Raw genomic sequence first — 72089 nt, 5'->3', positions numbered from 1 at the left:
ATGGGCCATAGCACCAAGAGGAAAATCCCTTCTGACTGAACAGGTCACTTGTAGATCTGGAGCACTGTAGATAAATGATTTGTGATAGATACCACTTGAGTTGAAACAAGCTGTTCGCTCCAGAGATAACTTCCAGCTGAAAAACATGGATCTAGATTTCATATAGCTGTGGAGGAAAACGAAGGCCTCACTCTGAATTTGAAGCAACAAGCCAGAGGCAGCTTTATTATGAGCAATTGCAATATGCACGGGAGAGTACACACGGGCAGGGGTTCCCCTCCCTAGGCAGGTCTCCATTAGATAAACAATTAGGGCAAGCATTTATACCTTTTGTTACAGACCATAACGATCAACAACCGCATCTTGTTTATACATATTCCTTCTGATATCTTACTTTTCTCAGCAGTTCCTGCTACTGTCTGTATTCCATTCTTATCTAATACAAGATCAAAAAACAGTATCTCTTACAGTTTTGTTTTTTTCCACTTGCTTTCCACTTGCCCAGGCCCTGCCTTGAAATCTCGCGTTATTAGAGCTAGTGTTAGCCTGACTCTTGCTCTATTCCTAGAAACTAAGATATCTGCGTTCAAATTCCCTTTATCCTTTTCTCTACTTCCACACAGCTGAAGGTCTGGAGATAGTTGCATCTGGGATTTGGTTCAGCCCATTATTAAGAAAGGGGCCATTTTCAAAATTGGGATCTGCATCCAGATTTGGATTTCAAACATTCCTGGAGTTTCAGGGTCTGTGATCCGGCTTGTGTCCCATCTCTAATTTTGTTTTTCAGAAGAAAAAATACGTAAACAAGATTGTCTGCACTGTGTAGTTCATAAATGTTTGGGAGAGCAGTGACTAGTAAATTTCAATCTCTCCGTGGAGCGGATATTCTTAGAGCTGCAGGAATAGTCATCATGAAGGTGAAAGCTGTGAACTCCAATAAATTATTGAAGGAAGCAGGAGAAATATTTCCTTCTGTTGACACGTTGGCATTCACCTTTTGAAATGTAATCAAAGGAGGTGTAGACAATCTTTCGTCATCAGGAACTTTAGCTCGGAGAAGACTTCAGCCTTTTAAAAATCTTTGTGGGGAATCTGTAGAGTCTCCACATGGATTCAAGCTACAGAACATCTTCAAGCAGACGTGTTGCTAAAAAATGACAGTGGAATTGAAGCAGCTCTGTGATCATCACAGTGAAACATGGTCAGTAACATACCAGAGATGTAGTTGAGTAGGAAGTGAGCCTGTCCATTCCTCTGACCGACAGAGACAGAATCCACTAGGGATGAAATTGAAGGGGCTGGACTGCTAGGCAGGGCTGGATTTCCAATTAGGCACAGTAGGGATGTGCCTAGGTGCGCCGGTGTTCTAGGGGCGCCTTATGTTGCCAAGTAAGTGATTTTCTAGCTCAATTTAGCTGTCTGTTGCCGGGGGGAGGAGGATTAGCAGTTGCGAGTTGCAGTATTTTAGGCTATTTTGCTGCCCTGCTGCCACTGGCAACACTGAGGGAGGAGGGAGCCTCCTGATCTTCCACACCCCCTGCCGAGACACCCCCCACACACACACACACAGCTTGTCTCATGTCGTGCCCCCTTCCCTTAGGTGATGCTTGCAGCATGCGCAGAATTCTTGTCCGAGAGAGGCAGAATTTTTTTTCTGCAGAAAATGTGCTGCAGTTCTGCCTTTCACCCAACAGAGGTCGCTGTGGCAGCAGAACAGCCTGAGCTGGCTGAGGCTGACTGGTCTGGCGGGTAGCAGCCAACAGCTAACAGGCCTTTTTGGAGCCAGGTTAGGCGGCAGAGCGGCTCACACAGAGCTGCTGGGGGATCCAGGCAGGGCCACTTGGCTCCAGGCAGGGCCACATGGGGAGGCAGGGGTGGCGCTGAAGATGTGCCTAGGGGTGCGTAACGTGTAAATGGCCCTGCTGCCAGGTAGTCGGAATATGTGGGAGCAGCACCAAATGAAGGTGTTGTGGTAAACCCAGGTGTTAAATTCCACAGGAGAACAGAAATTGGGGATCAATGTGTGATGGGCTGTTTTAGGGTATAGGAAAGATCAAGAGTGTGGGTACAGGGAAGAATAATGACCTGAAGGATAAATCCATTAAAAGAATAACTAGGTGACATATTACAACCTCTGCGACGCAGAAGGCTAGACTGAATCAGAGTGGTCCCTTCTAGTCTTAACATCTCTAGGCCAAATCCTCCACTGGTTTATATTGTCATACCTCTATTGACTGAAATGAAGTGACGATGATTTACACCAGCAGAGGATCTATCTCTGTGAACCTTGAATTCTGCTTGGAAAAATCAAATCATCATGGATGTTTTATTCCATCATCAGAAACTGAAGCTGGGAAATAAGCAGAGTGCCCTGGATTTAAATCCACAAAATCAGCTCTGGTTTTGTTTAGAGGAGATGAGTGAATAATCCCTCTCCTCAACATCACATTTGGCTCAAATCACCAATTTACCGGTTTGCAAAAATCTAAAACGGCACCTCTGGCAAATTAAGGGATTACGTCAATCACTCAGGTCCAGTCTACCTGACAGCATAACATAGCAACAGGGCAAAGGGTTTGATGCTCTGTTGGGATGTGATAAGGAGAAAATGCCAAATGACACCCAGGCAAAGTTATTACCAGAGAGATGTAGACAAACTGGAGGGAGTTCAGGGAGGTGCAACAAAAATGATTAGGGAGCTGGAGGGGTTGATTTACAAGGAAAGTTATAAAGAACTACCGAAAATATGCACAGCAGGGCTAAACAATGGCTAAGAGGGACAGAGCCAGATGCAAGCATCCAAACAGTGCGAACGCCAAGGGAGGAGGGAAATTATCCCAGGGGGAAATAACTAGGGATAATGGGATGAAATTAAAAAAGATGAATATCAAGGCACTTTTCTAGTGGAGAGATCGTGGAATAGATTCCGCAATAGAAGGGATGGGAGGCCAAGAAACATTTCACTGTAAAATTCTTTTTCGCTGTATCTAGAATTCATTTTAAAGCTATTACTTCTAGCAACAGGCAAGTGTCAGAGCTCCCCAGAGAAAGTCCCATGGGAGAAGGACCATAATTTTGTCCTGATGGACAGCCTTCCCCTTTGAACCAAAAGGAAGCAGATTCTGAATAGATGGTTGTACAGTGCGGTGTGGCAGCACCTGCTGGAGGAGGCACAGCAGAATTTCAAAGGATGCGAGTGGCAGCCACCTGAATTACGTTTTTTTCGGTTAAGAGAAAAAAACAACAACAATACAACCAATTTAAAGGGGGGCTTTTCCAAAGAGCTCAGCATGAGCCTAAGTCTGCCCCCATTGAAGCCAATGAGGGGTTCTACCCTTCACTTCAATGAGAGTAGTTTGGCCAGCTCGGAGCACATTTGAAGACCCCACCCTCAAGGAGCATCTCTAGAAGTCTTAGGATTTACACAGTAAAACACAAAACAAAAAAAGACCTGTGGCAGCGAATCTCAGAGCCCGGGACAACTGATTGGGGCTTGCGCGGCGGGGCTAAAAATAGCCGTGTAGACATTCTTGCTAGGGCCAGAGCCTGGGCTTCAAGACCCTCCCTCCTCACCAGGTTTCAGAGCCCCGGCTCCAGCATGAGAATCTACACAGCTAGTTTAGCCCTGTAGCATGAGCCCTGCGAGTCTGAGTCAGTTGACGCAAGGGTTTTCTTGCTGTGTCAATAGACCTTAGAGTATTCCCAGGTGACTAGTTTTCCCTTCTAGATCACTGGCTTAAACCTCCCCAGGTCAGTAGTGACTGGAAGTCAACACCTTGAGCTAATGGACCCGGCCTAATTCCTCATGGATATTGGGCATGTGTCCACATTACAATAACCTACAGGAGCACAACAGGCACTAACCAACACCCTTGTTGATAGTCTTGCCAGAGAAGCCAGGAACGGAGTGGGCATGGAGAATGAATGGCACATTACCCTGGGCGTAGGCTCCTTGGTGGGGAGGGCTGTACATAAGAACAGAGGACTGGAAGGGACCTCCTGGGTGACTGAAGTCCTATATTTATTAAAGGGATGTTATGACGGAACTGGACTCAGTTTCTAAAGATATACGTCTGGCAACTTTCACTAGCACAATTATGGGGGGGGAGGGAAAGTTTTTGTGAACTATTTTTTGTGAAGTGTGCCTTGTATGTATGTGTGGGGAGGTGCATGGGTGGGGGCTTATTGTATCTGATTCATCATCATCATGTGTTGCATGAGCCCTGGTTTCCTGTAAGCAACGAGACTTGTCATCAGTAAGAAAGCAGCCTGGGAACCTCCTAGAGAGTGCTGCTTGGACGTCTGGCTAACAAAACCACCTTCGCCACTTCTAGTTTATTGTTGTTACACTTTGGGGTGGTTTTTCAATAATTTATGAGGGTGTTTGTTGAGTTCCTGAGCTCTTGAGACCTGCATCCAATAAAATAGTGATGTACTTTCTCCTGACTGAAGGGAGAGGTGTATATCATTGTGGGCAGTAGATCTGATATCATTTTATGTGGGACAGGGGAAAAGGTTGCGGTGCTCTGTAGGTTAGTCAACAAAGAGGAGGAAAAGGAAAGAAACAGGTTGAAAAGGACACTTCGTTGTGAAGGGCACTGTTTCGTTTTAGTTTTACTGTCCTGACAAGTTAATAAGAGAGGAGTTTGCTAGTTTAACTATCTATTGTCTCTATCTCTCTGTGCATTTGCTCCAAAGCCACTGAAGTTAACAGGTACCCAATAAACAGATTATTATTTAGACACACTTTTGCAGTCCTGTGAATCTTCATTTGCATTTTATCATCTCCAAAGCTGTATGAGACAAATTCTTAACACAATTGCATTAGTTGCTATTCCAGTGTATTAACAATAACCACCTTCCATTTAATTAACCCTTCATAATATTGCCCCTTCTTTTGACACCCGTGTCGCATTTGGCACTTCTGTTGAATGGTAGCAGATGCGTGGGTCCTTGCAGGTAGGCTTCCCAACAGAGAAGAAATCAGCGATGCAGAGTCTGGGTATGTTCTAATAGTAACTTAATTTAATTTACTCCTGTATATCAGTCCTAAACTGGCACGGTCAAACAGTATGCAGGGCAACCCCTTCTTCAAGGCATCTCAGCCCAGCGCCAATGCCTTCTTCCCAAGGAGCAGCTTTGCCTCCAGAGTTGACTGTAATCACAGCCCAATGCAGAGATCAAATTCTCCAGAAGATCACACAGCTCCCTCTGCACCAAAGCTGCCTCTGCACAAGACCTTGTACAACTCATAACTAACACCACCATAGTATGTCTTTCCAAGAGCAAAACTTTCCTGCACACTAAGAAAAAAGAACCTAGAAGCCTATGTGTAACAGCACCACCTGGTGGTGTCAGCCATCATGCTAATTTAGAGGGATAACAAAGTGGTCTTCAAACAGAATCCCTTTACCCCTCTCAGTGGGGTACCACATAACAGCTCACACATAGGTGCTGACTCTGTGGGTGCTCCAGGGCTGGAGCACACTTGGGAAAAAATACTGGGTGTCCAGCCTCCACCGGCAGCCCCATTGATCAGCTTCTCCCCCTCCCATCAGTGCCTCCTGCCCGCTGGGGGCCCCGCTGATCAGCGCCGCCCCCTCCCTCCCAGCGCCTCCCGCCTGCCGCGATCAGCTATTCTGCGGCATGCAGGAAGTGCTGGGGGGGGGGGGAGCGAGGTGGGGGTGCACTCAGGGGAGGGGGCAGAATGGGGGTGGGAAGAGGCAGGGCAGGGGTAGGGGCCTTGGGGGAAAGGATGGAGTGGGGGCAGGGCCTGGGCTGGAGCAGGGTCAAGCACCCCCCAGGGATGTGTGACCTCACAACAAAACTGCACAATAGTTTGTGACAGGAAATGAAGCAGAATAGCACACCCATCAGAAGTCATAGTGGTCTTTAATGGAGCTATGCCAGTTTACCCCAGTTGAGGATTTGGCCTAGTATCTCCAATAGCACCGTGCCCTCAAACATTAATATGGGGGCACTGGGTCAATATTGATTCGGGGGGAAATTGCCACTTTGTGAGCAGCGATGGTCTCTGCAGTGCCCTGTGTTTGACTTGAAGGTGTGTCAGGTTACAGCTTGTCTTTTGACATCTGATAAAATCTCAGATGAAGAGATATAGCTACTGGCCACATTAAGCGGGGTGGAGGGTGGCGGGGGGGGTGGAGTTTTGTGTTTGTTAAACTGAACTTGGGATTTCCCTGTGACTGCTCCCAGTGCAAGAGTTAGCATATGTATTATTTAACATAAACCCAGGGACTACTGCATGGAGAAATGTGTTCGGGGTTGAACCTCACAACATCACTGTCATGGCCAGGTCGTGGGCAGCCATACCTAATAGTCAGAGCCAGAGTCCACAGTCATAAGACAGGAGTCAAGAGTTGACTGGGTCAGGATACTGGGGGTCAGAACCATAAGGCAGGAACCAGAGTCAGGCCAGGTCAGGATACCAAGAGGTCAGAGTCAAGAGACACACTGGAAGCTGGGAACCAAAAGTCAGATGTCAGGAAATCAAGCCAGGGGCAGGGTGGAGCCCAGTTGTTCAGACATCTTCCTGTTCCTGCTTCTGGCTTACGTAGGGCCAATGGGCCAGTCAGCCATTCTTGGACTCTGTCAATTGGACCTCAGAGGTGGAGCCTCACACTGGGGCTGGGCTTCATGGGTCCCAGGTGAGCTATTGTCAGCAGGCTGCCAGGTGGAGATTTGGAGGTCCACGGCTGAGCCCATGAAACTTGCAGGTCTGGGTTTGAGACCTGTGGGTCATGACAGTCACTTAATAATTGCATTGATTTTTAAGAAAGAAAGAGAACATAGTTCAAGTCACTATTCTCTTTGGTCTTTCCCTATCTTTCTGTTTTCTCACTACACCCTTCTTTCAGGGAAGAAAAAACACTGTTGCTCAGGACAATTAAATATGGATAGGACAATGTACCAATAACAACATTCCAGTAGCATCTAAAAGCCCCAGCTGAGATCAGGGCTCCATTGTGATGGGTGATGCCCATACACGTAGATAGGAACAATCTCTGCTCTGAAGAACTTACAATATAAATGGACAAGAGGTGGGAGAAAGGAAACAGTATTATCCCCATTTCAGAGATGGGGAATTGAGGCACAACGAGATCAAGTGTCTTCTGGTGGTCACACAGGTAGTCTAAGGTAGAGCTGGAAATGGAACGAAGCTCTTCTGAGTAGGATTGCCAATTTTGGTTGGACGTATTCCTGGAGGTCTCATCACATGACATAATCTTTAATTAAAGATTAATCTTTAATTCCTGGAGACTCCAGGACAATCCTGGAGGGTTGGCAACCCTACCTCTGAGAATATTGACCATAAGACAATTATTTCTTTCCGAGTGAACAATCTACATTAGTTGTGGCATGATACTCTATATGACCTAGTAGCTCTTTTCCAGCTCTAATATCTATGATTAGAGTGTAGTTGTAGCTAGGTCGATCCCAGGATATTAGAGGACAAGGTGTATGCGGTAATATCAGTCAATATGTGGCTCAAAAGCCTGTCTCTCTCACCAACGGAAGTAGGTCCAATACCAGATAGTACTTCACCCACCTTGTCTTCTGCTTAAGGGAGATACAATCAGCTGGTGCCAGTGATTAAGTGCTGCGTAACCAGGTGTTAAATAGGTATGAAATTCCAGGATCTCTTCTTTGAATACAGAAGTTGCCAATTTAAAATGAAAGGAAGATCAAACAAATAGCAACTAAAGAAGATGAAATGCATCCAAGTCTCAACTCCATTCTGTTGGTTTCACTCTGCTCTGTGTTTTATTTCATTTGTGGTCTTTCCAGATTTTTTTAAATAGTATGTTTACTTAAACAGGACAATAAACCATTCACAGACCTACTTCAGTGGATTCTACCCTATTTTGCATTTTTTTTCTTATACCTGATATGCTGCTTTTTATTGTCTGTCACTTTCTCTAGCAATCTAACCTTCAAATCCCTATTGAAACTTACAATGGGCAGAGGAGTCTCATTACTTTCCATCTGATGTGCCTGTTTAATGTCTTGTAATGTTACTAGCAGTTTTATGCAGGCATCAGCCAAAGAATAGACCTCACCCATTTCCCTTAGACTATTTTTTCTAGTGATTTGTTTAGCCCTCTTGAAAGTCTGTTTAGAAAATACATCCTGTATATTTACACAGCACGGTGTCAGTGTACACTGTGTGTTTAAGATGGCTATTTAATGTGCTCCTTTTCTTTCTACAGGGGAATCTCACTTAAGTCCATTTCTCACATTTCCTCACTTCGGTGCTTTAAAGTTTGACCCATCTGAAATCCATAAATTATTTCACAGCCATCAGTGTTTCTTTCCAGGTTAAATTATTTAATGGCATTGTTTTATTGAAGGGTTCAGATCAGCTGCTGACACTTATTGGCAGGAAGAAACACATCCCTCCACTGGGATAAAACATATTTTCATTCAAATAAAGAGCGATACAAAATTGGGTTCCTGTCTTCTCTCTAATTCTTGCAGGGGAAATGTAGACATCTGGCCCTTTAAATGACAGTTTGCCAAGGTAACATACAGTACAGGGTCTCTCTCTCCCCCCATACCTCCTCGGAGATTCTTTTATTTTGACATATTCATCTCTCCTCTTATTGCATCCTCTGGGTTCTAGGCTTAATCCCAGAGAGCAGTTGCCCCATGGAATGAACAAGATTAAGGGATTTTAACTAAAGAATAAAATTCTAAGCTTTGATTTCAGCTGCTTTCATCATTCCACCAGAGCTCCAGCCCCAGAATTCTTGAGACTGACTGGTAGCTCTAAGAGCCTGATCCAAAACTCACTGAGCACTAGCAGTATTTTCACTTGAGTTTAACAGCCTTTGAATCAGGCCTCCAAAACACTAGGTGTAACAGGTAGTCTGATTTGTATCCTGTCCCTGAACTCCTCTCTAACACATAGCACTTTGATCTCAGACTGCCTGGGGGGAGGAGCAGGGAGTGGAAAGGAGGAGGAAGAGGAGGAGGGAAGTATATCTAAACCCAAGAGAAGGAGGGGGAAAAAAAGACTGTATGAAACTGAATATTTTCCTTCAGTGATTTAACCAGACTTGTTTTAGTGTCGCTGTACAAAATTCTGCAATGCTACACAGGAAAAAGCACAAGGTCGTATACTTAATGGTGCTACAAATTCACTTTTCTTGTTGGTTCTTTCAGAAATTGCTTTGCCATGAATGACCTAGATGTTTATGAAGTGGACTCAATCATTCACCCCAAAAGGCATCAAGTGGGTAGGAACAGTGGGGCAGATCCTCAGCCGGTGTAAACTGGCGTAGATCCGGTGAAATCAATGGAGTTTCTCTGATTGGCATCAGCTGAGCGTCTGGCCCACACTTTTGAAATCACTTGTCTGGGTGCAGGCTGCAGTATATGTGCATCCTGTATAAAGGGGCAGGGATTCGACTGGAGGAGGAGGGGTCCTCTTTAGATTATACAGTACTGTGCAAGAAGCAGAGGAGTGGAATAGTCTGAACAGCCTTTGCAGGGGATGAGGATGATTGAATAGGAGGAGAAGGAGAAAGTGTTCTGGGAACAGTTTGTGCAAACTCGTTCACAGTGTGGACTACGTTTTAATACAGAGACTGTCTTAAGGACACCTGCCCTCCCATCCATACCTATACGACCCACCTACCTGCCTATTCATGATCTCTGACATCTCCACAGCAACTACAGCAATTGCTGACACTGGTCCAGGAACCATAGCTTTGGAGCACTTTCAACTGTCCAGAAGCTGGGAATGGGCGACAGGGGATGGATCACTTGATGATTATCCGTTCTGTTCATTCCCAAGGGGGCACCTGGCCTTGGCCACTGTTGGAAGACAGGATACTGAGCTAGATGGACCTTTGGTCTGACCCAGTATGGCCGTTCTTATCTGAACCTTCTGTGCCCTGTCAGTATACTGACCGAAAAGAAAGCATAATCCAGGGGTGAAATCCTGGGTTCATTGAAGTCAATGAAAGTTTTGCCATTGACTTCAATGGGGACAGCATTTCACTGCAGGGCATCTACTTCCCCAGGGACAGCTGGCAGTGAGCCAGGTGCCTGCCCCAGTGGGCAGGGATGGGGGTGGTACAGCCACACTGGAGGAGCTGCCTGGGGTGGGCGCTGGTTCCTGTGAGCGGCGACCCGACATGCTGCTGCTTTTGCCGCTGCAGTTCCTGGCCTGGTTGGTGGCCTGGTGCTCTTGTTTGTTATCACTAGAACCCTGCAAATCCGTGGATGTCCGCTTTATAGCCACGAATATCCGCATCCACGGATATAAATTGTGTATCCATGCAGGGCTCTACTGGTGAGGTCTCAGCTGCAATACTGTGGCCAGTTGTGGGTGCCACACTTTAGGGAAGATGTGGATAAATTGGAGAGAGTCCAAAGGAGAGCAATAAACATGATAAAAGGTTTAGAAAACCTGGCCTATGAGAAAAGGCTAAAAAAACTGGGCATGTTTAGTACTGAGAAAAAAAGACTGAGGGGAGATCTGATAACAGTCTTCAAATATGTTTAGGGCTGTGATAAAGTGGACAGGGATCAATTGTACTCCATGTCCACTGAAGGCAGGACAAGAAATAAGGGGCTTAATCTGCAGCAAGGGAGTTTTAGGTTAGATATAGTTAGAAAGTTTTTGCTAATTAGGGTAGTTAAGATCTGGAACGAGCTTCCAAGGGAGGTTGTGGAATCCTCATATTGGAGTTTTTTAAGAACAGGTTGGACACCAGTCAGTGCTGGTCTCGGTTTATTTGGTCCTACCTCGGTGCAGGGGTCTGGACTCGATCACCTCTTGAGGTCCCATCCAGCCCTACATTTCTATGATTCATCGACTTCTCTTTGTTTGGTCCGTAGTTCCAATTAATGCTGTGAATGGGTACGGGCCACACACAGAAAACAGCAGCAGAGTATACATAGACTTAGGCTAGGTCTACACTGGGGGGGGATCGATTTAAGATACGCAAATTCAGCTACGCGAATAGCGTAGCTGAATTCGACGTATCCGATCCGACTTACCCCGCTGTGAGGATGGCGGCAAATCGACCGCTGCGGCTCCCCCGTCGACGGCGCTTACTCCTACCTGGGCTGGTGGAGTACGCGCGTCGATTCGGGGATCGATTGTCGCGTCCCGACGAGACGCGATAATTCGATCCCCGAGAGATCGATTTCTACCTGCCGATCCAGGCAGGTAGTGAAGACAAGCCCTTAGCAACCACTTCCCGAATTCTGCAAGAAGAAATCAGTTCAAAACCTCCACGCAGGCCTTTTTATAGCTAAACAAGTGCCCTGTCATCAAGGCACAAAGATACAAATACAGAAAAAAATATATGCACTGAGGACTAACTCCAGTTGGGACCCCTTTTTTTGTTGCTCTCCCTTGCCTTACGCAACCCCTTTAAAGTATCCCCAAGTTTTCAGCACAATTTGATTCCACCTTTTTTGTCAAAGATCCACCTCAACTAGGCAAGTGGACTTTTGAGCAGACATATAAGAGAAGTTTCCATAAAACGGAAGTTTTTTGCTGCAAGAAACAGTGTGAGAAACAGGGAGAGAATTACAATGGGAAGGCAAAGCCAGGGGTCGACTGCATGAAGACCCAATCCTGCAGGATGCTGGCTCCCTCATCTCCTATTGATTTCAGCAGGAGTTGAGGGGGCTGAGCATTTTGTAGGTGATGGTCAGAACGCTGCAGGACCAGGCTCTTAACAGAAAACAGCTGACTTGCTAGAGCTGTAGCCTCAGTCTCCACTGATGATGTCCCTTCTCTCTCTGATCTGAAAGGAAAGCACCTATATTTCGACAGGACAGTTTAATACATCCGTGATAGGATACTGTGCTGTTCTCAGTACAAATGCTTTAACACTCTATACACAGGACACACATATCTGTGGGACTTGCAGAGGGGATGAGACGCTGTATCCTTTAGTTTCATCTTCGATCTATTCAAACCTTCTTGCTCCATGCCTGTGACCTGCCTTGTAGAAAGCAAGAATGGGAGAGGAGCAGACTTGGTGTCACGCTGACTTTTAGGTCACAAAAAAATACATTAATTTGATGAAGCTCCTTTTAGGACTTCATCATTTCCACTAGCAGTAACGCGTTAAGGGCCCCGCTTACATATGTGCTCAGACATGCAGAAGCAAATGCCAAAATGAATTAACTGGAATAGCTCTATTAATTTATGCCTTGGCAGTAATGACCTTAAGACACAGAAGAATTATATATTAATTTGTTTCCAGTGTATAACATTGCTAAGTTAACACATTTAGGAGAATACACTCTCCTCGCCTCCTGCTGTGAAGGTAAATGAGGCAGAGTGTCTGCTGGTGACAAATCATACCAGTTCTCCGCTAGATGGCAGCTGGTGCTCATAGAACCTGCAGGCACATTTTGGTGCAGCAAATCCTTTTTCAGAGCTAATCATATCACTAGCTGGAAAATGGGCCATTTCTTCCTTCCCCCCTTTTTGCTTGTTTATGGGGGGTGAGGTGGGGAGAAGAAGCTATTTGACCAGTTCCATATCCCAGCAGTCCTTCATCTGCCTTTCTAAAGTGACATTTGCTCTGCATGCCCAATGGGAGATACGTGTTTTGTGCTGTGGGTATTCCATGTGGGGAAGGGAGCTTTTGGGAAGTTTGAGGGGAAAGGCTTTAAAAAGAACAGGTCGCCCTGAGTCACAGGCCCAGAGTCTTAGGGCAAAGCGAAGAAAACCCACGAGGGGCAGAGGCTGGGCATGAGGTAGCATCTCCTAATTGGCAGCAGGGAGTACAGTGCCAGTCATTGCCACCCTGACACAGTTGATGTTTTTCCCAGGGCACAGCCACATAAGCAATTAGAGTAGTGGCTGTGAGCAGTGGGGGGTGTATGGGATGTGCCGGACAGGTTGAAATTACCTCACAGTGGGGAACATAATCAAAAAACACAATCCGATGCTTCTCCTCTGGGTCTAATCCTGGCCTTGGGGTCTGTGCAGACTCTCAGCACCCCCAGTAGACAAATCAGAAGCATTTAAAACGCAGTGTCCCCTCTATTTTTGCAGATAGTTATTAAACCCCCCCCATTTTCCTGCCCCATCAAATAATAATAATTTCTGGAGAAGTTTCCATCCTAGGCGCGCCGTGTGCTTTATCAGCATCTAAACACCCCCTGTGAAGTGGCCTCACCATACAGAGGGGGAAACGGAGGCATGTGCAGATTAAGTGACTCGCACAAAGGTTACGTTAAAAAAAAAAAAAGCCTGTGGTAGAAATGGGACCTAGTCTTCAGCTCCCAGATTTGTGTTTTCGTCACCGGCCCATGGAAGATAACAACAGCATTAACATTTAGGTAAACCAGCTCCCCGAGCCCTCATGTCCCACCCGTAGGCAGTGACAGCACCAGTGTGTCTGTGAGATCATGCTAAAGTGTGTCTGAGGGAAAGGGCCCGTTTTCAGAAATGGTGCAAAAATTGTCCAGTGTGTGGTGCATTTTCTGTCAGTAGGCGAGATCAGGAAGGTTCTTTTTTCCTTCCCAGAAAGACAGGATGAGCTCAGAGGCTCTTGCTTTGAGCTGCACTCATCTCTAACTTCCTCTCCCTTCTCCACCCCTCCCTTCCCCACTCTGAAGTTTCTCTCTTTCTCTCAGGATTTGGTGCTGCCGCATTGCCGGCGACTGGCCCTCTATCTCCTGCGTCACCCTCTGCAGCATTTTTCGGTTAACAAATTGTTACAGTTGCACTGGCCTTACTCTGCCTCCCAAAACTCTGCAGCTTTTGGGCTGATCCAGCTCTCTGGCTGCTTCCTGAAGTTCGGTGCACCAGGCAGGCAACACTGCGACACACTGAATCTTGTTTGACTAATTTCTCATTGACTTTCCTGATTCTTCCCTCGTCTCTTGTCGTCTGTAGTCGAGTGCCTTCCGCTCTGTCCCCAGACAGCTGATTTCTCCCCTCAGGGCATTGCCAGCTGCCATATATGAGTTTCTCCTATAGAGATTGAATGAAAACATATACTGAGCTAGGCTGTTAACTTGTAATGCAGCTATCAGCAGAAGTACATATCAACCTGGGTGGCATTAGTCAATTATGACAGAAAACCCACTGGCGACATGAGTCAATTGATAAAAAAAAAAAAAAAAAAAGCATAATCTCCCCCCCCCCCCCCCATCACATCTTTACCAGCCACAATCGACTGTAGCATGTTTCCTATTCACAGATGAATGCTCCAGCCATTCACTCGGGTATTTTTCAGAGCAGAAGGTAATCTAGAGGGTTAATGGCTACAGTGCAGTGGTCTGAGGACAAAGCCACAGCAGGTACGCAGCTAAATGGGGAGTTAATTGGGTAGCAGGTGAACATAAACAGAGAGCACAGAGGGTATGGAAGGGCGTTAGTGTGGAGGAAGGACCAGTGGGAATGCTGAACTCCGCAGCCCAAAATAAAGACATACTGAACTTTCCTCCTCTGTGCTGCGGTCTTTGTTGCACAGTCTATTGTCTTGTATACTGTTTTACTCTCCAAAATGCTGCTGCTACTCCTGGAGGGGCCCCCAGCCTGGGATATAGGTACGAAGCATCTTAGCAGCTGCTGTCAGATATAGGGCTTGCAGCACTTAACTGTGAACAATTCATCTCTCGCCACAGGGGCTGAGAGATGCAGAGGGAAGGAAGGTTCCCTAGCATGCTGGAGATGCCCTGCCCTGCAAAGGCACCAGTAGAAACTGTTCCACACTGTAGAAGGCACCAGTTTAGGGGGTTAGGGTCTAGAGAGAGAGGATGATTGGATCTCCCTCTTCTGCATCCTTAACAGCTGAGTCTTAGCTGGAGACTGAAGAAGAGGAGGGGACAGGGAGGAGTGTAACCAGCCAGCCATTGAAAACTGGATGCCAGGCCATAAGGGAACCAGGAGACACCCTGCATTAGCCAGGGGAGTATTTTTAGCATGCTCAGTGGTGGAACTAGAGCAAGGGCCAGAGTTTGGGAATGCAGCTGTGAACATAAAGCCAGAGAGACCCAAACAGCTGGTGTAGTGGCCCCGCGAATGGAAATAGGACTTACCATTTCTCAGGAGCCATGGGTACAGTCCAAGGAGTGATCCCAGATGGGCTCAGACCTGAAGATTGGCTGCCAGCAGGGACAGGCCTATCACAAACTGGCTTTCTGGAACTGTGTCCAGAAAGATGACAAGACCAGCCTATGCACATAATTCTTCTGGGTTGCCTGGTCCTCCTCCCCATGGTTCCCTGTTAGTCATTCCTCTCCCTTTGGTGGCTGGCACTCTAGTCTCATTTCCCTCTCTCTTATCCATATGGAGCAGTAGCTTCTAGCAGAGGTAGGCAGGCTGCCTGCTCCTCCTTGTTTCCAGCTGGTTAGAGCCAACCCCATGCCAGCAGTCACGTGTACACAGATTACAAGCTAGAGCTCTGCAAGGCCACGACTGGTCCACATGCCACAGACTGGAACCTCTATACTAGACCTTTGTGCCTCTCTTTCACTGGTGCATTTATTCATCAATGATGCATTTCTGCTTGTGGTCACTAGTGTAATAGCCAGTGGCGGATCTATGTTTTTTGCCGCCCCAAGCATGGCAGGCAGGTGGCTGTCAGAGGCGCGCCTGCGGGTGGTCTGCTGGTCATGCAGATTCGGTGGCATGCCTGTGGGAGGTCCGCCAGTGCTGTGCCATCAGTGTCCCCGCTGCCGAATTGCCGCCGAAGCCGCGGGACCAGCGGACCTCCCGCAGGCATGCCGCCGAAAGCCGCCTGCCTGCCGCCCTCTCAGCGACCGGCAGACCGCCCCCTGCGGCTTGCCAACCCAGGCACGTGCTTGCTGCGCTGGTGTCTGGAGCCGCTCCTGGTAATAGCCCTGTCCCAGGATGGCTGGCCCCTTGAAATGAGGCAGCTCCAGCACTCCTACATTAGAGCAGGTGCTCCCAGTTTGGCCAATTAAAAGGGTGGGGCAGTAGGAGACTAAAAACCAACACCTCTCTCCTTGGAAAAGGGGCCTCCAGGGAGCAAGCTCTGGGAGGAAATGCTCTGCTGAAAGAGTGAGGCAGAATTCTGCAGTAGGCTCTAAAGCAGGAAGCACTGAGAGAGGCACAGGGGATAATCTCTTGGGAGCCGTAGCCTCAGGAAAGCTGAGGAACTGTTTGCGTTTTGTCTCCATTTGAGAAATAAAACTCTGCTTGGAAAGAGCTTCTGGATGACGCAGTAGGATCTTCATGGGCTGGAGACAAGCCATCACCTTAGTCCATATGTTGGCCCCTTAATGCCCACTGGGTTTCCTATTCCTGTTTACCCACATGTTTGCATTTTCATTGCCACTGGGTGTGTCCTGAATTCCGAAAGGTGTGAAAATGAATAGGAAAGGGAGGTCTTCAGGGTTCTCTGCCTTGGGCCTAGCAGGCACTGATGATTCTGGTGGTGACTGCGGCACTGCTGTATAAGACTGGCTGAGATTTCTGTTTCCCGTGTCCTTAAATCACCCCGTCCAAGAAGCCCAGGGCTTTTGAATCAGATTGGCGGTTCTGAGTAGTTCTTTAAAAAGTCAGAACAGGAGCATTTCCGTTAGCATTGTGCTTTGCTTTTGGAAGAACACAACAGGCTTTTGGCCTTTCAGACCATCCCACTTTAGATTCATGCAGACCAATGGCGGGGAGCCAGGTCTGAATCAGTAGAAAAGTGCAGCTAACCTCATCTCCTTTGCCAGTGTACTCTGTTTTTCCTGACCTTAAACTCCCTCTGGCTTTCACCAAGATGTGACGGGGATCTCAGATTCACTGAGGTCTCCTTCCCTGCAGAGAGAGAGAATGAGCAGGCGATGTTTAAGATGTGTGACTGGGGTCCTGCCCCTATCTAATGGGGCTTAATAAATAAGAGGAAAACAGACCCTATCCTTTCTTTCCTGCTTAGTAACATACCCTACGATATACCTTGGCATGGCCGGATGTGTGGATGACAAGAAAGCACGATTTCTGATCTATATCTATCTGTTGCTAACAATATATATCCTTCCCTAAAAATAAGTAGTCATGCTTTCTGCTCTTACATTCCATTGACCAGTTTGCTTTAATGCCATCTCCAACATTCCTATACAATTTGTTTGCATTGTCATTATATTCTCTGGTATATGTGCAATGATGAGCAAAATCCAGCTCCCATTGAAGTGATGTTGACCTCAATGGAACCAGATTTTGGACCTAAAAATATACAGGCAGACTGCATTTGGCATGAAGTCCAGATCACAGTCTAGCCCTTTGTGAGTAAGGATGCATCTCGTGAGATTCCCAGGCCTGTTTTGCAGATTCAGACAGTTTAAACTGCTGAGATAAGCACCTGTCATATGCTCAATGCCTGGCTAGTGTCTTGCCTCTACCACTAGCCTCTGCTGGAGGGACTCAGAAGTCCTCAGCTGTGTTGCCTATGTGCTATACTGCCAACAGATAAAGAAGATTCTTCTCAGAAGCCTGTGCTTTTGGAGATCTGAGTTCTATTCCTGTTGCTAGCATGAATTTCCAAGAGACCGTGATATACAGTACAAAGAAGACCATGCATTTCCAAGCAGCTCAGATTTCTTACAGAGTTCAAAGAAATAACAAGTAGTAAAGAAGGGGGAAAATAAAACCATCTCTCCCCCCCATCCAACCCCGTTACTTTGTTTTAAACCCAAAACAAAAAGTTTATCTTTAAACAATGCAAATTACATCTTCATATAAAATGCATTTCCCCAGGGCTACATTTCTGGGCTCTGTTTCTCGAAAAGAAGATTCTCTAGCAATTGTAGATGTCTTCGTAAGGGGCTTTTATTCTCCTGCACTAGGTAATGGGAGACTTAAGGGGAGCGTGTTGGCAACAGGTCTGAAGGGACAGTAATGCTGCTTGACAGTTAAGTATTTCAGGTTTCCCTTCAAGTGACCACAGGAAGGACTTATGAGTGCCCCGATCATGTCTAACCCTCAGCCATGTATGTCAATTCTAACCAGACATTATGGCTTTGGTTTCTGTGTTTCAAACGGTGAAGCAAAGCATCCTCTGCAGGTTTTTTTAAGGGGTTGTAAATTGAAATATTTCCCCCTTAATCTGCTGATTGACATCTCTTAAGTCTGAATTCCTCTGCTTTCCCATAGAACAGCCACAGCACAGGATGCATCAGTGAATGCTTCTCGCCCATACGGTCCCACCCGGGTACCTGAGTCTGACCACTTCCAGGCCTGAGAAGATACTTCAGACACTGTGGAAAGCCCTGGATAATAGCAATAACTAGCGGTTTTGATCAGTGGAGCCCAATGTGGTTTATGAAGGAGGCCAGTATGATTAACCCCATTTTACAGAGTGGGGAAACTGAGACATGGAGCAGGAAGTGACTTGCCCAAGGTCACCCAGAAGCAAGTGGCAGAGCTGGCAATAGAATCCAGGTCTCCTGAGTACCAGTTCAGTTCTCTCTCCACTAGACAACACTGCCACTGATTAAGGGATAGTACGTAGCTGCACTGCCCCAGGAGCTGACCAGCGAGCAAGCTGGCACTCAGAGTCACAATCCATCCCACTCACTCAGTGAGGGACAAAATATTTTTTTCATGGAACAGCTTATTCCCCGATCTGCACTCCTGAGATAGAGCCTGTGACCCAAGGCTCCCTCTCTTCCCCACGGAAGATTGCATGACTCATGTGACCTCATGCCAGTGATTGGGCAGACCTGAGGCTGCATCCCTTCCTGCCCCCAAGCTCCTTGGAGAATGTAAGCAGGCAAATAGCTTCACTTACTCAGATGCTCTTGCACCCAAGTGTCATGTGACTTGCCTAAGGCCTGGTCTACACTGGGGGGAGAGGGAGGGAATTGATCTAAGTTACGCAACTTCAGCTACGTGAATAACGTAGCTGAAGTCAACATACTTAGATCTACTTATCGCGGTGTCTTCACTGTGGTGAGTCGACTGCTGACACTCCCCTGTCGACTCTGCTTGTGCCTCTCGCTCCGGTGGGGTACCGGAGTCGACGGGAGAGTGCTTGGCGGTCGATTTATTGCGTCTAGACTAGACGTGATAAATTGACCCCTGCTGTATCGATCACTGTCCGCCGATCCAGCGGGTAGTATAGACAAGCCCTAAGTAAGTAAGGGGGGTTCTGACTTTTTTGCTTGGGTGCAAAGTCTGTGTCAGAATCTGGCTCTCTCTATGCCCCAGTTAACCCACCCGTGAGGAGTACAATAAATAACCATCATGCTGGTTCACTCTGCAGCTGAGTTACGGGATATCTGTGCAGTAACTTGAGATCACCAGCTGAAAGAAATTCCAGTAATGCACAGGATACTATCAACCAAACTCCTCCCCTGACTCCTGTCAGGTATCATTTTCTAGGTGACATGACACATGTGCATAACTGGTTGTAGCTCTCTCCTCTTATTGATGCTTTGGCCTCTGTCCCTGAATGATCAATTAATGGACCTGAAGGGAAAAACGCCGAGCTCAGAGGGAAGAGCAAGGCCTGAAAAGTCCAGCTTTTCTGCAGGCAGCTTTTGTAGTGTTAGGTCTAGTTGTTACTCCAGCCCGATTACCTTTCTCCATCCCCAGTACAAAGGTCTTCCTTGGAAGTATTGATTGTGTCTTAAATTCTGCCTCACCTACAGTGCTGGGCTGGTGAGAAAACTGTAATGAATTCCCAGTGTTTTAAATCAAATTTATTGGATCTGTCTGAACCCTTCAGCTTCAGCCGGCTTCTGACTGTTCTGACACTGTGGTTGGGGATATTGCTGGGCAGGTAACGCTTCGGCCCTATTATACACCTTCTGTTACTGAAGGCTGGGATTTGATTGGCATCAGTCATGCCGTAACCTTTTTTGTAGAGGCTTGGGCAGCACAGCCTTTCAGGTCTGTCTTAATAAACTAGCTCTGTGCCTCTCATCCCCTGCATGCCCCTTCACTGGGTCTGTTCCCCTTGGTACCCTTCTGTCATTTCCCCTGACCCCTGCATACCGGCCAGCCTCTCTCGCCCTCCAATCCCTCCTGGAAACCTGCTTGTCTCAATCTGATCACATGTATGTATCAGATTAGTTAAAAATATAGAAAGAATTTCATCCCTGCACTGCAACGTAAGAACATAAGAATGCCCCTACTGGGTCAGACCAAAGGTCCATCTAGCTCAGTATCCTGTCTCCCAACAGGCCAGTGCCAGGTGCCCCAGAGGGAATGAACAGAACAGGTAATCATCAAGTGATCCATCCCCTGTTGCTCATTCCCAGCTTCTGGCAAACAGAGGCTAGGGACACCATTCCTGCCCATCCTGGCTAATAGCCATTGATGGACCTATCCTCCATGAATTTATCTAGTTCTTTTTTGAACCCTGTTATGGTCTTGGCCTTCACAACATCCTCTGGAAAGGAGTTCCACAGGCTGACTGTGTGTTGTTTGAAGAAATACTTCCTTTTATTTGTTTTAAACCTGCTGCCTATTAATTTCATTTGGTGACCCCTAGTTTTGCACCATCTACTGTATTCTGGGGAGTTCCCACTGGCATAAAACACCCCCTGCCCAGCCAACTCTTTACCACCTCTGCACAAGGCCCCAGCACAGGGAGGCAGATCTTCATCTCAGTCATTCTCTTCCACCACCTTAGCTGACACCAGGAATTGAACTGGTGACCTCCCGAAATGAACAGACAGCTCGCTACAGCGCCAGGTGCTATAGGTGGGGCTGTAACAGACTCATATCCTCTCTGGCTCAGGCATAGAGGGAGACCTAGCGTACAAGTAGCAGGTTACATATACTCCGTAGGGATCAGGCAGCAGGATGTACAAGTTAGAGCAACCTCAGAGCTGCTGTAGCAGCAGCAGCAGACTGGGGGGGGGGGAGTAGCCGCCTCGGGCCCAAAATGGAAAGAGAAATAAAATAGAAACATCAAACATTATAAAGAATCCTTAAGTAGAGTAAATGCAGAGCAGACTCCAAATCCAAATAAATCATAAACGTTGTGCCTTCCACTCTCCTGCCCAGAATGGATTTTTCTCTAGGTTGTGTCTAACTTAGGGTCTGATCCTGTGTTCCTCAAAGTCAGTGGTCATTGCTCCATGAAGCAGGAACATGAGTTTCATGTGTCTGTAGAAGGCCTTATATGATGGGGCTGTCTAAATAATTAATAGTAATACTAATTGTCCCCTTCTCAGTCACTGACATGCTTTGTTCTTTCTCCTCTTCTTGCACGGTCCATTTTACTTTTCAAAATGCTGGGGCCAAATCTTCATCTCATGTAAACAAAGTCAGTGGAGCTATTCTACTTTACACCCACTGACCCCAATTCTGGGTTGACTATCGCTGGTGTAACTAGAGAGTACTTCCACCGCAGACAGAGGATGTAAAATGATGCACATGTGCTGAGAATCGTCCCCTCTGCCTTCTGACCATCTCCTCTCTCTGAAGGCCACCTGTCAAGTGTATTCCAAATATGGCACTTACCTCTTCATTTGGCTAATGTGGGTGTCATAAACAGCTAGTTAAGGGTTAATACCTCTTTTACCTGTAAAGGGTTAAGAAGTTCACCTAGCCTAGCTGACACCTGACCAGAGGAACCAATGGGGGGACAAAATGTTTCAAAAGGAAGGAGGGAAGTTCCCTTTGTCTGGGTCACTTTCAGTTTTGTGGGAAAGCTCCAGAATTCAGCCTTTTATCAAGTAGTGAGTATTAGCGAAGGAAATAAATAGGTTTATGTTTATTTCTTTGTAACTTGTCTTGTGCAATTAGGGAATAATCAAATGGGGTATTCTTTTGTGTACTAAGTTTTTGCCCAGGGGAACATCCTCTGTGTTTTGAATCTGTTGTCTGTGAGAGTAGCTGGTATGCTAATCTCTCCCAGAGGGTTTTCTTTTACCTTTCTTTTCTTTAATTAAAAGCCCTTTTTTATAACCTGATTGATTTTTCCTTGTTTTTAGATCCAAGGGGGTTTGATCTGGATCCACCAGGAGTTGGTGGGAGAAAGGAGGGGGGATGCTTAATTTCTCCTTGTTTTGAGATCCAAAGGGTTTTGGATCAGTGTTCACCAGGGAATTGGTGAAGAAGTCTCTCAAGGCTACCCAGGGAAGGGAATTAGTACTTGGGAGTGGTGGCAGCAGACCAGATCTAAGCTGTTAATTGAGCTTAGGGATTCACATGCAGGTCCCCATATCTTTACTCTAAAGTCCAGAGTGGGGGTGAAACCTATGACAGTGGGAAAACATTGGCAATCTGTGCCTGCCTCCTTTGTGTTGCAGTGCTTCATTTCAAACATTGTGGGAAAAACATGAAGTTTACCTCTGTGTGTAAATTCCTGGTAATGGGATGTAATTCTCCAATTTATACACAGATCTTGGATGTGTAAATAGTTCCCAAACCCAGCTTTAGGCTTTTCCATTATTTGCTCAGCAATGGAAATTGCTATTTTCTCAATGCGAAAAGTTATGCATGCAGTTTTAATCACGGCTTTTTATTACAGGGTGTTATTGAGAGCATGGGGCTGAGAGTCAGGATTCATTCACACCCTGGTGTCACTCCATCTGCTTCAATGGAACCAGTCTCAGTTTACATGGATTCCATTTCCAGTTCTGCCAACAGCTTGCTGTGCAAGAATAGCTAAGACACACAACCATTATGTGCCTCAGTTTACTCATATGTAAATTAGACCAATAGAGGGCCAGATTCTTAGGTGTGTTGCCAAGCGATTCATGTCACCTTTGCATGCAGAATATGTTCACAAAGCGGAAGATGTCCCCAGTACAAGGGGGGAATTCCCAGTGGCGTAACTCCTGTGCAAGCAGCCTCCCTGCTGCCAGCATAGGAGGTTTGGCTAGAGGAAAGGGGGCATGTCCAGGGCTTCCCAACTCCCTACTAATTCCTGTCTGCCATTTTGGCACTTTTGCGTCTGTGGCAACTGACATAACTTACAGCAGCCTTTAGAGGGCGATGAAAGCCCCTTTATATGCTAGGGAGAACAGTCCTCATGTGCCCCCTCATGCAAGAACTGCTCTTGTGCCTGGCCCAGCGGCGGCTCCAGGCACCAGCGCTCCAAGCGCGTGCCTGGGGCGGCAAGCCGCGGGGGGTGGCCTGCCGGTCCCTGCGCAGCAGTCAGGCTGCCTTCGGCGGCATGCCTGCGGGAGGTCCGCCGGTCCCGCAGATTCGGCGGCAGGTATGCCGAAGCCGCGGGTCCGGCGGACCTCCCGCAGGCATGCCGCCGAATCCGCGGGACCGGGGACCTCCTGCAGGCAGGCTGCCAAAGGCAGCCTGCCTGCCGTGCTTGGGGCGGCAAAAAAGCTAGAGCCGCTCCTGGCCTGGCCCTTGCAGAGATCTGGGCCGGGGAAGGGCTCTTCCTTTTACCATCACCACCCTCTAGTCGAGGAGACGGTGTAATTCTGTTTGCTGTATTTGACATGTGAAGTACCTGTGCCCCTCAGAATGCCCAGCGCTTTGCCACAGATTGAAGCAGGATCAGGATCGTGCCCTGGCTGTGTTGATGGAGAGCCATGGTTATGTGCACACCATCGAGCGTGAATGCACTGCTGTCCCTTGAGGAAAGGGACTCATTGAATAATCCTTTTTGTTTAGTATTACTAAGTAAACCCTGGCCCTTAGTTTCCTTGTTTTGCTGCTATTCCTGTGGGACGAACGAGGTGGCCTTGTTCACTCCAGTGCCTTTCACTGTGGTGAGCAAGATTTAAAGAAACATAAATCCACTTGAGAGCGAGGGTTACACTACACAGCTGAATAATGGGCTTTAATAGGCAAACCAAACAGTTAAATAAAAGATGCACGTGGCATACTAAAACTTAAGGACTGCATATTCAGTGCAATGCATTATTATATACAACAGTGAACATATGGGTGCCTACAATTAATGTATATAAATAGCTGATAAAATTGCTCAGTATTAGAAAGCTAGCGGCAAAAATGACCTCATATGTCAAGCAGACAAGCAGGCAGTTACCATTTTCTTTGTACACCTTACAGATGATAAATTAGTTTTATGGTCTGCATGGGGCCCTTATCACATTACAGCACCAAGTGTTTGATAAAGAAAAAAAATGCCTCAGCTAAAAATCGAACTGAAATTTGGAGTCCCTATGGACCTCATTTTTTAAACATAAAGAATTTTAACAACTTCCTTTGGGGAAGATTTATTGCTTTAACGAGAAATGTATATCTCTATCCTATACACTTTTATTACAACTTATTCCCTTCCCTTCTTATTTATTTTTAAATTGACATTAGGTATAATATGAATCTGCCTTAACTGGTTCATTGTGGGAGTTAGTGGCCAGAGCAGGTGGAGTGGGCAATCGGGCCACTGGGTAGAGATGGGCAGAAAACAGGTTTCCCATCCCAGGGAAATTTTTGAGATATTGGAAATGTTCCCCCTTTGGTACTGAGATGAAACAGACCTTTCAAAGGTTTTTGTGAAAAATCAGAGACTAAGAGAGACCTCCCCAGTTTAGGACACAGGTGCTTAGGGCGCTGCCCAGTGCTTTGGCAGACCCAGGCTCAAATCCTGGCTCTGCCTGGTTTAGTCAGAAATTCCCCACCATCTCTACTCAGCTTACTCCTGGGTTCTGTTTGTAGCTTTTCCACCAACCTTGAGCAAGTTGTTTAAGCGCTTCCTGCCTCAGTGAAATAGGGATAACAGCACTTTCCCAGCAGAGGTGTAATTAATCAGTGTTTACAATGCCTTTTGGGAACCTCTGGTGCTCCTGGTCCAAATCCTGCATAGTCAGGCACATCCAAGCACTGGGCTTTTACTGTTCAGCTTTGCCTGAGGACATAGAGAGGGAGTCATCCCCCAGGCAGTGGAATCGCTTCAGAGCCATTCTGCGGTGAGTACTGTAGCCTTGAAGGTCTGGCCTTCACACACACCCTCCACAAATGCGGTAGATGGAAAGATCTAGGTAACAAGAGATCCTTCAGTCCCGTCCTTTGTCCTGCCCTATTCCCTACTCCATCACTCCCGCCTGTGTTGGCACATAGGGGCCCCTACACAGCTGCGCTCTGTAGTGTACATCCCCTTTCTAGAACTGAATGGGTTCTGTTGCCATGAGATTCTCCGCGACCATGGAGGCAAGGGCAAGATTTGGCCAAGTGCAAAGAGCCGTTTTTTAAAAGGGAGAATTTGTTCCACAATCAATGTCAGCATGATGTGTTTGACCACGTTTCTGACTGAGAAATAGCAGGACATTTCCTTGAAGATTATGAGTACTCTTAGTCTGGTTTAGATCTTGATCCCAGATTCTGGTCCCAGATTAGGTCTGTGTAGACAGACCCCAAATTTATTATTCTAATTTGTATTACAGTAGCTCCTCCTAGAGGCTCTATAAGCTGGTGGGTGGTTTCACTAGCCAGGGAAGGGAAATAAAACTTCAAAGGTGAAATCCTGGCTTAAATGAAGTGAATTAGAGGTAATTAGATTCTTACGTAGTGTAGGACATAAAACACACAACCTGGTATCTGGATACATCAAAATATATTTGGTGCGACATTTTCAAAACAGGATACAGTAGTTGTGTATGCCCGTTGTGTCTATAAACCCTTGCATTTGCAAGTGCAAACCAGCATTTTCCCATGCACTCAAATGGCATCATGTACAAATCAGTCCCACGTAAATTCATTGCCCTTCTTTGCTCCTTCCCTGGTTTGAAAATGCTGCCTTCTGGTGTTCTAAGGTAAGTTCTGTTAAATGTTTAGATGTATTTAGATTACTAGCTACTCATGTACTTAGTAATGAAAATGAGTCAATTGCTTGTGTCCATCTCTTGGATATGGTAGGAGATTGAGAGTCAGGAGAGCTAAGTTCTGGATCATTCACCGAGTCACTCTGTGTTTCACTTTTCCTTTCGATAACATGGGGATTGCTACATTGTGCTATGGAGTCCTTAAATTGAGGCACTGAGACTCACAGAGTGCATCTCCGCTTGCAAAAATCAGACCCAGAGTTCACCACCAGTGCAGCTCCAGCTGGGTAACAATAGTGGAAGCTCTAGTACAGAAAAGCCTCAGGCATTTTTACCACTCTTGTCTTTATTTTTTGTTTTCTGACCATCCTTGCTTGGATGGATTCTCTGGAGGGAAATTTCCAAGGCTTCGTGAGGAACTTGGAAAAGATGTGCCAAAAACTACACGGAGTGAAATCCTGGCTCTGCTGAAGTCAATGGCAAAACTCCCATTGACTTCAGTGGGGCCAGGATTTTTCCCCAGGACAACAATAATGTAGCTAATCACCTTTTATATAATCATCTAATTGTTATCTATTTTTGGGGCTAATTCATATGTACTCAATGTATGATGAACAGATTTAAGCGATAGGTATAGGAATTAGTAGGACAGTATTATACGTGTATAAGGTTGACAAGCATTTATGAGTGATGAGTGTGTATTAGGTATATAAGCAAATTAAGGATAATGCAAGGCCTAAAGGCTGAGGCTTGTAAGTTCATAGTTTAGCCACATTAGGCCTTAGGACCAAAGAAGGGTTGACATGAGGCGGTGACTTAGGAGTAACCCTGTGCCAGCAAAGTTATAAAATTACTGTAAAATATGTGATAATAGGTGATGTTTGGAAAATATGCCACAACCTACCTGTCGATACTGCAGTATGACCGATTGTAACATCATGGGAAATTTTGCAGTGACTGCAGGTTACCATGGGGACTTGCTGATGTAAATGTTAATGAAAATAAGGGGAACTAAGAGGATAGCCTATGAAAAGTGGGGTACCCCAAATTTTATGGGACGTAGAAGCCCAGATAATGGAAAAGGAACCCATATGCATAACGGGTATGAGTGTGAGTGTAACACAGAATAAAAGGGGTTCCCCAGCATGAATAGAGAGGGGAAAAAAATTATGAAGAGACCCTCCACCCATCCTTATGGTACCCTTGGGGATGTGAGTATGAAAACACTGATGCTGGACATCCTAAAGTATTCCTACATCTTCACTTATGTATCTATAACTGTGGCATTGACTATCTGTGTAGGAAAGAATTTAAGAGAGGGAAGACTGATAACTTGTGACTGCTGTTGTGGTCACTGCTATTATACCTTGTGTGCTCCTACAGCCTCCAGACCTAATGATCTTTCTAATAGTGGTTCTCACCTGGCTAACTCTGATACCGTAGCCCTTAGGGAGTGCAAACCTTTGACACATGTTACTATGCATTAAGCTACCATTGGTGTATTGGTATACTAACTTAATTGCCTTCTATGACGAGATAACTGGGTCTGTGGATGAGGGGAAAGCAGTGGACGTGTTATTCCTTGACTTTAGCAAAGTTTTTGATACGGTCTCCCACAGTATTTTTGCCGGCAAGTAAAAGAAGTATGGGCTGGATGAATGGACTATAAGGTGGAAAGAAAGCTGGCTAGATCGTCGGGCTCAATGGGTAGTGATCAATGGCTCCATGTCTAGTTGGCAGTCAATATCAAGCGGAGTGCCCCAAGGGTCGGGTCCTGGGCCCAGGTTTTGTTCAATATCTTTATTAATGATCTGGAGGATGGCATGGATTGCGCCCTCAGCAAGTTTGGAGATGACACTAAACTGGGAGGAGTGGTAGATACGCTGGAGGGTAGGGATAGGATACTGAGGAACCTAGACAAATTAGAGGATTGGGCAAAAAGAAATCTGATGAGGTTCAACAAGGACAAGTGCAGAGTCCTGCACTTAGGACGGATGAATCCCATGCACTGCTACAGACTAGGGACTGAGTGGCTAGGCAGCAGTTCTGCAGAAAAGGACCTAGGGGTTACAGTGGACAAGAAACTGGATATGAGTCAACAGTGTGCCCTTGTTGCCAAGAAGGCTAACGACATTTGGGGCTGTATAAGTAGGGGCATTGCCAGCAGATCGAGGGACATGATCATTCCCCTCTATTCAACGTTGGTGAGGCCTCATCTGGAGTACTGTGTCCAGTTTTGGGCCGCACACTACAAGGAGGATGTGGAAAAATTGGAAAGAGTCCAGCGGAGGGCAACAAAAATGATTAGGGGTCTGGAGCACATGACTTATGAGGAGAGGTTGAGGGAACTGGGATTGTTTAGTCTGCAGAAGAGAAGAATGAGGGGGGATTTGATAGCTGCTTTCAACCACCTGAAAGGGGGTTCCAAAGAGGATGGATCTAGACTGTTCTCAGCAGTAGCAGATGACAGAACAAGGAGTAATGGTCTCAAGTTGCAGTGGGGGAGGTTTAGGTTGGATATTAGGAAAAATCTTGTTCACTAGGAGGTGGTGAAGCACTGGAATGGGTTACCTAGGGAGGTGGTGGAATCTCCTTCCTTAGAGGTTTTTAAAGTCAGGCTTGACAAAGCCCTGGCTGGGATGATTTAGTTGGGGATTGGTCCTGCTTTGAGTAGGGGGTTGGACTAGATGACCTCCTGAGGAAGGGACCTCCTGAGGTCCCTTCCAGCCCTGATATTCTATGATTCTATGGTGATATCAACCCGTCGATAATATAAAAGCTACAATGCTTTCTTCCTTCACATGAATGGTTTGTATTTTTCCTTCAAACAAGTTGTTTTTAGAACCAGAGTAGCAGACTCCCATGTATGAATTCACCAGTTGGTATACACATGTGCACCATGAGTGTGCATATATAAGCTCCCATATACATGCCATGGCATGTACTATTTCTGACATATAGTCATATTGGATCAGATTCTGCCACCCTTATGTTGAATAATGCCTAAGGTGTTATTACTCACTATGAATCGGGTTGGTAGAATTCATTTTCTATGTTACGCTAGTAAGAATGGGATTCCCAAAAGAACCTAAATACCTTTGTGAATCCCACCTAAGTAGCTATGTGGCTATTCACTCTGGGGCTGAGTTTCCTCTATTTAATTCATCTTTGTTTGTTTCTTTGGCTTTTCACCCCTTCTGTGTAAATATTCAGCTATTTCTAAGGCCTTGTCTACACTACCAAGTTTTGTCGCCCCAAACTGCCTTTTGGCAACAAACCAGCAAGAGCGTACACACTACAATGGGACTTTTGTCGTGAAAAAGGCCCAGTTTTGGCAACAAAAAAATTCCACCCCAGGAGAGACTTTTGTCTTTTCCCCTCCCTGGGCCAGTATAGACACTGCTGATTGTTTTGTCGACAGAACTGGCTTCTGCCAGTATCCCACAATGCCTAGCCTGATGGATCTGGTGCCCTGCAGGCATGAGCCCCTCCCCCTTCAAAGCTCTGTGTGCTGCTCCCTTTGGGGAACAAACAAAGAGCAAATCATTGGAATGCTCCTGTTCTGCCCAGCACTAGGAACACAGCAGCAGGCAGACTGCTGCTGCAGGGGGAGGGGAACAGACTGCTGGGCTGCTTTGCCATTCCTCAGCACAGAGAGCTCACAGTGGTTTGAGCATTGGCCTGCTAAACCCAGGGTTGTGAGTTCAATCCTTGAGGGGGCCACTTAGGGATCTGGGGCAAAATCAGTAGTTGGTCCTGCTAGTGAAGGCAGGGGGCTGGACTTGATGACCTTTCAGGGTCCCTTCCAGCTCTATGAGATAGGTATGATGCTGCTCTTGGCAGCTGAGGGGGCTGTGGGAGAACTTGGAGAGAATCCCAAGATGCGCAGGGATCAGCTCTTCCTTCCCACAACACTGTACTGTGGGATACATACCCACGGTGCATTGCTCACCCTGTCGATGATGGTGTCCCCAATGTGGATGTGATCTGTCGACAGGGGGAGCAAGTGTGAACACCCCTTGATGATTTTTGTTTTGTCGACTTTTGGGTAGTGTAGACAAGCCCTCAGACACCGAATAAGGAAAGCACTTGCTTAAGTCACATCGCTTATAATAGCATCTAGATCTTTAGTAGCAGATCTCAACCACTTCACAAGCTTTAATGTGTTTATCCTCTCAACACCCTTGTGAGGTGGGGAAGTGCTATTAGCCCCCTTCTACAACTAGAGAACAGAGGTGCTAACCTACTTATGCATCGTCACACAGGAAGGCTGTGGTGAAGCAGGAAATTTAACCTGGAACTCCTAAATCCTAGGCTCATGCCCTAGCCACTGAATCATCCTCTCTCTTAATCCATCTTTTTATATCAATAGGACTTAAGCAAGTACTTTCCTGAACAGAGCCTTAAAATCATAGAATCATAGAATATTAGGGTTGGAAGAGACCTCAGGACGTCATCTAGTCCAACCCCCTGCTCAAAGCAGGACCAACCCCAACTAAATCAAAATGCCATGACCTTACTATGTGGTGAAGCTACAAGTCCTCTGAAAGTCCCATGGTACAAGTGACCATAACAAACCATATATTTGCTTACTCAGAGATCTGAACTAAAATGCTGTACAATGAAAGAAGAGTTTATGATCCTGAATGACAGGTTTCAGAGTAGCAGCCATGTTAGTCTGTATCCGCAAAAAGAACAGGAGTACTTGTGGCACCTTAGAGACTAACACATTTATTTGAGCATAAGCTTTCGTGGGCTACAGCCCACTTCTTCGGATGCATCCGAAGAAGTGGGTTGTAGCCCACAAAAGCTTATGCTCAAATAAATGTGTTAGTCTCTAAGGTGCCACAAGTACTCCTGTTCTTTTTATGATCCTGAATGTAGCTCTCAAAGAGGGAGTCAACCTACAGAGCTTAGCAATCAAATTTGTTAAGGTTTCTCTAAAGCCTAAACTCCAAATTAACAAGAAAATCATCATCAGCCAGTCAATGAATGGCAAATTCATTCTATTCAACATCTTTTTTTCAGAAGTGGATTCTGTGCACTTATCTCCATGAAAACCCATCAGGAAAGTTTTCCATGAGAGTGATCCTACATCTGCCTGTTTTTAATGACTGCAATGGCAAGCAATATTCTACAATTACTTTGGTGATTTCATTTCAAGCAGGCAAATCATAATATTTAAGAGCCCAGCAAAAGTCATTTATTTTTTGGAACTATTAGCTAACTTTTGTGGGGCGAGGGAACATTGCACTCAGCACTAAATGCCCTGATGTCTTGTAACCTTCCATGGTGGAGTTGTAAAATTTGTCCAACAAGGTCAGACAAGAAATCCTGAAAATGAGTCATGGGGAGAGAGAAAAAAGCCCTATATTGTTCAATACCAAGTCATCTAGGTTTTCTTTTAGCTTAGATGATGAATGAAGAGTTCATAACCAGTTCATCACGTTAGACACCAGTTAATAGCAAAAAACATTGCACACAAAGTCATCCCAGAGAGACATCTGGGAAGCCAGATCTTTTCATTGTTGCTGTAACCATTCTGAAAACCTGATAAATATCTTATCTGTTTTTGTTGTGGACAAAGATTTTCTTTTTAATCTTCACCTTGGCGCTGTTAGGTATGTTTAGTCTTACAGCACTGTTGTCTATCTATCTATCTATCTATCTATCTATCTATCTATCTATCTATCTATCTATCTATCTATCTATCTATCTATCTGTCTATCTATCTATCTATCTAATTTCCTAACAAACATCTATCCATCCATCCCATACCTATCAACATTGTATCTGTCCTTTCATGTGGTGGAAAGGGTAAAGCTATTGGGTTCAAGGATTAAAGCTTGGATTATCAGAAGGAACTTCAATAACAAACTAAAATAAATAAGTAAATTGTAATTTAAGACAGAATGTTGTTTAACTGGTTGGTCTTTTAATTTAACCTAAGTGGAGATTGGATGACTCATGTGATTGGCAATGAGATATGAAAGACCCTTTCACCTTCTGCCTGCTATTTCAATCGAATCCAGGTTTGTACTGACCAAAATATTTTATCTTCTGAGAGCTGGTCTATGTGATATGAGTTTGTGGGTCTCAGTTGTATTCCCAGCTTACATTTGTACACAACCCAAGAATTAATACATCACAATTCCCCTCTTTGTTGGCAGTCTCTGCAGAGAAGCCAATGACTGTATAGTCCAGGAAAACTGAACTATCATCTTGCTGCTACAGAACTTGCACTCCAGACAAGATCTCAATGGGATTAGTGCCATGCTTAAATTTAAGTACTTGCTTAAGTGTTTTGCTGAACCAGGGCCACAATTGGGTAAGTTCTGATCTCCCTTAGGCCTTGGCTACACTTGCAGCTGTACAGCGCTGTGAGGGAAACCTCTCTTCGTACAGCTGAGTAGGGAAAAGCGCTGCAGTCTGTCCACACTGCCAGCTGCCAGCGCAGTGGCGTGGCCACACTTGCAACATTTGCGGCTGTGTTGGGAGCGGTGCATTATGGGCAGCTATCCCAGCATTCATGTGGCTGCAACGTGCTTTTCAAAATGGGGGGGTGGGGTGGAGTGTGACAGGGAGTGTGGGGGGAGAGAGAGTGCTTTTTGGAGCATGTCAGCTCTCTATTTTGCAAGTTCCAAACTCCTGGCCCCCTGCTCATTCATTCACTCACTCAAAGCAAACAGCAAACTGTTTGCTTTTTCTCTGTGACCGGCTGCAGGAATGCGGCACTTCCGCATTCCTGCAGCCGGTCACAACAATGGAGAAGATTGGCCACTTGACAAGGTGATTAGTACAGCGCTGCAAGCGTTTACACTCACACCCGTGAGTCGTAGCTACTCCGCTGTATCTCTTATGCTTCTCGGAGATGTGGAGTACCTGCAGCGGTGTACCCAGGGAGATACAGCGCTGTAAGTGCCCTGCCAGTATGGATGGGGAGTGAGTTACTTACAGCACTGTAACTCGCAAGTGTAGCCAAGGCCTTACAAAGGCATAAAAGCTAAGAAACCTAGCAGAATGACTTCAGATATACTGGTGTAACTGAGAACAAAAACTATTGCCCTGTTTCTCTTACTTGGTTGATTTTTTTTTAAAACAATGAGTAAAAATCAGTGCAGAAAATTAACTTCACCATTTTCTGGGTAAATATTGGGGGGATGGGAGGGCAGACAAAAAAGCAACAAATAGAGGAAAAAATAATAGTATTGAAAGCAAAAGCAATTTTATGCTGTGGTTTATTTCATGAACTATAAATTAACATTATCTTCAACTTGTGTATCTTCAACTACATTACCGTATTTTAACAGATAGCCTCACATTTACACTTAATAATAAATTAGGCTAACATAAACATATCTACCTAATGTAATGTATTGGATTTCCTTAACATAATCAGTATTTTCATGTACTTGGGTGGCCCCAAATCTAGGTGAAAATCAGAAAAAAAACCCCAAGTAGTAGCTTTTGTAAAATCCTAGAGTTTTTCAGTAAAAATCAGTAAAAACTGAACACGAAGAGACTTTACATATATAGTATGAGAATCTTTGACAAAACAAATTAGGTTGAATGGGTCAGTTACTGAGTGTTCACTCTGCATCCCTTAGCCCAGTGTGGAGTGACCAATTCTAACCATAAGTGGGCAATTCAGTCTTCATGGCCTGGTCAGCCCTTGTCATTGGGACTAATCATGTACTTTGAGTGAAGCACATGCCTAACTGTATTGGGGCTTATATGGGTTTGGGACTGGTTTGATTATTTATTGTTTAAGCAATGCTTATAGTGTGCCGGATGGGGCTTTAGACAGAAATTAAAGACTCAAGCCATGATCTAAAGAGTTTATGAGCTCAATGGAGCTATATCATGATGACTGAAGGCAACAGAAATAGGGGAAGAGAACAGAGGATGTAGGGTCAAGGGCCATAAGAAAAGATCATGCAGTTGTATTGATTAGTTACACATGCACCTTAGTGGTTATATTTAAAGTGTTTTTGGGGGTGATTGATATTGTATGTATTTATAAATGAAAGATGACCTAGAGCTAAGAATGCTAAAATCAGCTGCTGTTGCTAATATAACAAACCTGTTATTTCATGCATGCATATAATCAGATCCATATCATTAAAAATCTTTTGGAAAGACTTAGTCCCATGAGCGATTGGCATCTGGCATGTGTCAACATGCTCTTAGCGGCATATCAGACAATCTTGGATGACCCTCATATCACTGGCTTTTCAAAGAATGGACTTGCCAGAATTTCAACATGTACATTGCTTATGGCCTATATACATCAATAACTCTATTAGTCATTCAGATTGTAGTCCAGGCCACTTGGACTGGTTGACCTTATTTAGCCCACAATGGAGCCCAAGGTTAAGAAAAATATAGACAATATGAAAAAGAGCATTAACTGCTACAAACCCAATCTTCTCTTCCAGGAAGTTTTTGGAAAGTGTAGGGGACAATTTCCTGGTGCAAGTGCTGGAGGAACCAACTAGGGGCAGAGCTTTTCTTGACCTGCTGCTCACAAACAGGGAAGAATTAGTAGGGGAAGCAAAAGTGGATGGGAACATGGGAGGCAGTGACCATGAGATGGTCGAGTTCAGGATCCTGACACAAGGAAGAAAGGAGAGCAGCAGAATACGGACCCTGGACTTCAGAAAAGCAGACTTTGACTCCCTCAGGGAACAGATGGGCAGGATCCCCTGGGAGAATAACATGAAGGGCAAAGGGGTCCAGGAGAGCTGGCTGTATTTTAAAGAATCCTTATTGCGGTTGCAGGAACAAACCATCCCGATGTGTAGAAAGAATAGTAAATATGGCAGGCAACCAGCTTGGCTAAACAGTGAAATCCTTGCTGATCTTAAATGCAAAAAAGAAGCTTACAAGAAGTGGAAGATTGGACAAATGACCAGGGAGGAGTATAAAAATATTGCTCAGGCATGCAGGAGTGAAATCAGGAAGGCCAAATCACACTTGGAGTTGCAGCTAGCAAGAGATGTTAAGAGTAACAAGAAGGGTTTCTTCAGGTATGTTAGCAACAAGAAGAAAGTCAAGGAAAGTGTGGGCCCCTTACTGAATGAGGGAAGCAACCTAGTGACCGAGGATGTGGAAAAAGCTAATGTACTCAATGATTTTTTTGCCTCTGTCTTCACAAACAAGGTCAGCTCCCAGACTGCTGCACTGGGCAGCACAATATGGGGAGAAGGTGACCAGCCCTCTGTGGAGAAATAAGTGGTTCGGGACTATTTAGAAAAACTGTACGTGCACAAGTCCATGGGGCCGGATGTGCTGCATCCGAGGGTGCTAAAGGAGTTGGCGGATGAGATTGCAGAGCCATTAGCCATTATTTTTGAAAACTCATGGCGATCAGGGGAGGTCCCGGATGACTGGAAAAAGGCTAATGTAGTGCCCATCTTTAAAAAAGGGAAGAAGGAGGATCCGGGGAACTACAGGCCAGTCAGCCTCACCTCAGTCCCTGGAAAAATCATGGAGCAGGTCCTCAAGGAATCAATTATGAAACACTTAGAGGAGAGGAAAGTGATCAGGAACAGTCAGCATGGATTCACCAAGGGGAAGTCGTGCCTGACTAACCTAATTGCCTTCTATGATGAGATAACTGGCTCTGTGGATGAGGGGAAAGCAGTGGATGTGTTATTCCTTGACTTTAGCAAAGCTTTTGATACCGTCTCCCACAGTATTCTTGCCGCCAAGTTAAAGAAGTATGGGCTGGATGAATGGACTGTAAGGTGGATAGAAAGCTGGCTAGATCGTCGGGCTCAACGGGTAGTGATCAATGGCTCCATGTCTAGTTGGCAGCCAGTTTCAAGTGGAGTGCCCCAAGGGTCGGTCCTGGGGCCGGTTTTGTTTAATATCTTTATTAATGATCTGGAGGATGGTGTGGACTGCACTCTCAGCAAGTTTGCCGATGACACTAAACTAGGAGGCGTGGTAGATACACTAGAGGGTAGGGATCGGATACAGAGGGACCTAGACAAATTAGAGGATTGGGCCAAAAGAAACCTCATGAGGTTCAACAAGGACAAGTGCAGAGTCCTGCACTTAGGACGGAAGAATCCCATGCACTGCTACAGACTAGGGACCGAATGGCGAGGTAGCAGTTCTGCAGAAAAGGACCTAGGGGTCACAGTGGACGAGAAGCTGGATATGAGTCAACAGTGTGCTCTTGTTGCCAAGAAGGCTAACGGCATTTTGGGCTGTATAAGTAGGGGCATTGCCAGCAGATCGAGGGACGTGATCGTTCCCCTTTATTCGACATTGGTGAGGCCTCATCTGGAGTACTGTGTCCAGTTTTGGGCCCCACACTACAGGAAGGATGTGGAAAAATTGGAAAGAGTCCAGCGGAGGGCAACAAAAATGATTAGGGGTCTGGAGCGCATGACTTATGAGGAGAGGCTGAGGGAACTGGGATTGTTTAGTCTCCAGAAGAGAAGAATGAGGGGGGATTTGATAGCAGCCTTCAACTACCTGAAGGGGGGTTCCAAAGAGGATGGAACTCGGCTGTTCTCAATGGTGGCAGATGACAGAACAAGGAGCAATGGTCTCAAGTTGCAGTGGGGGAGGTCTAGGTTGGATATTAGGAAACACTATTTCACTAGGAGGGTGGTGAAGCACTGGAATGCGTTACCTAGGGAGGTGGTTGAGTCTCCTTCCTTGGAGGTTTTTAAGGCCCGGCTTGACAAAGCCCTGGCTGGGATGATTTAGTTGGGAATTGGTCCTGCTTTGAGCAGGGGGTTGGACTAGACGACCTCCTGAGGTCCCTTCCAACCCTGATATTCTATGATTCTATGATTCTATGATTCTAGCAGCCCAGAGGCAACTGATTTAAAGTCAAGGGCTGAGCTCCAGTGAGAACTCCAGTGGCACAGCCAGTAGAATGGGCACTAAATACATCACCAACTTGGCCCCCACAAAATAGGTATGTAACAGAAATTAATCACATATAAAGTAGTTCTGTTTCCTGCAGGATGTTGTTATCCCTGCAAGGGATAACATAGCCATGGAGGGGAGGGGAATCCAAGCACAGGATTTATCACTTCTGAGTACATTTCCTTGAGAAACAGACATACACCTGCTATTCCTGGCTCCAGATAAACAAATAAATACATGTGAAAACACTTAACAACAAGAGTCATTTTTCAATTAAACAAAAAGTCTATTCATAGGCGTGGGCAATGGAATTAATACACAGTGGTGGCCCTACAACTCTTCCCTCCTTACCTTAGGCAACTAGCAGTGTGAGCAGAAATCCCGAGGTATTCTTAGGTAGTCATCCCTGTTAGCTTGGTCTTGCTGTATCTGTTTGCTGTATCCATCTATTGTCTCACCTTATACGTAGAACGTAAGCTCTTTGAGGCAGGGATCATCCTTTTGTTATGTGTGTACAGAACCGAGCAATGAAGAGGCCCTGATCGGGCCCTCTAGACGCTACCACCATACAAATAAGTAAGTAATCATACAGTTTAAAGTCAGAAGGGACTATCAGATCATATAGACTGACTTTTTATATAGCACAGGTCCCCAAACATAACTCAGCCACCTCCGAATTAGAGCAAAGTATTACAGCCCTCAGAAGGTTGAACTAATGTGTGCCAGAGAACAAGAGGGACTGAGGTTCACAAATGCCCAAGGCCACTCTAATCGCAGGGAACTAATTAGGTGAGATAGGCCCAGATGAGCCCAGCAAGTGACTTACACACCATGGGGCAGACAAAGGCAAAAAAAAAAAAAAAAATCTCAAGGTTCCCACCAATCTGATCTGAGAGAAAATTCCTTCATGACCCCCAATATGGTGATCAGTTAAACACTGAGCATGTGAGCAAAACCCACCAGTCAAAAACCAAAGATAGAGACTTTGCAGTACCATCTCAGAGCAGTAGCCCATCCCGTCCAGTGTCTCATCACTAAACTTAGTGCGTGATCATGCAACCCTTACTCATGTCCTTGAGTGGTAAGTGTAAGTAAGGGATTCACAATAGGACCTTTTGTACAACTTTGAAGTCATCATGACCATTTGCAGAGTGAGGTATTACTCAATCTGAATAAGGGTATCAAATCTGGCCCTGAGGCAACACGAAAGTCTTTAAAAGCAGCCGTTATTCCACCACAAATGTAGAAAACACCACAAAAAGAAACAGCATTTAAAGTAGATTTCTTTGGAACTTTCATCAGAATTGTAATGAGAAAGAGCAGGGAAACTTCCTGTTTCTGTTCACATTTCACATGTGAACAATAGAAGGCTATAAATACAAGCTGAATTTTTCATTTGTACTAGTATGATTATGGTCTGTCTGTCTGTCTGTCTATCTCTCTAACTACCTAGTCTTATCTAATTTAATCAGGTAAAGCCACTATATGAACTAATAGCAGCTTTCCCCGCTGAAAACAAGTGTATTATCTCTTTACATTTTCTGAAGCAAGCCAGCATTTCATCATTCCATTGTACTACGTTGTTATGTTATATTGTTTAATGTAATAGAATGACATGACACTGGAACACCAGATACATCAGAATTATGAACACTGGAAAGAGACAGTGATAAAGTGTTTGGAGATATATGTGATCCAGATAGTGCTAGGAGTTTCTGCAGTTGATTAAAGACATTTCCTCTGTGCCACCTCATTATTACACATCAAAGGGGAAAAACAAGGGCAAACTAGATGGGGGTAAAAGGAGCTTGTATTGCTCTATCCATACAGCAAAAATAGTGGAGACGTAAAGAACATAAGAATACTTATACAAACATAAAAGTAGCCATACAGGTAAGACCAATGGTCCATCTAGCCAAGTATCCTCTCTTCCAACAGTGGCCAGTGGTAGATGCTTCAGAGGGAATGAACAGAACAGGGAAATTTTTTGCGTGATCCATCCCGTCACCCAGTCCCAGCTTTTCACAGTCAGAGATTTAGGGACAGTCAGAGCATGGGGTTGTGTCCCTGACCATCTTGGCTAATAGCCAGTGATGGACCAATCCTCCATGAACTTATCTAATTCTTTTTTGAACCCAGTTATACTCTTGGTCTTCACAACATCCCCTGGCAATGAGTTCCATAGGCTGACTGTGTGTTATATGAAGAAGTACTTCCTTATGTTTGTTTTAAATCTGCTGCCTATTAATTTTATTGGGTGATCCCTGGTTCTTGTGGTAGGTGAAGTAATAAATAACACTTCCTTATTCAATTTCTCCACACCATTCATGATTTTGTAGACTTCTATGATACCCTCCCTCAGTTGTCTGTTTTCTAAGATGAACCGTACCAGTCTTTTTAATTTCTCCTCATATGGAAGCCACTCCAAAACCTTAATCATTCTGGTTGCCCTTCTCTGTAGTTTTTCCAATTCTAATATATCTTTTTTGAAATGGGGTGACCAGAACTGCACTGAGTGTTCAAGGTGGGGGATGCACCATGGCTTTATATAGCAACATTGATATTTTCTGCCTTACTATCTATCTTTTTTCTAATGCTTCCTAACGTTCTGTTAGCTTGTTTGACTGCTGCTGCACATTGAGTGGATGTTTTCAGAGAACTATCCACAATGACTCCAAGATCTTGAGTGGTAACAGCTAATTTAGACCCCATCATTTTGTACATGTAGCTGGGATTATTCCTATGTTCATTATTTTGCATGTATCAACATTGAATTTCATCTGCTATTTTGGTGCCCAGGCACCCAGTTTTGAGAGCTCCCTTTGTAACTCTTCGCAGTCACCTTTGGACTCAATGATCTTGAGTAATTTTGTATCATCTCACAATTTTGCCACCTCACTGTTTATCCTTCTTTCCAGATCATTTATCAATATATTGAACTTCACTGGTCCTAGTACAGATCCTTGGGGGACCATGCTATTTACCTCTCTCCATTGTGAAAACAGACCATTTATTCATATCCTTTGTTTCCTTTCTTTTAACCAGTTACTGATCCATGAGAGGGTCTTCCCTCTTATCCCATGACTGCTTACTTTGCTTAAGAGCCTTTGGCGAAAGACTTTGTCAAAGGCTTTCTGAAAGTCCATGTACACCATATCCATTGGATCACGATTGTGCACCCCCTCAAAGAATTCTAATAGATTGGGAGGCATGATTTCACTTTATAAAAGCCATGTTGACTCTTCACTAACATACTGTGTTCATCAATGTGTCTGATAATTCTGCTCTTTACTAGAATTTCAACCAACTTGCCTGGTACTAAATGGAGTGGAGGTCCAGAAGCATAAAATAGCTATAGAGGGCAAAAATAGTTGTGTTGATGGTGGGGGCCTCCTGTGGAATGGATATTAATCTTGGGAGAATGGAGGGAGAGATTGGAATGCCTAAGAAAAATGTCCATCTCAGGCTGGCTATAGAGGAGAACAGATAGGCGCGGAGTAGCTGAAAATAGGGAAATACAGTTAAAAGGAAATATTGATGAGTTTATAGTGATTTCTAGAGCTGGGCCTGAGTTCTAGAGTTTGGATTTGTATCAGAATCCAACCTGCCCCAAAGACTGGAAGCTCTTGGATTCAGTGCTCCAGTCTGGGCCTATCGTGGAGGTAGTTTGGTTTTCAAACCAGTCCTAGACTCCCCTCAGTTCAGGCAGGGGATGGAGGGTTGAGTGGCAGCATTCCATCTCTAGACATAATCATTGTGAACATGGTTCTTTTTGAGTGCTCTCCCAACACTTCATTAACTCACTGTCCTGCAGTGGGGGACTTACGGGTACTTTTAAAGACTCTTGCTGGAGCTATCATAAGAATGAATGGCAGATATGTGAGCTCCTGCAGATCTTCCAGCAAATCTCAATTGATGGGGTTTTTAATGAAGATTGAAGAAGGCTGCAGATTGTCACACAATGGCCAATGAAACAGTGTATAATTTTTATTATTTTCTATTAGAGCAGTGCCAGAGGCTCCAAACAAGATCTGGACCCAGATGTGCTAGGCACTGTACAAACACATGGCAAAATAAATTCTCTCCCCTGAAGAGATTACCATCTAAATTGACAAGAAAGACAAAGAAAGTGGTGTCAAGTATCAGGGGGTAGCCATGTTAGTCTGTATCTACAAAAACAACAAGGAGTCTGGTGGCACCTTAAAGACTAACAGATTTATTTGGGCATAAGCTTTCGTGGGTAAAAACCTCACTTCTTCGGATGCATAGAGTGAAAGTTACAGATGCAGGCATTATATACTGACACATGGAGAGCTATCCCCATTTTACAGATGGGGAATGAAGGTGCAGAGAAAACGACTTCCCAAAGCCTCTGGGGGAGTATGTGCTAGAGCTGGGATTTGAACACAGATCTGAGTCCCTAGCCAATGCTTTAACAATCGGATCATTTTCCATTCTATAGCACAGCTTTGGTTACTGCAGTATACACATGCATACTTCTTCCCCCTCTGGGAAAAGGATGAAGGAGGCTTGCCCTTTGTCAGGCAGAGCTTAACAATTAAAAGGACAGCATTTGTGGGGCTGCAAGGCCCATAATAACTCAGTCTTACTCACCCCAGCATTGGGGGTCTGAATCCAGTCCTGGTCAGCATTTGCCAAAAGTTCTTACCCATGGTGTGGTGTTGTAGGTGAAAAGAATTGGTGGCATCAGTCCGGGCCTGTACCATTTGGTCTTAACTGGCGCTCTTCTTGGCAGTCTCAGGGCCAAGGGACTCAAGCACTATCGAGGTGGAATTACTTATCGGAAGCTCATCTTTCAGAGCAGGGTTAAGGCACCTTAGCAAAGTGGTAGGAAGGAAATTTGTACTACCGCTGCCCATGCTGTGCATATTCTGAGGCTACAGAGGTCTCCAGAGCTATTGAGCTAGCACCTTTTTGCCATCATTAAATTCACTTTTGTAGAAAGAAAAGCCGTTTTCCACATCTTTGGAGTCCCAAGTCTTCTCATCCATTTTCAAGTCATTATTATTTTCTTTGCTGTGACTCATTCAGGTCAATTGTCTTTGCCGAAGTTCTTGTTCGAGTCAGCAAACCCCAGAGCTGTGGAAAAAGGTTTTAATCTGAAATATGTGTGACTAGTCTTAATGACATACCAGTCTCCAGGGGCATGAGAGGAGGGCACTTAAGCAAAAGTTCTTTCTAGGTGAGGAGTGGGAGAGATTCCAGAGTCCTTATCAATGCCACAAAGTCCAATGTTGTCAGAAAAACTTCCATCTACTCCAATGGATAGGCAAGAATAGCCTAATAAAATCAGACAACAGTGCTATTGCGTGACCTTCGTTATCAGGCACAAAGAGACCAAAAGCAACACCTTGTTCATGATTTACATTTGAGAGAGCAAGTGCCAGGTCAAAAAACTAATCTCTCAAATCTTGATCAGATTCATCCTGGGAATTAAGAGTTGATTGATGCAGTGCTTGCAGGAATAGCCCATGGGGGTCTAGTGTCGCTCCCATTGAAATTAATGGTAAGATCTCATTGACTTCCATAGCAGGATAGAGCCCAATATGCAGTAGATGAGGAATACCACAGAAATTGTCACTGTTTATCATTCGTGTTGAATGCCAAGAAGCAAGTGCTGCTGGGTTGGCAACGATGCTACGATATTCAACCACTGGAAGGTCTCACGAGATTTCCCAGCAGCCATTCTTAGCTCACTGACAGATCAGAACAGGAATTTCGGGCTGCCAATATGCCTGTCATATGAGTAACTAATCCATAACTTTCTTCATTGTAAAACAGAGATAAATGACTAGTGCTGCCTCCACCTCCCCTCCCAAACAATACAAAAACAGGGAGGCAGACGTATACTGTTTGGTCACCTAACTGATGGTGAGACTTGTGCTAGCGGGAGACCTGGGCTCATTTCCCTGCTCTGCCTTACACTTTAAGTGTGATCCTGTGCACGGCTCTAAGCCTTTGTGCCTCAGTTCCCCACCAGTATAATGGGGATAATAGCATGGCCCTCCTCACCAGGGTGTGGTCAGGATGAGTTCACTAAAGATTGTGAAAAGCTCAGATACTACAGTAATGGGACGCCATATAAGTGCATGAAATAGATAGAACTCCCTGTCCAGTGCTTTGACCCTCCTTCCGGACCGGAGCAAACTATCTTTCCTCCCGGTGTAAAAGTCTAGAGTATTTTTCTGCCAGCTCACAGAGACTTTCCTGTCACTTTCAGGCATTGTTTTATTCTCTGAAGTGTTCGCACTTCAGGACCAGGGGGGTGAATGGCCTCTGTTGAGAGTTGTTGCCATTCCAGACTGTGCAATAGTCAGTTTGACAGGAGTAATGGTCTCAAGTTGCAGTGGGGGAGGTTTAGATTGGATATTAGGGAAAACGTTTTCACTAGGAGGGTGGTGAAGCACTGGAATGCGTTACCTAGGGAGGTGGTGGAATCTCCTTCCTTAGAGGTTTTTAAGGTCAGGCTTGACAAAGCCCTGGCTGGGATGATTTAGTTGGGGATTGGTCCTGCTTTGAGCAGAGGGTTGGACTAGATGACCTCCTGAGGTCCCTTCCAACCCTGATATTCTATGATTCTATGAATAGGCTGGGGGACCAGCTAAGCCACATGAGAGGATAAAATAAAAGGAGGCTTTATTAGCGTTTCCCTCCTCTTTTAGCCTTTTTGATGCCACTTTAGAGAGGTTGGGAGCCCAATGTTTGCTATTCAGACCTAAATAAGAGCCGAGGTGAGGTAGATGCAAAATGTAGCAAGAATCATGGTGGAACTGACATTCACATTGGGCTCAACTGTGCAACCCTTATTCACTGTGGTGAGCATTCACTACTACTCACTATTCACCATAGTTCTCATGAGAGTAAGGGCGGCACAGCTGTGTCCTGTATAGCTTTTAAGGCCAGAAGCGACCACCAGATCATCTAGTCTGAACTCCTGTGTATCAAAGGCCACCAACAGCACCCAGTACACCCACATTAAACTCAACAATCAAAATTAGGCCAAAGTATTACAGCCCACAGAAGACTAGACTGTTATATGTTGCGGGGGGGGGGGGGGGGGGTCATAGCCCTATCAAGCAATGGTTTCCTGTCCTGCCCTCTCTCCCCATCATGTCAGAGATTTGCAAGTATCTCTTCCTGCACCTTTTGCATCACCAAGCACCCCTTTCTCTTTGCTACCTTTACGAAAGACCATGTCATATCCTCTTGCAATGCTTCCATCACCCTTCCACTTTTCCTTACCAGGGAAAGTTCAGAGAACCAGGCACGTTCAGTCTGGAGAGGGAAAGACTAAAGGGAGACATGATAAATGTCAGTAAACACATGAAGGGATGTCCCAGAAAAGGAGAGGAACCAATTATCCTCATTAGTCAGTGAGGACAGAAAAAGAAGTAATAAGCTCCAGCTGAAGCATGGAATATTTAGGTGGAATATTATCAAAAAAACTTTATAACTATTAGTACACTGAAGGCAATCAAAAGTAAGTTACCCAAGGGAGGTTCTGGGCTCACTTTCACTGGAGATCTACAAGCAAAGACCTGACACTCATCCATCGGAGAATGGTTAGAGATGACTAAATCAATCTTGACCTAGGTAAAGGGATGGATTAGATATTTCACCACTGATCCTACCTAATCCAATTAATTCTATATATTTCCTTCATATATATATATATAAACTAGGTTCTTCCTATTGATCTGTATTGGGACGGGGCAGTTCTTCATTCTGCTTCCTCCCCTCCCCCCTTAAGGATTTGATAAAAAAAAAAAATGCTTGGAAAATTTTGATGTGCCTTTGTGCAGATTATAGAGCTAGACACTGCCAGACAGGACTCCAGGGTTCTAGTCTCATCTCTGCCATTGGGCCACTTTTTGTGAGCTTGGGCAGGTCATTTCAGCATGCCTCAGCTTCCCCTGACAGTTAAACAGGGAGATGACAGTGGCTAGACAGTTAGTGTGCTGTGCCTCCTGTTTATTACACTTCTCATAATTGTCTCAGTGTTATTCTGTGCTTCCCCATCTGTTTATGGTCTCCCCCCGTTGTCTCTCATCTTATACTTCAAATGTAAGCTCCATCGGGCAGAGGCCATCTTTTTGTTATGCATACGTGAAGCACCCAGCACCCAGGGGCCCCGATTCACGACTGGGACCTTTGTTGGGCCACAGTAACACCAATAACAATATTATCTTATGGGGTGTTTTAAGAATTGAGTTCGTAAAGTGCTTTGAGATCCTCCAGTGAAAGGGACTAGGTAAATGCAAAGCATTATTTTACTATTTATTTATTGGGATAAATCCAAAGAGGTGGTGAGCACCTTTGGCTCCCATTCCATTCAATGCTCAGCACTTTGTAGGGTTCTGCCCAGCACGCAGTGCACAAGTGAACACATTTATTAAATTCCCAAGCTGAAGGCAGTGCTATTTGAAGACTCTCTGTTCGGAAAGGCAATTAAAACTTGGGAAAGTGAACTTTCAAAAAAGCCCATTGGAGGAGACTTCCACCTCCAACCTTGATCTGTTCAAACTTAATAATAGCCACGTCATTTAAACACTTGGGTGGTCTTTGAAAGCAAGAGCCTTTTTGCCCATGAAGCAAAGCACTTCATTGTCTGGCCTCAAAGCTCAGGGAAAGAGACCAAATGCAAAATAATTGGATACATTAAACCCAGATCTGAGCAGGGTCAGCAGCAAAGTTACAGATCCGGAAAAATGTTCTGCCCTTTTATCCGCAATTATAGTCACCCAGTATGTCATGAACTCACACCTTCCTCCAGGAGATCAACCTAGCCAAATGCTCTGAACCTCCCCCATGTCCACTGCTACAAGCATCATGCTAGCTAAGGCAATTAAAATGATTCTCAAATCTAATAATAGGCCTGGCTTCTGTCCAAGTTTCTAGGGCTCTGCCCAACCTGGCAGATCAGAGTGGAGGCCTGGTTTATATTAGTAATAATAATTTGTAATGATGTTTGATATTTATGTAGCACCTTTCATCCCAAATGATCCCAAAGAGCGTTTTGTAATGAAGTGGCTACTCTGAATCTCCACCACTGCCTGCTGCTGGATTGACTCAAACTGCATAGTGTTCAAAACTAACAGAAATTATGCATTAGCTCCAGTGATAGGGCCTCTGTCTTTGGGATGAAACTCATCCCATGTGGAGAAGCATCACAAGCCCTGGGCAACCCTTTAATTCCATATTTTAAGGTCTTGAGTGAGACTTAAGTGGTGCATAGTCCTTATGTTCTGCACGGGGGTGAATCTCATTCTTGGAGTGAAAGGATCTAAGGCCATGTCTACACTTGCACTTACGTTGGCAAAACTTCTGTCACTCAGGAGTGTGACCTCCCCTCCCCCCTGAGCGACATACATTTTGCCTGCGTAAGCGTTCGTGTGCACAGCGCTATGTCAGCAGGTGAGCGACCACCGCTTGTGGAGCTGGTTTTATGATGTCGACGGGAGCGCTCTCTCACGAGCGATCTTACAGCAGCACAGATGTATTAATACCACTGTAAGTTTGTAAGTGTAGAGATGGACTAAATACTGATCCCACTGCTACCCAGATGTTCCGAGTGGCTATGATCCACGGCATAGGATTTCACAGTTGTTGCTGCATGGCCACAGGCTTACCTAGGACCAGATTATGACCGACCCTTTTGTGGGTGAACCTTGAGCACAGGGTACAAAGAGCCTCCTTTCCTCCCCAAGCTCCAGTGTACACACAGTGCATGACCTGAGCAAAGGCCAAACACAGCTGCAGTCCCAGTCGAGCAGGAGGGACTCACTGGAGGGAGGGAGCGGCTCCCTCATAAAGGCTAAGCACACCTGGCGGCCCAGGGATATTGTGTTCCCACTGAGGCACAAGCTCCACCTGAGCGGCCACAGAGATAGTGCAAGCATTGACTTTCTAACAATTTTTGCCAGAGCTCCAGTCCCCAAAATAGCTACTGTTGTTTACTGAGGACTTGAAAATGGTCTCTAAAAACCACCTGCATTTCCATATCTTACTCTAACAGCAGTGGACACGATGCTACAGTGCAAGTGTTAGGGACAGCTGAGTCTATGACACTGCAAGGAGCCAAACCCTGGTCTCCCCAGCCCAGGCTAGCACCCAAACCACTGGGAGTAGCTCTCACCCTGGGGTGAACGCTGTACCAACATATATCCCCGCACCAACTCCCATTGGCTTCAACAGGGCTCCACAGGACCGGGATAATGTCTTATGTGATAGTCACCATCTGATCTAACAGGTAGATTGAACAAGGAGCCCCAGAGCCGGATGCATGAGTTGCTAGAGTTTGAACTAGGGAGCCAACCACCTTAGGGGATATATGTAGTGAGGAGCAGGCACTATGTTTGTGGTTTCTGGATGGGCATTGCTTGCTGATGCCTTAACTGGTCATTTGCCTGTTTTTGTTTTGTTTTCACATTTATGTTAGTGGAGCTACATAGTAAGTCCCTGATCCCGCAAACATTTAAGCATGTGCTTAGCTAAATGTACGTCTACGCTCCAAGAAAAGTCCCGCGGCATGACTGCGGCTAGCCTGGGTCAGCGCTGACTCAGGTTCGTGGGGCTCAGGCTGCAGGACTAAAAATTGCAGTGTAGACACCTGGGTTTGGGTTTTTTATGGCAGTGTAGACGTCCCCTAAGATAGTTTCTGACAATGTCCTTTTTCTGCTTTTGGATAACAAGAATAAAAACACTAGTGACTTTCTGGGTGATGTGATTTATACAATCCAATGTTTCTCTTAGTTTGCAAAGACATAAATCTCCATGTTTTTTTTTCCCCCTCATACTGATCTCCTATCGGTTTGATTCTCTGGGCTGGAGTGGTGATTGTGCCCATTCCCTTGCTTTCCCCCGCAGGTTGTCGTTAGGTGCCTTCCACCAGGAAAACACTTTTTGCCTAATTAATTACTTAATCTTTATTTTGTTGCGAAACTTTCTTTAACTATCTTCCCTATAGTTAGTGACTGCAATTTTCTTTGATTACTCGAAACCATCTAGAACAAACACTTTCAAACCAACAGAGCAAAGAACCATTTGTTTTGCTGGTGCCCTCTTACCATTAGCCTCCTCTTCTTGTCGCTAATGGTATTGAGGGATTAAACGTCATTTTACAGGCAGTGACATACTCTATTGATTCATTTTAATTTTTCATATACACTTCCTCCCCCCCATTTGGGTTGGCAGTACCCCCAGGACACACATTACATCAAAGTATACATCATTTGCTCTTACTTCTTTTTGCATGCTGCCCCCAGGCTAGGAAATTTGCAGAATGCTGCTGAGCTCTCGCCATTTTCCTTTAGTCAAATGTTTTTTAACTTGAAAATGTCAACACAGAGATAAGTCATAAGATCAACTCATAAATATTCATAGGCTCTTTTTTTCCCCTAAGTCACAGCATTACCCAATATAGTATTTTAATAGCTACATCTCCCATATTTTGGGGTAATCTCTCTGTCTTTTAAGTACTATTCCAAGAGTTAACATTTTTCATTAGCAAATGTTGCACAATGTATTAGAACTGCAAAGATATTGCTCTGATGGAAAAATACTGTAGGAGGTTGTAGAAAATGAAGGGGAAAAAAAGTTTTGACACAGCTTTTTTGAACCACCTTATAATATTCATGTACAGTTAATGTAAAATTATGTGGAATTCTATAGGATGGTTCAAAACCACATCCTTACAGAAAGGAAATAATTCTCTAATAAACCCTAGAGGTTTTTAGAATATCTTCTATAGATCCTTATTAAGATCCTCTAGAAACTGTTGGTTTCATCCCTATTCAGTTCTTTAGGACTTTTCCCAAGGACGCACATGTAGAGCCAAATTCTGATTCTGACATGTATCTCTTTGAACTCTCTCTGTGTGTGTGTGTAAGCAAAGATGTTGCTGTTACTTATAATTGCCTTGTGGTTTGGAGAAGATTCACACATTATTGTACTTCAGTTCTGTTGTCTAGTGATTAAAATTAATCACCCACCCTTCCTAAATACTCAAATGACCTGCCCCTTCGCTGGTGTAAATTAGATATAGATCTCCGAAGTAAATAGAGCTATGAACATTTATTCCATCTGAGGATCTGGCATTAGTTCTCAATTAACAAAATGGCCTGAAACAAATCTAGACCAAACCCTACAACACCTGAATAACCCCATTGCAGTAAACGGGAGTACCTATGCTTAAAGGGAGGCCCGTGGTTATGTACGTTGCTGAATCAGTTCTGATACTTGGTCTCAAAAATGTTTGAAGATTTTTATCCACAAATCCTCTTAGTTTCCAAACTCTCCTAGAGTCAAGCATCGTTTTTTGATAAAACCGAAAACTGTGCAACAGAAAGAAAAAACAAAAACAAAGGAGCAAACAAACAAAACAAAACCCTTCTCATGTTGCAGAATGTGAATAGGGTAATTCCAGGTGGCAAGCAGCTTTTTTGGGGCCCGATCCTCCACCACTGAAATCGATGGGTGCTTTCCCATTGACTTTAATTGGCTAAGGATCAGGTCCTTACTTAGGGTCAGAAATGTATAGCCAAAATCAAGCTTAATGTGTAAAGAAAAGCTAGTTCCAAGCATAACTACAAAGGCTACTACTGTGACTTCCTTAATATTGTATAGAACAATCCTGCATTGTCCCGAAGGGAAGGGATTAGATATGACAAAGAGCTTTTCAAACTCTATTTTCACTGTTCTGTTGTACGGGTAGAGGTACTTAGGGCCCAGAGCATGAAGGTCTTTACACTGATGGGACTAGAGGACAGCACCACTGACTTCAAGTCCGACCTCTGCCCCATAACCTCAGTTCCCCCATTTGCAAACCAGAGATGATGACACTCAGTTTTGTAAAGATCGTCGCTGAAACATGTTTTAGTTTTGAAATAAACCCAAGACCTTTATTTGTAGAACACGGGGACGCCAGTTCCCCTGCTTCTATCCAAAGGAGCAAGCAAACAGCATGTTTAATGTTAATTATTAATATACATTTCTGGGTAAAAACAATGATGTGATCTCACCAGCTGGTTCATTTAATATAAATATTCAAACACAGAAGTACTTTATTAAACAGATTGGAACTCATCAGCTTCATTACTATAATATAGCAAATATAGTATCTTGATTTTCAATAAATGTAACAAACTGCCGTATGCTGAGTTGGTTGCTGCCTGTTACTATGTTCTATTAAAAAGAAAATAGTAATTCTAACAGAATGTCTTGTAGCCACTCTGGGAATTAATAGAATTAGTGCACCAACCACGAGACAGAATATAAATATATTATTGAATTATCAATTAAAAAACCATAGCAATAAAGGTAAACTGCACCAAATAAGTAAACAGAAATTACAGATTATTTCCCAAATTCTCATATTAGTCTTCATCTCAAGCCCAGGATGAAAATTCTGGAGAGTAACAAGTATGTAATTACTTGACATTTTTCTTCTTGGAGTCATCTTAGGAAAACAAATTACACGATGTAAGTGCAGCTCTCTGGATTCGTAAACTGCCAGTGTAATGAAGAAAACACCATTTAGTTATTATGCACTGAGTAGTCATTGATGTTAATTTTTGCTCGAAAGATTGAAGCATAAATCATTTTTCAGTTTCCAATATGTGGCCGTTGAAGTTTCATTTCTGTACGACAGGATTTCATCTCTGGGATAAGAAAAGTTCGGTTAGTGTGCTGGCTGTCCCACTTCTCGTGATTCTATGGACCTCAACTGAACACTGAGACATCAGTGGCCTCATACAGAAAAAATATCAACCCTCCAGAAAATATCATAAGGTGAAAGTGATAACTCACTGTAAGTAACTGATGGATGTCATGTCTAACAATAGTAAAGAGAAGCTGAACAACAGAATATTTATGTTGAATATCGGGGGGAAAAGTTCCTAAAGGTGAGATCAATTAGATTGTAGCCTAGTCTTCTAAGTGAAGTGGTGGGAACCCCATGACTTGAGTCATTTAAAACTGGACCAAATACTAGAAGATTATAGCATTGAGAAATGTTGCAGAAGTTCACCTAATAGGTATTTTCCATCACTAATTTCTCTCGCTCCATGACAATCCCATATTTTCATAGAGAACAATATTTCTTGGATCTATCATCTGATTGAAGAGGTGTTTGTACAGCACCCAGAACAATGGTTTCATTATGCTAAATGGGGTCTCTAGGCACTTCTGTAAGAAAAAGATCAAATATTAAATAACCCAGATATAATTCTACAGTCGTACCAAGGTATTCAGGAAGGAACAGGTTGTGGGAAGAGGGTTTATTGAAATATAATTGGTCTAAGATACCTCTTTCTCCAATTATATTTCAGTATACCTTCTCAAACTCTGTTTCTGAAATCCAAACCCTCTTCCCACAACCTGTTTCTTGATCCAATGAGTAGAACATCTGGACACTCCTACTGCCTTAGCCTATAACCTCCCTTAGGCAAGTAATTTCCCCTTTCTGTGCCTCTATTTCCCCTCTCTTTCTTGTCTATTTAGATTGCAAGCTGTCTAGGATATGGCCCATCTCCAACTATGTTTGTACAGTGCCTAGCTCAATGGGGCCAAGTCTTGGTTGGGCCGCCTAGGCATTACTGAATCACAAATAATAATATAGATGAATGAAGCCATGCTTGTCTTAAGGACAGTGGGACAGATCTTCAGCTGGTGTAAACTGGCATACTTCCTTTGACTTCAGTGGAATCAAGCTGATTTGCAGCACCTGAGGATCTGGTCCATAATATGTATGGGTTTGATCCTCCATCAGTAAAGTTAATAAGAGTTGACTTGAATGAGAGCAGGATCAAGCGCTATACTGCCCTGTGAATGAGCAGGATCTAATGAACGTATAGTGTTGGTGACTTACTTTCCCCCCAGAACCAAGTTCTATCAGAAAGTTTTCTAGGAATCCACCTGTCTCCTTAACATATTCAGCTACAAGAAGGGGGCAATTATTGACATATATAACATTGTGGTTGTTCTTTACTTAACTGTCCATTTGCAAAGTGCGCCCATCGTTTTCCTTTTGGTAAGGAAAGTTATTTGAAAAGTGGAGGGAAGGAAGTTGACTATGAAATCCATTTCCTTGACACATTTTAAAATGGTCTGTTCCACTTGTTCCAAAGTACATGAATGAGTCCTGAACAGACCGGACTTGTTACTATTGTAAGTTTTTTTCTTTCACAATATTTCTGAGGGAGTTATGGGCTCCTGCCAATGAGGCGCTCATAGCACTCTCTTGAACCAGGCATAACATGACAGCTGCTATGAATCTTGGCCACTATGCTTCTCATCAAGCCTCTGTCTTTAATCATTTCCTAATGTGTAATGTACTAAGCCCTGAACAACTCTTGAGTGGAGGTTAACAAGTTGGGCTCAATGGTCTGGTAGTTTTGTACTGTGCACAGAAGGACTAGAACAAGACACACCAAACTCATTTTCATATGTTTTTAAAACCAGGGCCTCCTGAGGGGAAAAATCTAGTGCATTACCCCATTGTACCACATCATCCCAACTCTGTGGTTTATTTACTCCAGATCAGGAGCTCTCCAGAAGTACAACGACAACATCTTCACACATAAAAAGAGCTGCTGTTGTCTAACAGTTAGTCCTTGGTCTTGAAATCCCACTTTTGACATTCACTCACTCTATGGCCCAGGTCGTGTCACTTATCCTCTCGGTGCCTCTATTTTGCCATCCATAAAAAGAAACTTCCTTCTCCCAGGGGAATTGTGAGTATTAATTCACCCATGTCTGCTGAGTGTCCTACATTGCTAAGAGAGTGCTGATTAGAATCATTTCCTAGGCTTCAGAGGAACACATATTACATGGGATCATAGGAAAAACTCTCAATGGAGAAGTTGTGCAGCATATTAAAAAAATATAGCATTTGCAGGATGTGAGTGTAGGTTTCATTTGTAGGCTTGATCGTGCCTAACCCATTAGCTGTGTTTAGCCTTGCATGTGTAAGGGGACTGTTGCCCCCTTACTAACATTCAGTGGGGGTGTTTTGATTGGCTTGCTCCCAGTACTAAAAGGGGAAGGGTCGATGGCAAATCAGGAGCCTGAGACTGACAGTCCCCAGGAACAATGGGGAGAGGCCAATGCTCCAGATCAGCCTGATTGACAGGGCGGGCAGGCTAATCAGAGGGTCAGGAGGCGAGGGAGGTCCCGTCCTCCGTGTGAGCTGGAATTGCCTGGGTCAGACTGAGTGGGGCCGAGCTAAGGAGAAAGCAGGGGCCCAAGCTGAGCTGGAGAGCAGAACCGTGCCAGATCCAGAGGGGCCAGAGGCGCAGCCACAGAGCCAGAGACAAAGCCCAGGGAGAGCAGATCCTGAGCTGGGAGCAGAGCTGCAGCCCCAAAGCCAGAGCACAGCCAGGACAGAGCAGGGGCCTGAGCTAAGTTGCTGGGAGCAGAGCTGCAGCCCCAAAGCCAGAGCACAGCCCAGAGAGAGCAGACCTGCCCTGGGAGCAGAGCTGCAGCCCCAAAGCCAGAGCACAGCCAGGACAGAGCAGGGGCCTGAGTTAAGTTGCTGGGAGCAGAGCTGCAGCCCCAAAGCAGAGTTACAGAAGCAGCCTGCAGAGCAGACCTGCCCTGGGGGCAGAGCTGTAGCAACCAGAGCCAGAGGGGCCAGAGAAGCAGCCCAGGGAGCTGAAGGCAGAGCAGCAGCAGCAGCCGTGCTGAGGCAGAGTGGAGCTGGAGCTGGGGCTGGAGCAGTCCGGAGCTGGGTGCGGTGAGCAGCTGGGGAGAGTGAGGGGGACCCTGGCAGTGGGCCCAGCGTAGGGAGATACCTCAGCCAAGAGGCCTTGCAGGCCAGACTTGGAGGGGGATCGTAACCCTGACAGGGCGGGGGCGACGCTGGGAAGAAGGGTCCTGCCACCTAGAGCCTGAGAGCGTGTGGCCACCGCCAGAGCAAGTGTCCAACCCACAGCGTCCCTGCAGCACAGCCAGGGCCTGAGAAGGAGGCCCGGGACCTACAAGGAACAGACTGTGAACTGCCCTGATGTTCCAGAGACACTGCTTGTGATATTCCCTGCCTCAGAGCAGGGTGATGTTTCCTTTAACCTTTTCCATTTTTCCTTATTCTTTTTTAAAAGTAATTGTTAATTAAATAACTTGTATTTGCTTTAAATTGTATAAAATGATCAGTGGGTCAGGGAGGTGCCCAGTGCAAAGAGAGTACCCCGGAGTGGGGACACCCTAGCCCCTGTCCTAGGTGACCACAGCAGGGTTGGGGGTCAAGCCCCCCAGGAATCCTGGGCCCAGCCTTGTCGGGGTTTACGAGGACTCTGCCAGACAGGAGAGTGGAAGGGGAGCCCTCAAGGGCAGGGAGGCCTCTGGGTAAAGGAAGTGGGAGCGAGGACTCGGATCCTTTCGTTAGCCCACTTCACCAGGGTAGTGCAGAAGCCAGGAAAGTTCCCCACAATAGCGGGACCATTCCCCCGCTTACACATGCATATGCACAAGCAGTGGGGAAAGTGGGCAAGAAGCAAGTCCTCCTCACACCCTGTAGGTATTGTCTGCACCCATGTCCATAGTATCTAAGTGTCCAATGGCATGCAAAGACCCTGGCACAGAAAGCAGTTCCCATGGGGGCAGAGAAGAGGGAGAGTGAGGTCAGCAGCTCTGGACTAATCCAGAGGGGAGGGGGCACACTGGACCCTATAAAAGGGTGTGGCAGATATTATTGCTGTGTGCACTGCTGGAGATACAGGGCCTGCCTCAAGGAGCCTGCTTTTGGGGCACAGCACCTTCTCAGCCTCCTCTCAAAGGCCTTTGCTGGTGGTGTGTTTAAAAGCTTAAACTCGGTGGGATGTTGAGTACCAGCAACGAAAGCTTGAGGGGATGATAGTTTTATAAACTCAGACCACTGATCAGCTTCCTGCTCATTTCTGGGAAAGCTAAAGCAGTAGAAAATGTATTGAGCCAAATTCTGGTCTCCAGCACAGTGCATCCACACAACTGCATTGTCAGGGTGCCATGTATGTAACCCAAAGGAGAATTTGACCCTCTTGACGGTGCCAACCAGCTGAGTTTATGGAGATAATGGAATCCATATTAAATGTGTTGAGCACCTCAGCAGGACCCTCCACCCCAGCTATCGTCCATGTGTGTTCGGGTTTCTCAGCACTTCCCAGATGAGCACAGGATGAACCTTCATGCATCCTGATCTAAACCCCACTGAAGTAAAGGTGAGTCTTTCTGCCAACTTCAGGCCCATGAAGTCCTGCAGAAAACAAACTATACTTGTATGAGGTTTAGCTGAAAATCACGGGCTTGAATATTTTTGGCTAACATTGCCAAGACTTCTCATGCCCAGAGGCAGTGCGACAAGAGAATAAGAAAATAAAAGCATGACATTTTTTGCTTCCTACTATAACCCAGGCCAATATTTCCTGAGGGACTAAGAACAAGGAATTTTTCTGACCCAAAGGGTACGTCTACACTTACTTCCTGGTTCGGCGGCAGGCAATCGATCTTCTGGGATCGATTTATCGCATCTTGTCTAGACGCGATAAATCGATCCCGGAAGTGCTCGCCGTGGACGCCGGTACTCCAGCTCGGCGAGAGGAGTACGCCGCATCGACGGGGGAGCCTGCCTGCCGCGTCTGGACCCGCGGTAAGTTTGGACTAAGGTACTTCGAATTCAGCTACGTTATTAACGTAGCTGAATTTGTGTACCTTAGTCCGAAGTGGGGGGTTAGTGTGGACCAGGCCTAAATTTCCTAGTAAATTCAACACGACATGGGCCTGGTCCAAATCTCATTGAAGATTTGTGGGAGTCTTCCTTCTTTTCCCATGTGAACAAGTACAAATTACTGTACAGCCCCCCTTACCACTCACATTCCAGTTGTCCGTTTTTTTCCCCTTAAAGCCTTGAAATGTGGATTCTGCCAGGGAACAAATATTTGCTCACTTTTATCCCTACAGGTCTCAGTGGACACAAATCTACTCTCGGTTCTAGTTCAGCGTGAATGTGGAGTCAACACCCTGTGGAGTCCGAACCAGTGACTCCAGATTTAAACTGGTCTAGCTGAAAGTGGAATTTACCAGTGTGTCTGTCTCTTTCTTTCTTACTAGAGTTTTAAAATGCACATTTCTGTACACTTTGCTAAGAGCTGTTGGTTTTATCCCCTCACCCCCATTTAAATTTTCTACTTACTCACTCTAGTATAACGTGTCCCTTGAGAAAAGGGCTTTTGGGCCCTGTAATCCCCTTTACCATAGGTCTTTTGTTCTGAAGGGTCCTCGTTAATGAATTTTACTTACAAATAATTCATTAGGAATTTAGGAAGGCAGCCCAAATAGTTCTTGAGAGCGCTCCTCTGCTGTGTTGCCAAAACGGCCTTGGGGCTAATTGCACACCTGCATTTTATTTGAATAAATTGTGCTGAACTGAATATGCACCTTAAAAGACTATGTGCTTTGTGAGTTGCGAATGAGTCCTTATGCATGGAAGGCTGCAGGGAAAAATTAGTCCTCCTCTTTCTTCTCTGTGACTTATTTGACCTTGAGACTTATAATGGTATCTCAGACAAAATGAACATAATCTAATGGACAGCGGGGAAGAGGGAACGGCTGGGTACATCTGTCGTATTACTGGGCTGTCTGAACAGTCAATGAAGCAGGTCCAAACCATAAGAGGCCTGTTCAGTTTAGCTCCAGGGTCTGCAGAGAGGGAGCACAATCATTTATCTTTATTTACTGAACTCTGCTTTCTGTTTAAAAAAAAAAGGAAAAAAAAAAAAGAATTGACAGGTTGACAAAAACCCGACTTGGCGATGCCCGCTGCACTGAGATAAATGCTATTCATGCTCTGCAAAGACAAGGACAGCATCTCATGCCCTTTCCCCTGTTCCAGTAGGCACCTATTATACAGAAAATAAAAGCAGCGTGAGACACCTGTATGCTGTTTGTCGTACCCCACTAGCTCACCTCCTCTCAGAACATTTACTCCATGTTTCTTGCAGGAAAAATCCATGACAATATCAGAGCAACTGAGATTTCAAAGAGTTTGGGGTTTGGATTTTTTTCTTCTTGTGCGTATTTAGAAATGTATAGAAATGGAGATATGCCTCCCATTGGAGGTAATCCAAAGTAGATGCAAAAGAGCAAACGGCCCAGGAGGGAAATGCAGGCTGTCTTGCACACAGTTTGTTAAAGATCTCTCCAGAGATGCTGTTGAATGGTATATGGTGCTGATGGAACCTACAGTTTTATTTGCTCAATTAAAAAAGAAAGTAGATATAAATGTTGTGGAGCAAATTCTGCTCAATGGATATGAAGGCAAAGTAACTCCATAGACTTCAATTGCATTGCTCCAATTTCAGATCATTGCAATTAGGAGTGGAATATGTCCATATAGATGTATATTCCAGGGGGAGCTGGGGATTGGATCCAGCAGTTTTAGCATGTATGGCTAGATTCACCAAGGTACTTAGGCTCCTAAACCCCAGATTTAGGCAAACCCCAGATTTAGGCTCCATTGTGATTAAAAAAAACTCGTCAAACTCTGAAGGTGCCTAAACTCACTCAGCACTTAAATGTTCAGTAAAAAGAATGAGAAGTACTTGTGGCACCTTAGAGACTAACACATTTATTTGGTCATAAGCTTTCGTGGGCTAAACCCCACTTCATCGGATGCATGCAGTGGAAAATACAGTAGGAAGATATATATACACAGAGAACATGAAAAAATGGATGTTGCCATACCAACTATAAGGAGACTAATTAATTAAGGTGCCTAAGTTTCTGAGCCTGGGTGTGTGCAGTGCTGCCTCCCTCTAGGCATCCATATACCCATCTCCTGGAGCGTGCCTTGAACCAGGGAAGACAAGCACTTGCTCACCCATCTCATGTGCTGAGGCCCAATGTAGAAGGCTTCCTACTGGATTCAGTCTCATTAAAATCTGGCTAGACAAGATTTTGTCTAGAGCTGAGAGAGGAGAAAGGGTCTCCCCTCTCTACACTGCCCCACCAGAAAGAGCTCTAAGCACGGATCAATGGGATATTCTAAATGGGGGGAACAAGCCCTCAATCACTTCTGTTGGAGCTGTTCCACTGTGGATAGATAAAGAGTTATTGAGCTAGAATAAGAATCTAACCTGATGGCTAGAGCACCCTTGTGGGAGACCCAGGGTCCAGTCCTCCTGTTCCAACGACTCCTCAATTATTTAGCCAAGCTGAAACATCTTCTACAGGAGACATGGGGGAAGGCCGTATCAGAGTATCCCACAGCTCAGTGGTTACAGTGTTTCCTGGGAGGTGGGACAACCCTGTTCATATCCTCTCTCCAACTTTTGCCGGTGGCAGGGGGAATTGAACCTATATCTCCCCACATCCCAGGTGAGTTCTCTAACCACTGAGCTAAAAGGTATGCCTCATCCTCCACCTCAAGCCATTTTGTGTGGAACAGGTGCCTGTCTAAGTCATGCTCACAGGAAACACCTTAGGTGAGGAAGCCTTCGTCCGCTAGATGTGGATATAGGCGCTGAAGAGGTGGGGCTTAAGACACACCCCTCTGATCAGCACCTCCCATTAGCTAGCTTAGGTTGCTCCCAGCCTAAGGTGCTGACTTTTGTGGACTTCAATCCAAGGTGTCTATCTCTCCCTATTCATTGTATAGGGAGCCTAGACACCCAATCCAGACTTTGTGAGTCACAGTATTGTGCCTGTGATTTTCTAGGTGCCTAAAAGTTAGGCACCACAATGCTCAGCGTCACATCACCCTAAGTCATTCATGAATCTAGCCCTTAGATACAGAGAGGAAGATTTTCAAAGGCAAAAGGAGCAATGAAGCCCCCTCTGCTCCCATTGACTTTCAATGTGAAATGCTTTATCTATATTTGAAATGTTCTACCAAGCTGGGATAAATAGATAGATCGATGCGTCTCCTTTCTGCTCTGCCACTGCATAACTGTGTGACCTTTGGCAAGTCACTCCATGCCTACGTTTCCTGTAAAATGGAGATCGCAATACCTACTTAACAGTGAGCCAGACTGTTCACAGAGGAGAGCAGTTGCTCACACGAGTCATCTCATTGACTTTGACGGACTACATATGCATGTATCATGCTCCACAGCATGATGGAGAGAGGGTTTGCAATCTAATCTGGTGGTGCTGCTGGGCATAAGTAATCTTCCCCCTCCCCCGGGTGATTCTGATAGAGAGACAAGATATTTGCAAGCCTCCTCCCTCAAACCTGCAGCAGGCTTGGAGGCTGTGATGAGCCATCGCCGTCAAAGAGTTAATTCTGTGGGTGAGACACAGTTTGCCAGAATACAGTTTATTTTTGATTTTTGCCAGCCAGGATATTTTCTCTCCCCCACTCCCTCCCCCTCCAACCCTGATTCATATGGCGTCGAGAAGAGACAGCTGGGAAGGATTTCAGCAGAGAGGTAGGATATGTATCTGAAAGTAATTTGAATAGTTTGTGAACCGTGGTGTCCACTGGTTTGTAACACCTGGCTGTGTCAGGTTATGTCATGTTATGGAACTCAGTTTGACTGATGCAGCTGGATGGGACCGGCTCCGGCTGACATTGCTATAACCCAGGAAACCTGAAGAGGCAATTTTCTGTGAACATGTCTCAAAAGCTAGGAACTCTTCATGAATACAAACAAGCAAACATCTCCAACTGGGGCTAAATTCACCAGGAAACCAGCAGCACATTGGCAATTCCAGGGCACGTATAACTGGGTTGCGTAGAGCTGGATCAATGCGGGCTGAGTTGCACCTTACTCTGTGAGCCACCCCATTGATTCCCCATCAGGAGTAAGAGCTTCAGAATCTGATTCAGAGTTAATTCACTATGTCAGACGTGGAACAATGAGGCGACTTCTCCTCTCTCGTGTACCAGCATTATTTCAATGGAGTTACACTTGAGTAAAGCTGGTATAGAAAAGCAGAGACTCCAGACGAATACAAGGCCTAAAAAGCACAAGTGGGCTCTTACTCCCTGCATGGTGGAGAAGGGACACTGTAGCCCACAGAGCTTGCAGCGAGTAGATGAGGAACACTGTTAGTGGGGCTACGCTCACCAGTAATCACTCTTCATTGTCATTTATTAATACTGCAATGGCAGCCACATGCCCCAACGATGATTTAAAGGGCTCAGACGTGGTCTGAGGCCATTGCTCTAAGTGCCAACATGCACGAAGGTACGGTCTTGCTGCATAGGGGGAGTGGTGTGTATGATGACCAATGTTGCATATGATTCAAAGTGTATAACTGGTGAGAGCACGAGAAAGTATATAACTGGTGAGAGCTGCAGATTCCTGAGTTCCAATCCTGGCTGTAGCCATGGGTTTGGGCAAACACCCTTTTATCTCTCTGTGTCTTAGTTTCCGCATCAGAAAAATACAGCTAAGTATAAAAGGATGAAGTAGAAAAGAGACAAATCCAGCCCTTTTGTTGGATCAGGCCCAACGCCACTGGCTTCGGTGGAGTTAAAAAGCCTCCTTGCAGCAAAGCTATATAGCTTTGAAGATCAAACAAACAAACAAAAGTAAAGCACAAAACCATTCTTATTGGGTTCACCTTAAAAGTCTGCTTGCCTAACGCATCACCGAGGAAAGCACAGAACTGAGTAGCATGAAACAACCTTGTAATAGGAACCTGTAATATATTCCTATAAAATGGGACACACAGTGTACCCTGTCATTCATTTCTGGCTTCTGCTTTATCCATACGATGTACCCGTTTGTTTTTCCATGGGTAGATACGTGAGTGCAGCACAAGAGGAACAATAGAAGGAAGGGGACTATGAACATACTTTGGGTTCCTCGACCCCATGGTGAGGGCATATTGAGAATAGAGAAAGTAAGAGCAATCACAGGAAAATATTCTTGCCCTGCAATATCAAGTTTTAAGCTTACATTTGCAATAAGCAAAATCAAGTTTCTTGACATTGTTTTTTCCCCATATTAGTTGATATTTGGACTTTTCTAAGGACCCAGTCCTGTGATGCACTGACAGTGTGGGTGCACCGCACTTCACAGTCTCAGACCTACAACAGTTAGTTAAGTCACTCAAGCCAATAAACCATTCAACCGCTTTAAATCTTTCAGATTTCCATTTTTGAACAAGGAATCTTTTTGCAATTGGAACTAGCCTCCATTAAAAATAAAGAATGCATTTAATTTGGTAAATGCTAGTTACCCTTGCAAAAACCTCCAAGGATGAAGAGTTTAGCATCTGTAGCTGGATCTGACTTCCTGTCCTTCAGTTTTCAGTCAATCTCTCTGATAATCTCTTTGTAGCTGCCAGTACCTGTTTGCAAAGCGGAGCAAAGATTAGGAAATTCATATGGGGTGATGATGGAGTCAAGGGGCACAGGTATAAATAGATATTCTTTTCTTGCCAGACTGAGAACCCGATTCAGCAAGGTGCTTAACATTAAGCACTTCAGCTGCCCCACTGAATTCAATGGGACTACTCAAGTACTTAAAGTTAATCATATGTCCAAGTACCTCCCCGAAATGGACCTGAAAAGGGTGGGGCATGGTATTTGGCAGTGGAAGAGGCTCCTAATGTGCCATTAGCTCTCAACTAGCAATGGAAACTTTTTCCTTCCTGTGCAGTTTAAGGATTTATGTGCAGATTTTTTTCCCCTTAGTAATTAATTTGAACCCCAACAGCGTGAAGATGGAAAGAAAAGGACCCTATTAAGACTTGATATTAAGTTAATAGCAGGTGACAGTGACTTCATCAAAACCCCTGTGCAAAACATCAAGTAGATGGAAATTTCAGTTCTGGTACATTACTCAGCTGAGTATCATCAGACCTGCTTACCAGGGTCACAACGATTATTTATACATTAAAAAAAGAGACTGTCCATCAAAAGCAGTAGAAAAGGCAGTTGCTGCTGCAGTATATTCATATAGTTGCACAAATCTAGGGGCTGTTTCCATTAAATCAACCTTCCTTTCCGGTATCACATCCATGATTCAAGGATGTCTCTTTCATATGGGTTCCAACACACCCATAAGTTACTGTATCGGACTGTGAAATCTGACCAGTGTTTCCTGTTTATGGTGTATCCATAATTGAAGAACAAGGGAACAGCTGGTGCATAAATGCCCAGCACACTTAGATGAAAAGTAAAGGACTTAAGCAAATTTAACATGAACTAAAAGGAAACACTTTTCACTCCAAATATATTTGGTGGAATATATTGACCACAGAGTCAAATGTTGTGGCTGGATTTTTTAAGAAGACTAAATCATTTTATTAATCATAATTTACAATAGTGCTTTACAAACATGAATTCACCCTCACAACACTCCATAACACAACACTGAGGTAGGTAAGCAATGTTATACCCATTTTAGAGATGGGGAAACTGAGGAAGAGAGCATGTGAGGGCCTGATTCTCCTCTCACTTGCACTGGTTCTATACCATTAACTTCAATTGTGTTACAGTAACTCCTCACTTAGTTGTCCCGGTTAACGTTGTTTCGTTGCTGATCAATTAGGGAACATGCTCCTTTAAAGTTGTGCGATGCTCCCTTCTAATGTCGTTTGGCAGCTGCCTGCTTTATCCACTGCTTGCAGGAAGAGCAGCCCATTGCAGCTAGCTGGTGCGGGCTTGTAACCAGGGTGGACCGGCAGCCCCCCTATCAGCTCCCCGCTCCCCTAAATTCCCTGTGCTGCAGCCGCCCAGCAGGCTATCAATTGCAGGTTATCAATTGCTGGCAGTTCAGCTGTCCCTCCCGCCACTGCCCTGTGCTGCTCCTGCCCTCTGCCTTGGAGCACCTCCCAGAGACTCCTGTTTGCTGTGCAGGGGGAGAAGTGTGTGTGTGTGTGGGGGGGGGCAGCTAATGTCAATGTGCCCCCCTAATAAAAATAAATTAATGGAGATACCCTATCTCCTAGAGCTAGAAGGGACTTTGAAAGGGCAGTGAGTCCAGCCCCCTGCATTCACTAGCAGGACCAAGTACTGATTTTGCCCCAGATTCCTAAGTGGCCCCCTCAAGGATTGAACTCACAACCCTGGTTTTAGGAGGCCAATGCTCAAACCACTGAGCGATCCTTCCCCCCTTCTTCATATAGAGCAGGGAGGGGACACAGATGGAGAGAGATAGAGAGCTTGGGGCAGCAGCTGCTGTCTCAACTTCCTGATCCACTTAAAAAGAGAATGCACTTAAGAGTGGATCAGCTTACTTAAAGGGGCAGTGTGCATCTCTCTCTCTCTCTTTCTCTCCCACACACGAAGTGTGTGTCTGTCTCTGTCTGCTATGCTGTCTCCCCTCCCTCGTGTTCGTGCTGCCTTGCGTGAGAGGCCACATTAACAACAATGTGTTAACCCTTGAGGGCTCAGCCGAGTGCTAGTTCATCATTTAGCAGCAAGGCATTACCTGGGAAATATCCCACCCTCTTCCACCCTCTGACTTCACCTCCTCAACCAAGCTTCACAATCATCATAGCTGTGAACAGTATTAAATTGTTTGTTTAAAATGTATACTGTGTGTATATCTCTATAACATATAGTTTTTTGTCTGGTGAAAAAAATTTCCCTGGAACCTAACCCCCCCATTTACATTAATTTTTATGGGGAAATTGGATTCGCTTAACGTCGTTTTGCTTAAAGTTGCATTTTTCAGGAACATGACTACAACGTTAAGCGAGGAGTTACTGTACTCCTGTTTTGTGCCCATGTTAGCAAGAGAAGAATCAGACTCTAAGTGGCTTGCCCATTGTCACTCAGTATGTCACTCACAGAACTGACAACACAACTCAATAGTCCTGACTTCCACTCTGACCACTAGACTGTACTCCCTTATATGACCAGGATTACTTAGATAGTTAGCCTTTTGGGACACTGACCTTATGTTGTGTGTTTGTACATCACTTAGTACAATGGAGTCTTGTTCAGGAGTTGGGATCCCAGATGCTACCATAATATAAGTATCAGAGGGGTAGCCGTGTTAGTCTGAATCTGTAAAAAGCAACAGAGGGTCCTGTGGCACCTTTAAGACTAACAGAAGTCTTAAAGGTGCCACAGGACCCTCTGTTACCATAATATAAATAACACAAATATGTAATCTCCTGCTTCTGGGTGTTATCTGATTGTTACAGGGGTCACAATCTGTGGCATTCCACAACTGGCTACCCTAAGTGCAATGTGTAGTTTTGATACCTTCCTCAGAAGGTTTAGGTATCTGCAGCTGCTGGAAGACTCCAGACCTCTGATCTGATCTGAAAAGGCTGTCCACATGTTTTCACTACTGAATCTCCCAGACAGCAAAGAAACATAGAAAATGTTACAGGAATATTGTAAATACAGGCATATCTTTACCTCTCTGTTGCTTCCTCCCTTCTGTGCCACACAGAAGCCAATTGGACAGTTCTGATTAATATAGTAATTATGCGGTTATTAAAAACAGTAATCATCCCAGAATTAGCCAGGGCTGTAAAAAATCCCATCAAAGGAAAATATATGGATGCTTTTAAATTGAGCATTACAATTGTCAGCATATGGAAGAAGTAAATTGACAAAAGAATTTTTAAGATCCCAGGGAAGCACTCCTAACATGTTAAGAGAAAATGGCCTTCTCAATCAGTAAGGAAGTTAGCACTGCACATTTAGCGAATTCCTGATTCACTCCTCTGGAGGATGCTAGTGGCTAAACAATAGCTATTAATGAAGAGCACCAGGTTTGCAGCACGTGCGCTAGAAAGCTGTGCGCCAAATGCTGGCCTCCGAGTAGTTTCTTCAGCCTTGTGTAGCTCCTTCATTTCTGAGCCGGTTTTAATTTGTTATCAAAGTAATCGCTCGCTCCAGCTGGAGTCAGCAGTGTGTTTTATTGTTGGTAGGGCTGGCAAACTGTTCCCTTTGAATAGCATTCTGTAACAATCACCTGTTCTGCATCTGTGATGGTTTTCCAGGTGTCAGGAGGAAGTGTTTTCAGAAGAGAAACAGTGAAAGGAATATGCAGACAGTGCAGTTCTACAGCTCTTCAAATCTACATGTGTTTCATCAGCAACAAGCAATAGACAAAGGGAAGGAGAAAACAACCAAGGGAAGTTAAGAAACACAACAATGCAGCAGAATTATCTAGTTACTCCTGAACAATATGGTTGCGTTAACTCAGCCATTTCTCAGTTTAATGCTGAAGAAGAGGGAGAGATAGCTCAGTGGTTTGAGCATCAGCCTGCTAAACACAGGGTTATGAGTTCAATCCTTGAGGGGGCCATTTAGGGATCTGGGGCATGAAGAAAAAAAAAAAAAGTCAGGGACAGTATTTAGTCCTCCTAGTGAAGGCAGGGGACTGGACTGGACTCAATGACCTTTCAAGGTACCTTCCAGTTCTATGAGATAGGAATATTTCCATTTATTATTAGTAAGAGGACTAACATAGAATCATAGACTATCAGGGTTGGAAGAGACCTCAGGAGGTCATCTAGTCCAACCCCTGCTCAAAGCAGCACCAATCCCCAACTAAATCATGGTCCCTCTTAGGATGTAGTGTCATCATCAACATGGAGTATTCATTATAACATAGAGCTATAAATGTTTAGAGGCATATAGAACATGTGCAAAACAACTTGCTTATGTTGAACTCGGATCTAGTAAAAGTCCATGCATGGTGCAGTGGAGTTAAAGTTACAAATAGCTTCAGCGTACAGGGAATATTCGCTCTACTTATAGCAAAGTTTAACTCCATTATAAACTGGTTCCACGATGCGAGCTCCCAGGACGGTATCAGTTTTCAGCAACCCTGAAATGTTGCATTCTGAAGGGATTATCACCTCCCCCCTCCTCCTTTGCTCAGAATGCAGGAAAGGAGTTGCTACTACCCCATAAAAGGAGGGTTAAAGTTGGCTTCCAGTCTTTCTGCAACTGTTCCAAGGAAAGAGGCATTATTACACCACACTGGGAGCACACATAATATTCCAGAAGCCCCCTGCAAGTATCAGCCACCTCTGGGCTCAATCCTGCTGAGCACTCTACTCCCAATCCAGCAAAGCACTTAAGTACATGCTTAACTTTAAGCATGTGGAATGTCCCAATGCCTTCAGTGAACTACTCTTTCCATTGACTTTAAAAGGAATTTGATTGAGCCATATATTGAGTTCCATTTTCTGTGTGTGTGTGTGTGTGTTTGTGTTGACTTCCTTCTGCGGAAAGAGCACTATAGCCCAGACAATCTGATCAGGTACTGAGCACAAAGGCACATCAGATTATCACTTTTACAAATCAAAGAAATGTAGCAAATGATTGTACACTGAGCCACCAGCATTGCACAGAAAAACAATACACACACACACACACACAAGACTACTTTAAAAGAACATTAAGGTTAGAATCATAGAATTGTAGGATTGGCAGGGACCCCGAAAGATCACCTAGTTCAGTCCCCTGCACTCATGGCAGGACTAAGCATTATCATTCTAGATCAGAGGTAGGCAACCTTTCAGAAGTGGTGTGCCGAGTCTTCATTTATTCACTCTAATTTAAGGTTTCGCGTGCCGGTAATACATTTTAACGTTTTTAGAAGGTCTCTTTCTATAAGTCTATATTATATAACTAAACTATTGTTGTATGTAATGTAAACAAGGTTTCCAAAATGTTTAAGAAGCTTCATTTAAAATTAAATTAAAATGCTGATCTTACGCTGCCAGCCTGCTCAGCCTGCTGCCAGCCTGGGGTTCTGTTCACCTAGGCCGGCAGCGGGATGAGCGGGGCCTGCGGCCGGGACACCGGCTGGCAAGGGGCCGGCAGCCGGGACCGCAGACCTGGGGGGGTTTCAGGGGTCAGGCAGAGGGATGGGGGCTGTGGGGGTGCAGGGCATAAGGCTGGGTGTGTGGGGGGGAGTTCAGGGGTCAGGGCAGAGGGCTGGTGGGTGTGGGGGTGCAGGGTGAAGGCTGGGGGTGGGGGGGAGTTCAGGTGTCAGGGCAGAGGGCTGGCGGTGTGTGGAGGTGCAGGGCAGAAGGCTGGGTGTGTGTGGGGGGGTTCAGGGCAGAGGGCTGGGGTGCTCGGCTCGTGGGGGTGCTCCCAGACCCCTGCCCTAAGCGGCTCAGGGCAGGGGGCTGGAAGGGATATGCCCTGTTCCACCCCCTTCCCCAAGGTCCCGTCTCTACCTCTTCTCAGCCTCCTTTACGGAGCAGGGAGCACGCTGCCGCTCGGCTCTGCTCCGCTCTGCTCCCCCCCCTCACAATAGCGATCAGCTGATCAGTGCAGAGAGAGTGGGGGAGAAGGAGGGGCAGGAAAGCACCACGCTGGGGGAAGAAGCAGGGGAGGGAGGGAAGCTTGGCTGCCACAGGACCAAGCTTCTGCCTCCTGCCCCCACAGGGGAGAGCGGTGGGGGGGGCTGAGTGGGGTTGGGGGCCGGGACCTCGGCAGCGTGCCACTCAAAATCAGCTTGCGTGCCGTGTTTGGCACACGGGTTGCCGACCCCTGTTCTAGACCATCCCTGACAGACGTTTGTCTAACCTGCTCTTAAAAAATCTCCAATGACAGAGATTCCACAACCTCCCTAGGCAATTTATTTGAGTGCTTAACTACCCTGACAATTAGGAAGTTTTTCCTAATGTCGAACCTAAACTGCCCTTGCTGCAATTTAAGCCCTTTGCTTCTTGTCCTATCCTCAGAGGTTAATGAGAACAATTTACCTCCTTCCTCCTTTTATGTACTGTACTTGAAAACTGTTATCATGTCCCCTCTCAGTCTTTTCTTCTCCAGGCTAAACAAACCCAATTTCTTCAGTCTTCCCTCATTGGTCATGTTTTCTAGACCTTTAATCTTTTTTGTTGCTCTCCTCTGGAGTTTTTCCAATTTGTCCACATTTTTCCTGAAATGTGCCCCCCAGAACTGGATACAATCCTCCAGTTGAGGCCTAATCAGCACGGAGTAAAGCAGAAGAATTACTTCTCGTGTCTTGCTTACAACATTCCTGCGAATAAATCCCAGAATGATATTTGCTTTTTTTCCCTACAGTGTTACACTGCTGACTCATATTTAGCTTGTGATCCACTATGGCCCCCAGATCCCTTTTCACAGTACTCCTTCCTAGCAAGCCATTTGCCATTTTATAAGTGTGCAACTGATTGTTCCTTCCTAAGTGGAGTATTTTGCATTTGTCCTTATTGAATTTCATCCTATTTGCTTCAGACCATTTTTCCAGTTTGTCCAGATTATTTTGAATTTTAAATCCTATCCTCCAAAGTGCTTGCAATCCTCCCAGCTTAGTATCATCCTCAAACTTTATAAGTGTATTCTCTATGCCATTATCTAAATAATTGATGAAGATATTGAACAGAACCGGACCCAGAACTGATCCCTGTGGAACCCCACTTGATATACCCTTCCAGCTTGACTGTGAACCACTGATAACTACTCTCTGGGAATGGTTTTCCAAGCAGTTATGCACCCATTTTATAGTAGTTCCATCTAGGTTGTATTTCCCTAGTTTGTTTATGAGAAGGTCATGCAAGACAGTATCAAAAGCCTTACTAAAATCAAGATATACCACATCTACCACTTCCCCCCATCCACAAGGCTTGTTACCCTGTCAAAGAAAGCTATTAGCTTGGTTTGACATGATTTGGTCTTGACAAATTCATGCTGAATGTTACTTATCACCTTATTATCGGTATTTGCAAATTCATTGCTTAATTATTTGCTCCATTTTCCCCCCATGTACTGAAATTAAGCTGACTGGTCTGTAATTCCCTGGGTTGTCCTTATTTCCCTTTTTATGGATTGGCACTATATTTGCCCCTTTCCAGTCCTCTGGAATCGCTCCTGTCTTCCATGACTTTTCAAAGATAATCACTAATGGCTCAGATGTCTCCTCAGTCAGCTCCTTGTATATTCTAAGATGCATTTCATCAGGCCCTGGTGACTTGAAGTCATCTAACTTGTTTAAGTAATTTTTAACTTATTCTTTCCCTATTTTAGTCTCTGATCCTACCTGACTTCATCATAGAATCATAGAATATCAGGGTTGGAAGGGACCTCAGGAGGTCATCTAGTCCAACCCCCTGCTCAAAGCAGGACCAATCCTCAACTAAATCAAACCCCAACTTTCACTGGCATTCACTATATTAGACGTCCAATCACTGCTAACCTTTTTGTTGAAAACTGAAATAAAAAGTCATTTAGCACTTCTGCCATTTCCACATTTTCTCTTATTGTTTTCCCCTCCACATTGAGTAATGGGCCTACTCTGTCCTTGGTCTTCCTCTTGCTTCTAGTTGTAGAATGTATTTGTAGAATGTTTTATTTTTACCTCCTATGTCTCTAGCTATTTTTATCTCATTTTGTGCCTTGGCCTTTCTAATTTTGTCCCTACATACTTATGTTATTTGTTTATATTCATCCTTTGTAATTTGACCTAGTTTCCGCTTTTTGTAGGACTCTTTTTTTGAGTTTCAGAACATTGAATATCTCCTGGTGAAGCCAGGGTGGTCTCTTGCCATACTTCCTATCTTTCCTACGCAGTGGGATAGTTTGCTCTTGTGCCCTTAATAATGTCTCTTTGAAAAACTACCAACTCTCTTGAACTATTTTTACCCTCAGATTTGCTTCCCATGGGATCTTACCTACCAACTCCCTGAGTTTGCTAACGTTTGCCTTCTTGAAATCCAAACACTGGAACACAGTTCACTCTAGTGGTCACAGATACTTCTGTCTGTTCCTCCCAAGCTACTGCCCCATCCCCTCTAACTTGTCCTTCTCCCAGTCCTGTCCTATTTCCAGCACTGGCTCTTTATCCCAGTTCCATTCTCATTGCCTATCCACTCCAAGTCTCCAATCCTCAGGCTTCTCATTCCAGTCTCACTCCCCCTGCCCAGCCAATTTCAGGTCCCTTCTCTCAGCTCCTCATCTGATCTGTTTCCCCCCCCGCTCCTTTGGCCTCCAGTCATCCCTCCTTGCCACCCTCTCCAACTGGTCTCTGTTCTCTCCTATCTGCCAGTCCACAAACTTTTGGGCACCAGAAGACAACCACTGAAAGCACAAAGGAGACAGTCTTCATATGCTCAGTTCACGTGCCGGGCTGAACAGTTTTAGCTGAAACTCCGCCCACCCTTCAAAAACAACAACAACAACAAAGACCAGCCTAAAGCAGACATGCAGGGTGGAAGATTGAAGGCTGTACATTTGGCAAAATTATAAAAAGTTTAAAACAGAACATATAATAGGAAGTGTCAAGCTACCTTAATATCAAGTAGTGGTACCAGCTCTACCTATAATAATCAGCATTATTCATTAGTTATGCTGCCTTAAGTATACTTGGTAGTTTACAGTGCAGATAATTGCAGATTCCCTGCCCATATGAGCTTAGGGCCATGATGCTGTAAATTGCAACCTCTGCACCCATGTGGAGCATCTTGAAGGCTTGGGGATTTTGCCTGGCCCTTACGTGGGCGGAGGTCACAAGGAGTGTGTGAACTGCTCTCTCTGGGGGCTGTGCTTAGCATGCAGGATCCAACTCTAAATGAAAACAAGAACAAAACAGAAAAAAGCACAGAGGACCAGGAGTGGGGAAGGCTAAATACATGGTTCCTTGGGAGGTGAGTACACGTGTCTTGAAGATAACATTTTAAAAGATATTAATATATTTTTTTAAAATATATAGAGTGGCTATAGGTCTCCCCTGAAACACAGCCCATCCGGCAATAACACCAGCCTCAACACGTCCACTGTGTGCTTCCCCAACAACGGTGTCCATGCTCCTTCCATATCCCTACACATACAGTGTTGCATCTTTTGTGATTTTTGACTTTGGTAACACTGTAGCTGGGTGGAGCTGGCGGCGACAAGGCACCAGGTTCAATATCTACGGGTTCCTTTTTAACAATACAAAATAGAACTGGCTCGAGCCCCCACCCAGTAACCTGGAAAAATTACACATCACTCCTCGGTGCAACTACAGGCAGTACTTCCGCTCTCCCAAGCCCTGAGTCTGTGTGTTGAAAACAAAATGTTAATAAGAAGGGGAAAGCAACCCAGCATTAATTTGGGAAAACACCAAAAGCATGACTCAGAAGCATATGTCCATGAGCTAAACACCCACCCCGGAGTATATTGGGCAGTGTCTTTTGCCTCGGGTTCTCACCTTGCAGTGAGAAAGTCCAACAAACAAAACTTCCTTCAACATTTTGCTCCCCTCTCCCTTCACCGCACCCCACTCACAGTTGTTGTCCTTGGTCAGTGAAGATCCAGAGTTCAGAAGTGTATTTATGTGAGTTCCTGTCCCACCTGGGGAGAGGAGGGAAAAAGCACGTGAACTCACTCTGCTGTTGGTCACTCTGTCACCGCTTACTCCACCCTGGACCCTCTGTGCTGTGACCACTGGGGTGTCTTTAGGTCCCACCACTTAACACAGCTCTCAGTGATTTCTGCTGTTAGTGGGAGGAACCTCACTATTAGTGCAGGCTGGTCAGTCTCTTTCACCAGAGACACTGTCCCATCACAGGTCTAATGCTTAGGCCTGGTTATCAGTTATTTCAATTCTAGAGATCCACAAGAAAAGACTCTCAACTGAATCTTTATCAGCTCTATCATTACACAGTGGAGAGGGGGACAGCCAAAGGGTATCTAGGATCTGCAGGCAGAGCTCACACCATCAGGTAGAAACACATATCTCCACCCTCTCTTCTCTCCACTGGGCTGTGGTACTCCTACCCCTGCTTAACGAGTGCAGTTCAGGGCACTCAGTCAGGGCATGCCAATTACAGTTCTGCTCTCCTTGATTCACACAACAAAGATAAAGCCACTTTGTTACCCCTGAACCCAATAACAAAGTGACTTGCAATCCAGCACCCACCAAAAGTGATCATTTGGGCAAAGCAGCTCCATTATGCTGCGCCCCTAGGCAGAGTGGGTGTGTCTATATAAACAAGGTCAGTTCATGAAGTCTTTTTCCCCAGCTCATCACTAGATGTCAGGGGAGAGCTCAGTCAGACCCTGCTTACATCTTGATACTTGATGGCCTTCTTAAAGTCCTCAGCTACTGAAGTCAATTGATTAGGTGAATCTCAACTTTCATTGAAAAGAACAGTATGGTCCTAGCCCCTGCAGTTGCAGTGAAAAGCCTGAAATTGTGACCTGAGTCCATTTGAAAGTGTCAGAAACCAGAAGTCCAACAAAAAGAGCTGCAAATGTATTATTTTTTCCTAGATCTCATGATTTTTAAGCCAATCCAATGATTTTGGGGACCTAACTCTTTATTTTTGAATACCTGGGGTTGGCAATAAACCCCCTTTTTGAGCTGGTCAACAGCCTTTCCACCTCCTCCTGAAGACCCTCATCTATCATGACACCTACAATTCATGATCTAGTTACTGAATAGGGACTAGGCAAAGGGGCAACCGGGGATAATATAATGAATTACAAAAAATCTGTTTACTGTCGACGATGTGGCCAGTTGCCACTTACCCACTTCACTTGCAAGCTGTACCCTTTCTTCCTATCTTTTACCTGTTTGTTCATTGTCTTTTTGACTTGTGAGGTCTCCAGGGTAAGACTGTGCCTATTTGTCATGCATACAGCCCCCGATACATGG

This window comes from Emys orbicularis, chromosome 6 (genome assembly GCF_028017835.1).
Source record: "Emys orbicularis isolate rEmyOrb1 chromosome 6, rEmyOrb1.hap1, whole genome shotgun sequence".
Classification (NCBI taxonomy): Eukaryota; Metazoa; Chordata; order Testudines; family Emydidae; genus Emys; species Emys orbicularis.
The sequence above is the reverse complement of the archived record's forward strand: the minus strand, read 5'-3'. Positions refer to the sequence as shown.